At 42.3% G+C, this 60,948-nt stretch overlaps 1 protein-coding gene and 1 non-coding gene across 2 annotated transcripts; both read left to right on the plus strand.

The window, feature by feature from the left end:
• Positions 1-35,321: 35,321 nt before the first annotated feature.
• On the plus strand, positions 35,322-48,456 carry LOC127682306 (Fc receptor-like protein 2). Its single transcript, XM_052178683.1, has 8 exons — positions 35,322-35,466; positions 36,774-36,794; positions 39,428-39,694; positions 39,895-40,176; positions 41,373-41,681; positions 42,076-42,354; positions 46,879-47,199; positions 48,134-48,456. Exons 1-8 carry the CDS (start codon positions 35,436-35,438, stop codon positions 48,151-48,153), a joined length of 1,530 nt encoding a protein of 509 aa, XP_052034643.1. The 5' UTR covers positions 35,322-35,435; the 3' UTR covers positions 48,154-48,456.
• Positions 48,457-58,609: 10,153 nt separating this feature from the next.
• On the plus strand, positions 58,610-58,740 carry LOC127683932 (small nucleolar RNA SNORA17). Its single transcript, XR_007977706.1, has one exon. It is a non-coding gene; the product is annotated as a small nucleolar RNA SNORA17 (small nucleolar RNA).
• Positions 58,741-60,948: the final 2,208 nt, after the last annotated feature.

Below are 60,948 nucleotides of genomic sequence, written 5' to 3' on the forward strand. Positions count from 1 at the left end.
GGGACTGAGCATCAAGGGCTATTCTTCTCTGAGGTTTTATGGTTCCTAATTTATAGTCCCTCCTTGTCTGGCTCCTCCATGTTCCTTTGTTATGTAGGCTATACCAGACCAAGTCACATAGTATAAAACTTCCCACCAGCTCTGGAAAAAACAATGCCATAGATTTTCTTTGTGCCTGGGATTTTTCTGAAGGCTCCTTTGAGGATGACTACCCCACCCCACCCCTCTTGTATTAGCTGCTTTTATGGCACTGTGATAAAACGATTATATATATATATATATATATATATATATATATATATATATATATATATATATATTCAGAGGCATAAGAGTGCATCATGGCCAGGAGATATGGCCACAAGTTGAAGACTTGGTGGCAAGATCAGGACCCTAAGAGATCCCATCTTTAGCTACAAACATAAGACAGAGAGAGACAACCTTAAGTAGGGCAAGGCTACATCATCTCAAACATCTAGTGATATTCTTCCCCCAGCAAGGCTGCACTTCATTTTTTAATATTTATTTATTTATTTATTTATTCATTCATTTATTTATTTATTTAATGTATGTGAGTACACTGTCATTGTCTTCAGACACTCCAGACGAGGACATTGGATCCCATTACAGAAGGTTATAAGCCACCATGTGGTTGCTGGGAATGAACTCAGGACCTCTGGAAGAACAGTCAGTGCTGAGCCATCTCTCCAGCACAAGGCTGCACTTCCTAAACCTCCCCAGTCAGTACCACCAGCTAGGAGTCAAGTGTTCAAATTCTGAAGCCCATGGGGAACATTTCCTATTCGGTTCACCATACCTCACAATGGCCTCCTCAATCTCTCCCTGGCTCACTTATTTTTATTTTTAGCAAAGATCCTCACAGAGTTTAAAGGAAAGCCTTTCCTTGGCTTTATGCTTTTCAATATGTTGTTGTTTTGTCTAATGTTCTCCGAACTTAAAGCGCTCTAAAGCATATGCCAGCTCCTTTCATGGACCAACTCTACTCTTTTATTAACAAAGGTTTCCTTAGCAACCGTTTGAGATGTTACCTGAGAGGCACCAGAAGGACACATGTGACTAATGCTGAGACGTTTGGTCACTATCAGATCAATGTCCACACATGAGTACACCTTACTTTACCCTGCTCCTTGGGAAGCATGGACCCCCACATAAGCAAATCATCCTTTCTTCCGAGAACACTTCTTCCTTTTGACTCTTGTTCCTAAGTCTATACTAAGACACCTTGTGAAATCACTGACTCTGCTTCAATAAACTGGCTAGTCCTGAAATTTGCTTCAGTGCCAAAGCTATAACCCTAGTGTGGCCTGAGACAAGCTCCCTAAAGGTCTAAGGGAACGTCTCAGCTTAGTGAGGGTGACAGTCTGGATCTGTGTCTCTGATCTCTCCCTGCTGACAATGGGATGGCGCAGAAGACAAGAAAAGAGAAAACTTACATACTTCCTATCAGTGAACTCACCCAGTACTGGTACTGGATCTCTATAAAAATGCCAGGTCTAAACAACAAAACTGCATTGTTTCTCCAGAGTACTGTTAATATCTTGGTGTTTTCTCTACAGTGTCTCTACAACTTTGAAAGGGTCTTTGGAAACCTATAAGCAGGTGATAGAGCTATGGTCCTACTATTTACACATAGTCCTACTGTTTACACACAATTCCTACTATTTACACACAGGCCTACTTCTTATATATAGTCGTATTTACCCATAGTTCTGATTTACACATAAGCCAAACGCTGCAGCCATCATAATAAAAATTATCCTTTTCCTAACTGTACCTATAAACAGAAATTTGCATATTGTGAAGCCAAATGTCCCCTGTACCATCCTCCTATGCCAGAGAGTGGTACACACCACTAGAGCTGTTGCTTCCAACACTTTCTAGAACTCTCTGCTTTTCTGGAGCTGCCATTGCAGAATCTATTCTATTTCTAACTGCTGCAAGCTGGAAGGAGGGTCATTGCGGGCACATAGGCAGGGAGGGGTTTCAGCCTAGAGTCTGGTAGGAGCCTCTCACCAGCCGGGGACCCAGGAATCTCAGCACAATAAGCATTTTCTCTAAGGGTTGCTGATGCAGAGAACATATTCCTTTCATTTTTTTCTAAATGTTATATTTTATTTTTTATCCTATATATTTTTATAGTAGTCATTTTTATTCTAAAATAGCAGTAAACTCAATCTAAGGACTAAATGTATGTGACCTTGGGTGGGACCTCATTCCTTTCCCCAGTTTTTGTGTACACCCTGGCTGTGATCTGCACTTCACCTTATTGATTGCAATCCTGTCAGGTGACCCTCAGGTATCATCCAACGATCTCACTTAGGTATCTTAGCAACCATTTTAAAATAGTAACCTCAACACTATGCACATCTTATATGTAACTACTGTAATATGAAGCAAAGTGCTTGAAAGGAAGCATACCTTCCACTGAGTCTTCTGCAAGGTTTAATGGCATCTAGAGGTTAGACCAGTGCAAGCACAGAGCCAAAATATCTTAGAGCATCTTCACCCACCTTTATAGCCATTGCCTTCCTGTACACCTTTGGGAGGTAGGAACAGACCCCTGGTTTCCAACGTCCAGTGTGCTGAGACTGCTGTCTGAGAGCATCCAAGACTCAGCTTTACTGGAACCACCTACCATACGTTTCTACGGATGTAGTTGAAGTGTCTTGATTTGTAGCTTCTTTGTTCTGTTACGCCTCCGTGAAACTATTACAGGCTTGGGACATGGAATCGGAGGTAACCTAGATCTGTGTTCCTGGGCCCTGATCCCTCATGCATTCCAGAATAGACTGTCTCTTACCTCTAGTGAAGTGAGGGTTGTCTTTTTGCATTGTAGGAACTAAAAATTGAGGCTTTGTTTTCCAAAGTGTTTTGAGCCAACTTAGGTACAAATACAGTAAATGCTGGACCCTTTCTAGTGTCAGATAGTCTACATATTCCCCACCACATCACACACACACACACACACGCACACACACACACACACACAGAGAGAGAGAGAGAGAGAGAGAGAGAGAGAGAGAGAGAGAGAGAGAGAGAGCTTAGAGTAGACAATTACTAGCAACCACTCTTGCCCATAAGGTCATGCACTTACTAAGGCTTAAACCAAACAGGAAGTAAAGTGTAGAGATGTAACATCTTGGATTTGTTGTTGCTGCTGCTGAAAAGAGACACACGTAAGGAACAGAGGCAAAGATCAAACCTAGATGACGGGAAGATCGCACCTTGCTGTTTCCTCAAAAGACGAGTTGGACAATCTTGCTTGCCTTGGGGATTAAAAGCTGTTCTTTTCAGTCACTCAGAGCCGACACCCAACTCTGTGAAATGAGCTGACAGGCTTTTCCCACTCTGAGCCTTCTTATTATGAAGTGAGGAACTTAGCATGGACAGCGAAACCAATGAGCTGGGACTCCATGGGGGTTTTTTTGTTCGGTTTGGTTTGGTTTGGGGTTTTTTGTTTTGTTTTGTTTTGTTGGTTTGTTTTTTGACAGGGTCTCATATTATAACTCTGGCTGGCCTGGAACTCACCATGTAGAGCAAGCTGACCTTGAACTCACAAGAGATCCATCTGCCTCCTCTCATGAGTACTGAGATTAGATGTGTGGGCCCCCATGCCTGCTCTGTCTTTTTTTTTTTTAATGTGTATTGTTGCTTTCTCTTTACTTAAGTCTGTGTGCCATGTGCATGCTTGGTGACCATGAAGTACAGAAAAGGTGTCAGATTTCTTGAAACTGGAGTAAGAGACAGTTATGAGTCCCCTGATGTGGGTGCTAGAAACCAAACTCAGGTCCTCTGCAAGAACTTTGAGTGCTTTTAACCTTGAAGGCATCACTTCAGCCCCAATAATACAATTTCAGAAAGATACCCTAGATAGGAAAATAAATATCATACTATGCAGAGCTGTTTCAAGCAATGCATGATGAGCTGAGGCAGAAGAAGCAGGCACAGCCGAAGCCAGAAAGCAGCGCAGAGGAGACACAAAGAAAACATCTGGCCGGGGTCCACACACCAGAGCCAATCACAGATCTGCTCTGATAAATCCTCAAAACTGGCAAGGAGCTGAGAATTTAGCAATGGGACTATCAGTGGCAATATTGCAGGTTTAAGTTTAAAAACTTGGACTGTCAATGATTCTCAGCTTTGACCTTTGATGGGAAACTTTTGCCCCAAACACCTACAGAAAGAAGCTTGCTGGACGCAGAGAAGTTTGTGTCAATTAGATGAATGTGTCGTGAGTAAGCAGGATATATGGCTCAGCAATTAAGAGCACTGATTGCTCTTCCAGAGGTCCTGAGTTCATTCCCAGCAACTACTTGGTGTCTCAGAACCATCTGTAGTGGGATCTGATACCCTCTTCTGGTGTGTCTGAAGACAGGTATAGTGTACTCAGATACATAAAATAAATAAATAAAAATCCTTAAGAAACAAAAACAAAAGACAAATCTTTAAAAAAACAAAACAAAACAAACAAAAGCCAGGGGAGAGCAAATTAATTTCCCATTGTCTCCGGGAACTGCATCCTGCAGACTTCCCTGTCTCCATTCACTGTGGTGAGCAGTTATGGCCACACACCTTTAGATGACTTCACTGCCAGCCTTCTTCACACTCAGGGGATCGCTTCCCTGTTCCAGAATAAAAAGCAAGGCAGACATACATGTATGTCCAGCACTCACTGCAGTCAGAAGCCACTCTCCATTCCCATACAAAGGCACCAGGGAGTGTCCGTATTCTTCTGCATATTTTGAGAGCAAACTAGTGCATAGTGAAGCCATCTGAGGATACAGGGGAGGCTACAATAGTGGAAAATAAATGATAAGTATTTCAGCAGCCTCAGCATCATCACTGTCATCCCAATCACTGTGTCACAGTGTGGCAGGAGTTGAAATGCTCCAGCATCTGTCTGTCTGTCTTTCTGCCTGTCTATCATCTGTCTATAATCTATCATCTATTCATTATCTTTCATCTATCTATCTATCTATTATTTATCATCTATTATTTATCATCTATCCATCTATCATCTATCTATCTATCTATCTATCTATCTATCTATCTATCTATCTATCTATCTATCTTTCTCTATTTTTTACTTTTCAAGACAGGGTTTCTCTGTGTGGTCCTGGCTGGCCTGGGACCAGGCTGGGCTTGACCTCAGAGATCTGAAAGCCTCTGCCCTCTCAAGTGTTGGGATTAAAGGTGTGAGTGATGCTACTCAACTTGTGGGTTGTGACCTTGAAGGACCCATTCACAGGGGTCACCTAAGACCATCAGAAATAATTTTGTGGTTAGGGGATAACCATCAATACCCAGCTGAGAAACTCTCTATAAGGAGAATCTAGTTCTACCAGAGTTCGCATAACAAGTTCTTCTTCCACTTACAGGCACTTTGAAATTTCTAGGGCAGTTGTTCTCAACCAACCTAGTGCTGTGACCCTTTAATACAGTTCCTCGTGTTGTGGTGATCCCCAACCACAAAATTATTTTCATTGCTACTTCTTAACTAGCAACTGCAATTTTGCTACTGTTATGAGTCATGTTATCTGTGTTTTCTGATGGCCTTAGGTGACCCCTGTGAATGGGTCCTTCAAGGTCACAACCTATTGAGAACCACTGAGTAGCATCACTCACTACTCAGGACATGGAGAATCACAGACTCTCCATTCCTTCTGAGGAATAGCACCATTGCAACCTCTCAAGAGATGCCATCTTAACTCATCTATTGTATGACCTTCTCTCCCCCCACCCCCCAGGCTTGGTATGCTCAAGGTCAGCATGACAAAGCTCCACCTCACAGTCCCTCCTATCTTTGCATCCCTAACTTCCTTCTCCCTCACCTTTATTGGGCTTATGCTTTTCCCCCCAAATTATCAACAATTTACTTCCTATTCCAGGCTGAGTTTTAGAAAACCAACAGTATTATACCTATCATATTCCCTCTTGCATTCTCTTTTTTAAACCTAAATTTGGATTTCTGTCACAAGAATCATAACTTATTAAAACTAAATATAGATGTCTCTATTTCTGTCTTTTAATCACATTTTATAATTTTTCTTTGAGGCACATATCACAATTCTTAATAAATGTGGTCGTTTGAATAGGTATGAACCCCTAGAGTCTTGCAGAATATTTGATCACACTGTGAATCCCAAGATTTTGTTGTTTACTGAAAAAACCTGTTTCTAGTTGTAGTGTGGCTCAATCTTAGCACATACTTTTAATCCCTCTAGCTGGAATACACATGCCCTTGGTACACACCTTTAATCTTAAATGATGAAGGTAAAATTAGTTTGTAGGAGGAAGCAGCCATGTTTGAAAATGTCTAATTGAGTGGCAGACAAAGTGTTGAATCAGAGAAAGATTTGACAGAATGGAATATGCCCTACTCTCATGAGATCAGAGAGGAAAGAGGGGTGACTTGAGAGAGAGCAGTGCAAAGGAGAGGGGCAGTTTTACTGGGACAGTTATACAGAGACAGGTTGTAGAGAGAGCATGAGCTAAAAACAGGCAGACACAGAACAAGCCAGAGAATGAGAAGGTGTTGTATTCTGTAGCTGCCTGCAGCTACTACGAACTGAGTTCCTGGAACAGAAGCTGAGGGATAGATGGGAAAGGGGAGAAAAGAAGGAGGCCAGGACAATAATTTACCAATCAAGGCCCCAACTTTAATGGCAGTCAGACCATTTAACAGTTTGGGCAAGCCCCTCCCCCCTGACTCTGGGCTCAGTTCCAGGGAAGTCGGCTGGCAGTCCTTGGCTCCAGTTCTCAGGCAGCTGCGTGGGTCACCTGCTTAATTCAGGAATCCATAGACGGGAGGATAACAATGAACTTAACCTTCATTCTGAGCACTCCACCCTAGGTGGAGCAGGATCCTGACTAGCACAGGAATCCCTGCTCAACAAAGGCTAGGAGAAGTTCACCTTGGCTAAAGTCAAGTAAACTATGAGTACTCCACCCTAGGATAAAAATTCCTGCTATAACCTACTTCCCTATTATGCCCTAACATCACATTCCTGCCCAAAGCCCTTGTCCTTGGCCAAGGTCAAGTTCCTACCATGTGGCATAACACCCCAATATGGCTCTGTACAAAAAGGTGCCAGAAGATTAGAACAGATTGCCAAAGTGAGTATGAGGCCAGGCAGAGCAATTCAGGAGAAGAAGCCAGGGGAAGCCAGATTGAATCTTTCAGCTTGGAGAAAACGTTGAGTCAGAACAGCTGAGTTGAATCAGCCAACCAGAGATCAGACAGAACTAGGAAGGGATGAGATATCCAGTAGCAAGTCTCAGAGGCTGAGAATAATCTATACCTAGATAAGACGGTACAGAGGCTGAGAATATTCTAGGCATAAATAAGATGGTACAGAGCCTAGAAGCTTCCAGTGCTAGGCCTAGATTAACAGTCATACAGTCTCCTTCCTGCCTACAGGTCAAGAAGTAGAACTCTCAGCTCCTTCTCTAGCACCATGTCTGCTTGCATGCTGCCATGCTTCCCACCATGATGTTAATGGACTACACCTTTGAAACTATAAACCAGGCCCAATTAAATGTTTTTCTTTATAAGAGTTACTTTTATCATGAGGGACCTTTACAGCAATAAAAACCCTAACTAAGACAATATTTATCTTCTTTTTGATTATTTGTTTTTTGTTCTCTGGGATGGGGTTCCCCTGTGTAGCTGTGGCTGTTCTGGAACACACTCATCATAAGTGAATAAGTGAAAGATAAGATAATAGACCTGCATTAGCATATCCCAGACCTCAGAGCAAACAATTACTAAAGACTATTAATCTGTATTTCAGACTTAGCAACTTAGTTTTCACAGCATCAAGGCTGAATGCACACTACTGAACTAGTTAATTATTTACATGCACTAAAGTCTCATTTATAAACTCAGAGATCAAGGTTTTTTTTTTTAATTTTACAATTTTATTCACTATATATATGTTTCTTAGGGCCCAAAACCACTTGGTAACTATAGACAATACTCTTTTATTGTTACTATGACAATTGAAAATAAAAGTCATTTATTCATTCATTTGGTCATTCAAACATTTATTTATTGCTTACCCATGTTTTGCTGAATCCAATGATAGAGGCTGATTCTTGAATGACATACAAAATACAAGTAATCCTTATTCCTAGAGTTAAGTGTAATAGTGTAAGGCAAGAAGACAGCTCTTGGGTGGTGGTGGGTCATGCCTTTAATCCCAGCATTGGGATTAAACTGGGAGGCAGAGGGCGTGTGAATCTCAAAGGTTGAGGACAGAAATATATATAGTAAATGAAACTGTAAAATTAAAAAGAAACCTTGATCTCTGAGTTTATAGATGAGACTTTAGTGCATCTAAATAATTAATTCGTTCAGTAGTGTGAATTCAGCCCTGATGCTATGAAAACTAAGTTGTTGCATCTAAAATATAGATTAAGGGCCTTTAGTAATTGTTTGCTCTGAGGTTTGGGATATGCTAGTGCAGGTCTATTATCTGATCTTTCCCTTACCCACTGACGATGAGTGTCTCCCTATGTCTTATTTACTTATTTAGGTGCCAGGACCCAGAGTCAGTGCTGAGCACCTTCCTTTAACTCCTTCTATTTAGCTTTCAGGTGGTTTTGATGAATCAGTCACTACTCTGCAAATGATGTGATACAACTTACCCTTGTGAGGGGCAGGTGAGGTGTGCTGTGGTTGGAGGAATCTGGTGGACAGCCATAGACAAAGCAGCTATAGCTGAGAGAAATTGTCTAGCAATGAGAAAAAAAGCCTGTGTTGTAGTTTTGAAAACATTTCCCAGACTCTTTAGGCTCTTCACTAGAAGAACCTTCATTCTTCATCTTACCTTTGTCACCTAGGCACGGTGATGGAGAGAAAGGAAGTAGAGCATTTCTTAATCTGACCAGATAATACATCATGTTCTTTCCTTTAAGAAAAACTTGGAGTAGGGCGGCTGCTGCGGCGGCGGCGGCGGCGGCGGCGGCGGCGGCGGCAGTGCAGCAGTGGCTGGTCCAGCTGAAGGGCCATCAGCAGTGGAACCAAGGTGACACAGGGTCCAGTTAGGCCCTGCGCCCACGACCACTGACCTTCGCTGACCAGCCGGGCTGCAAACAGCTGCGGTTTTGCGGCGCCTTTCGCTGCACGGAAGCCACTTCAGAACTCGGCCTCTCCATCTTGATTTCCAACTCCAGTGACATCGGACAGTCTGAGGTACACAAGCATAATCCGAGGCCAATACCTGAACATCTATGCTCCAAATGCAAGGGCACCCTCTTTCGTAAAAGAAACTTTATTAAAACTCAAAGCACACATTGCACCTAACACAATAATTGTGGGTGACTTCAACACTGCACTTTCCTCAATGGACCGATCAGGAAAACAGAAACTAAACAGGGACACAATGAAACTAATTGAAGCTTTGGACCAATTAGATTTAACAGATATATATAGAACATTCTATCCTAAAACAAAAGAATATACCTTTTTCTCAGCACCTCATGGTACCTTCTCCAAAATTGACCATATAATTGGTCACAAGACAGACCTCGACAAATTTAAGAAGATCGAACTAATCCCATGCCTCCTATCTGATCACTATGGAGTAAAAGTGGTCTTCAATAGCAACAGAAACAACAGAAAACTCACATACACGTGGAAACTGAACAATACTCTACTCAATGATACCTTGGTCAAGGAAGAAATAAAGAAATTAAAGACTTTTTAGAACACAATGAAAATGAAAACACAACATACCCAAATCTATGGGACACAATGAAAGCAGTGCTAAGAGGAAAACTCATAGCCCTGAGTGCCTCCAAAAAGAAAATGGAGAGAGTATACATTACCAGCTTAATGACACACCTGAAAGCCCTGGAACAAAAAGAAGCTATTTCACCCAGGAGGAGTAGAAGGCAGGAAATCATCAAACTCAGGGCCGAAATCAATCAAGTAGAAACGAAGAGAACCATACAAAAAATCAACAAAACCAGGAGCTGGTTCTTTGAGAAAATCAACAAGATAGATAAACCCTTAGCCAGACTGACCAAAGGGCACAGAGAAAGTATCCAAATTAACAAACTTAGAAATGAAAAGGGAGATATAACAACAGAAACTGAGGAAATCCAAAAAATCATCAGATCCTACTACAAGAGTCTGTACTCAACACAACTGGAGAATCTGGAGGAAATGGACAATTTCCTTGACAGATACCAAATACCAAAATTAAATCAGGACCAACTAGACCATCTAAACAGTCCCATAATGCCTAAAGAAATAGAAGGAGTCATAGAAAGTCTTCCAACCAAAAAAAGCGCAGGACCAGATGGTTTCAGTGCAGAATTCTATCAGACCTTCAAAGAAGAGTTAACACCAATACTCTTCAAACTATTCCACAAAACAGAAACAGAAGGAACACTACCCAATTCCTTCTATGAAGCCACAATTACACTGATACCAAAGCCACACAAAGATCCAACAAAGAAAGAGAACTTCAGACCAATTTCCCTTATGAACATCGATGCAAAAATACTCAATAAAATTCTTGCCAACCGAATCCAAGAACACATCAAAACGATCATCCACCATGATCAAGTAGGCTTTATCCCGGGAATGCAGGGTTGGTTCAATATACGGAAATCCATCAATACAATCCACTACATAAACAAACTCAAAGAACAAAACCACATGGTCATTTCATTGGATGCTGAAAAAGCATTTGACAAAATTCAGCATCCTTTCATGCTTAAAGTCTTGGAGAGAACAGGAATTCAAGGCCCATACCTAAACATAGTAAAAGCAATATACAGCAAACCGGTAGCCAGCATCAAACTAAATGGAGAGAAACTTGAAGCAATCCCACTGAAATCAGGGACCAGACAAGGCTGCCCCCTTTCTCCTTATCTTTTCAATATTGTACTTGAGGTACTAGCTCGGGCAATTCGACAACATAAGGAGGTCAAAGGGATACAAATTGGAAAGGAAGAAGTCAAACTATCATTATTTGCAGACGACATGATAGTCTACCTAAGTGACCCAAAAAACTCCACTAGAGAGCTCCTATAGCTGACAAACAACTTCAGCAAAGTGGCAGGTTATAAAATCAACTCAAGCAAATCAGTGGCCTTCCTATACTCAAAGGATAAGCAGGGTGAGAAAGAAATTAGGGAAATGACCCCCTTCACAATAGCCACAAACAGTATAAAGTATCTTGGGGTGACTCTTACCAAACATGTGAAAGATCTTTATGACAAGAACTTCAAGACTCTGAAGAAGAAAATGGAAGAAGACCTCAAAAAATGGGAAACCTCCCATGCTCATTGATCGGTAGAATCAATATAGTTAAAATGGCCATTTTGCCAAAAGCAATATACAGATTTAATGCAATACCCATCAAAATCCCAACTCAATTCTTCACAGAGTTAGAAAAAGCAATTATCAAATTCATCTGGAATAACAAAAAACCCAGGATAGCTAAAACTATTCTCAGCAACAAAAGAAAATCTGGGGGAATCAGTATCCCTGACCTCAAGCAATACTACAGAGCAATAGTGTTAAAAACTGCATGGTATTGGTACAGTGACAGGCAGGAGGATCAATGGAACAGGATTGAAGATCCAGAAATGAACCCACACACCTATGGCCACTTGATCCTCGACAAAAAGGCTAAAAACATCCAACGGAAAAAAGATAGCCTTTTCAACAAATGGTGCTGGTTCAACTGGAGGTCAGCATGCAGAAGAATGCAAATTGATCCATCCTTGTCTCCTTGTACTAAGCTCAAATCCAAATGGATCAAGGACCTCCACATAAAGCCAGACACTCTGAAGCTAATAGAAAAGAAACTGGGGAAGACCCTTGAGGATATCGGTACAGGGAGAAAGTTTCTGAACAGAACACCAATAGCGTATGCTCTAAGAGCAAGAATGGACAAATGGGACCTCATAAAATTACAAAGTTTCTGTAAGGCAAAGGACACCATCAAGAGGACAAATCGGCAACCAACAAATTGGGAAAAGATTTTCACCAATCCTACATCAGATAGAGGGATAATATCCAATATATATAAAGAACTCAAGAAGTTAGACTCCAGAAAACCGAACAACCCTATTAAAAATGGGGTGCAGAGTTAAACAAGGAATTCTCACCTGAAGAAATTCGGATGGCGGAGAAGCATCTTAAAAAATGCTCAACTCCATTAATCATTAGGGAAATGCAAATCAAAACAACCCTAAGATTTCATCTTACACCAGTCAGAATGGCTAAGATTAAAAATTCAGGAGACAGCAGGTGTTGGAGAGGGTGTGGAGAAAGAGGAACACTCCTCCACTGCTGGTGGGGTTGCAAATTGGTACAACCACTCTGGAAATCAGTCTGGTGGTTCCTCCGAAAACTGGGCACCTCACTTCCAGAAGATCCTGTTATACCACTCCTGGCCATATACCCAGAGGATTCCCCACCATGTAATAAGGATACATGCTCTACTATGTTCATAGCAGCCCTATTTATAATTGCCAGATGCTGGAAAGAACCCAGGTATCCCTCAACAGAAGAGTGGATGCAAAAAATGTGGTATATCTACACAATGGAGTACTATTCAGCCATTAGAAACAATGAATTCATGAAATTCTTAGGCAAATGGATGGAGCTAGAGAACATCATACTAAGTGAGGTCACCCAGACTCAAAAGGTGAATCATGGTATGCACTCACTAATAAGTGGTTATTAACCTAGAAAACTGGAATACCCAAAACATAATCCACACATCAAATGAGGTACAAGAAGAAAGGAGGAGTGGCCCCTGGTTCTGGAAAGACTCAGTGAAACAGTATTCGGCAAAACCAGAACGGGGAAGTGGGAAGGGGTGGGTGGGAGGACAGGGGAAGAGAAGGGGGCTTACGGGACTTTCGGGGAGTGGGGGGCTAGAAAAGGGGAAATCATTTGAAATGTAAATAAATTATATCGAATAAAAAAAGATTTAAAAAAAAGAAATATTGGCTTTTTCAGCCTGTGAAACTGTGGCAATTTTTTTATGCAGCAATAGATAGCTAATGTGAGCATTAAAGATGCTGTTAAACATGTTATGTAATCTGCTAAATGATAAAAATGCTTCAAACACTAAAAAAAAAAAAAAGAAAGAAAAACTTGGTTTTCTTCCTGAAATAACTTTTGTTTGTTATCTCTGGATTAATTCTCACAAGTTGATATTGGTATTAAATAGAAAAATTTGAGACATTTTTGTAATAGATCTTATGACAATGCTACTTGGTACTTCGATATATGTATATCGATATATGTATATCAATATATATATATATATCAATATATATCAATATATATAACCTAGACTTGACTGCAGGTATAATATAGGTCACCTAGACTGCTTCCCTACCTTCCTGCCTATCCACCCCATCCACCACTACCTGACAAACACCTCTTGAAGCCCAACTAGAATTCTAGGCAGGTTGCCCATGCCCATCCCCCACCTGCCTGACTGTCAGACATCTCACCTACCACCTCTTCTGGGTCAGGCACCAGGTGAAGAAGACTAATTAAAACTCCACTTGGGTCACTCAGACCTGTTTTCGCTGCCCCTTGCCCATCAGTTATCCTATCCTCTCCTCTTGTAGCACCAGCACTCCTTGGAGTCCAAGCCAAAGCTGTCTCTGCTATCGAAGGGCCACTAGCAGAACACAGTGGGCCAACTACAAAATTCTGAAGGTTCACAGAGAGAATCCTTAAGCAACACAGAGTGGCCCTGCGACTGAATACCAAGTGTAAGTTCGCTGATCCTCAGCTTAACAAGTTGGGTCAGAGCAATCAAGGATCCAACAGTTGTCAAAGGTTAGAGCAAAAATCCACACCAAGAAACATTATCAATAAACTAATTCCAGATGCCCAGGTCCCATCACAAAATTAATTAATACAAATACTTTTTTAAAAATGAATTTATATGTAGCCATATAACATTCCATTTTTTGAATATATTGTAATGTAACCATTTCCTTAACATCAATAATTTCATTCTTTTAACACAACTAATACTTGAACAATGAGCATTCTTTTGCTAATAACTTTGCATAGTAAATTTTGAACAATCCAATTTGAGGTTAAATTTCAAACATACAGGTAATTTAAGACTTTTAAATTATGAATTTAAAAATACAGAGTTTGAATATGGGATCCAACATTCACTCAGCATTTTCTCAATGAGAAAGAAATGACAAATGCCTGAGTATCTTTATAGGAAGCTCATCCTTAGAAATCTTATTCATCCAGTCACTCAGGCCTGTCCTAGACAATATACATACATATATACACATATACACACATATACACACATATATACACATATATATACACACATATATTATATAATATATATCTGTATGTATATATGTATGTATATGTGTATGTATATATACACACACAATTATATGTATATATATACATATATATATATACATATATATGGAAGACAGTCTAAAAGGAAATGAATCACCACTTCTCTAAGTCCATCATGACCGTTTTCTTTTCCAGTAGGGAGGAAGTAAGTAGAATGGATGGAAATCTCTCACAATTAGAACCGGCTTTCTCCCTTCTGAGACGCCTCACCAGCTTTATTCAGAAACAATGTTTTAAACAGGTCCTGTTTCCAGACGTTTGCTTCCTGTGGGAGACAGAAAAGGAAATGATTTCAGCAGAATCTTCTGACATCTGTGAATATCGACTGGGCACTCTGTACATGTGACTCTGTCTTTGCTGGGTAATTCTTTCCTATGGTGTTCACATCTGTCTGGGCACAGAAGCACCTCTGCCTTCATCACTTTTCTACTGCTTGGACAAAGCACTATGACCAAGGCAACTTATAGGAGAAATCCTGGGGTTTCTGGGGGCTAGAGTTCATGACCATCGTGGCAGAGAGCATGGCAGCAGGCAGGTAGGCATGGCGCTGGAACAGTAGATGAGAGCTCACATCTGGATCAATAAGCATGAGGCAGACAGAGCTAATAGGGAATGGTATGACCTTTTCGAAATTTCATAGCCTCCTCCAACAAGGCCACACCCTCTAATTCTTCCTTAACAGTTCCACCAACTGGGGACGAAGTATTTGAGTATACAAGACAAGCCTAGGGTCCCACTCTCATTCAAACCACCACAGCTTTCCAGATGGATCTGAAACAACATAGGAACCTGACCAAAGCTGAACTGTAATTACTTTGCAAATCCATGAAGTTAGGTGCAATACAACACTGCCAAGACTTAGTGTTTCAAGTCTTGAACACCAAAATGCAGATGACAAAACAACAAACAAAGAGAAGGGTTTTGCCAGAACTATGTTGTAGTGAGGAGAGAAAAAGCAAATGCATCAAGTACATGTGTCATGCATTGTTCACTACAATGTCAAAGGTAAGGAAAGATGATGGTAATAGGACTGCAGGCCTCTACACTGAATTACTCCAGGAAGCCAGAATGCAAGCAGAACCTCATAGATTACTATGATGGTGCTTCATTTATTGTAAAATAAATGAGTTAGGAGTTAGGAGGGTTAACGTAATTTTTCTCTATTTGCAGGGACAGACATAGGAACAGACTCACAAGACAGTCACATAATCAGCCACAACAGGCAGACAAGAGGATGGAAGACAAAGAAAGAATAACTCAGCTGTTTGGATATCAACATATAGTTATATAACCATCTTGTTAAATAATTTGTAAATATGAATCTAGTCTTTAAATGTCTAATCCCAGCTGGTAATAAAAATATAATAGAGTAAAAATTGTATTTGCAGATAGAAAAATAATAATATAGTTTATAATAAGCCAAGCCAAAAAATATACAACTTATTTAAAAATTCAAATTTTAATGAAAAGATAGTATGAGACATATAACAGTGTGAATCCTATTCTCAGAGCAGCAATATTACAAAATATATATTTTCATGTAATCATATAGTTTTCAGTCATTGTACATATAGATATAGTGTAATCCCCGCAGACATTTTTAATGATCTTTTGTACTAAACAAGTTCTTTTAAGTTACATGAGAAAATAAACTGCCATCACTTTGAGCACATTAATAATAAATTTGAGTAACAATGTTCCATTAAGGAAAGAAATCAAAGTTCTTTTCTTAGGTGTCATTTAACAAGAATGAGCCCAGATTTGAACTCTCTGGTTTCTTCGTCATTTGTCTACTGTCCTCTTCTCTGTCTGGTGTGTGAGTCTGACTCCGTGGCTGTCTTGTGAATCGGTACCTATGTACATCCCTGGCAATGGGCGTTGCTCTGTCTTGCTTTGCTCTTGTCTGTGTCCGAATTGCACAGAAAGCATCCTATGGGGGAAGGAATGGGATACTATAAAGAACCCTTTGACAGATTATCACAAGGGAGAAAGTCTCAGACTCCAACTAGCACAGACTTCACTTTATTACCCAAATGCTATGTACAATGTTTATGGTGGATATTCATTTTATAAGATTGCTTCCAACCTCTCCTTCTGATGAGACACATACATTACTTTGAGTAAGAGGCATGGAAGAGAACATTAAGATTACAACTGTTCATTAGGTTGACTAGCTGGGGACCAAGGGTTTTAAACACAATCATTATAGAGGACATTTCATATTCAAATTACAACATTCTACCCCTTGGCCTCCACAGGTTCATGGCCATCCCACAACACAAATGTATTCATTCTAACTTTAAAAGTTCCTATGTCTCAGTCCCTGGGAGCCCTGGGGGGTCTGGTTGGCCAACATCATTGTTCTTCCCATGGGGCTGCAAACCCCTTCAGCTCCTCCAGACCACCCTCCAACTCCTCCATTGGGGACCCCGTGCCAGTCCAATGGTTGGCTGCTAGCATCTGCCTCTGTATCTGTAAGACTCTGGCAGTGCCCCTCAGGAACCAGCCATAACAGGCTCCTTTCGGCCCCAGCATGGAGAAATTGAGGGGAGGTAGGTGGGAGTGGGTTGGGCGAAAGGGCATCTTCTTGGAGGCAGAGGATGGGAGGATGGGTTGGGGGTTTTCTGGGAGGGGGGAACCAGGAATAGATATAACACTTGAAATGTAAATGAAGAATATATCCAATAAAAAATAAGAATAAATAAAACAAAACAAAATCAAAAAAAAATTCCTATGCCAATAACACTCAAAGTGAAAGTCCAAGTCTCCTGTGAATGTAAGTCAATCTCTTGGGCATGAGCCCTTGTGAAGTCTAAACATGAGTTACACACTTCCTGCATCCTACGACACAGAGCAACCAAGCTCGTTACAGAAAGTCATTGTATGGAATGATCAGACCAAACATTAAGTCCTGCAAAGTCATGTCCAACATCTGGGCTCCAAGGGGCTTGGATAAGCCCTAGGTAATATACAACCTCTCTCTTGAGCCAGCTCCACATCATGACTACAGCTTTCCTCGACTGACATCCTACGATTTGGGGATCTTTTGAAACTTCTGTTTCACCTTCACAGTTTCACTCCATGGCATCCCATGGCCCTCTTGTAGAAAATAACTCTGGCATATATTTCTTGGCCTCGATGGCTTCCTAAAGCCTTGGTATGTGCCTCCATGACCCATCACCCACCTTGCATATTTTATGCCTACAAAACAAGTACCTATAGACAAGACTGCTAAGTTCTGCTCCCAACATGACAGTTTATCTGCTCCCTTAAACCAGAGACATATTGGTCTCTATGTACACGGCAACTAGATCTGAGAAAACATTTTCTAGGGAAGATATTTTGAGTAAGGAATACGTTCTAGACCACTCTCCATTTAGGCACTCTTCTTTCAAGTAAATATGTAATTTTAAAAATTGGAGTACACCATGGGTGGGACCTTGCCCTTTGGTCTCATCAAAATTGCTATAGTCCTAATTCAGGGTACAGGGTTTCTCCTTATGGAGCTGATCTTATAAGCTAATGAAAAATGTATTCACTGTACTTTCCTCACCAAACTCCACTCTTTTCACATCCTTGGACTATACTTACTCTCTCCAACTCTGGCTTTGGATAAGAACAGAGTGCCGGGGGCTGGAGAGGTGGCTCAGCGGGTAAGAGTACCGACTGCTCTTCCAAAGGTCCTGAGTTCAAATCCCAGCAACCACATGGTGGCTCACAACCATCTGTAATGAGATCTGACGCCCTCTTCTGGTGTATCTGAGGACAGCTACAGTGTACTTACATATAATAAATAAATAAATCTTTAAAAAAAAGAAAAAGAAAAAAAAAGAACAGAGTGCCATTACCAAGACATCTGTGCTGTCTTGAAATTCCTTCTGCCAAACAAATGAGTCCATTGCTTTGTAATTCAGCATCACTCAGGTTCTCAGGACAAGCACAGAATGCAGCCAGGTTACCACAAATGGCCTCAAGCCCAGTTTGCAAAAGAGTTCTTACTCCCTACTTTTATTTTTAGGATTTGTTGTTACTTTATGTGACAAACATTTTGCCTACATATATATGTGTGTGCCACATGTATGCCTATGACCTCAGAGGCCACAAAAGGGAACTGGGTCTCGTGGAACTGGAGTTACAGACAGTTGTGAACTGCTGCATGTGTCGTCTTAAGAGCACCAAGTGCTCTTAACAGTAAAACCATTTCTCTAGCCGCCCCCTAGTTCCCTTCTCAACTCTCAGAACTGCAAGAACTCAACTGTATGAAGTTTTAAAATCATACTGGTTATGGTGGTCTTGAATGAAAACTGACCCCATAGACTCATAGGAAATGGGATTATTGGAAGTGTGGACTTGTTGTGTAGGCATGACCTTTTGGAGGAAGCATGTCTCAGAAGTTCAAGACAGGTTTAGCTGCTCATTCTCTCTTCCTGCAGTCTGTAGATCCAGATAGATTTCTCAGCTACCTCTTCAGCATTATGTCTGCCTCTGTGCTGCCATGCTTCCCACCATAATAATGACTAAACCTTGGAACTATATGTAAGCCAACCCCAATTAAATACTTTTCTTTATAAGAGTTACCATGGTTAGGGCTGGGTAGATGGCTTAGCAGTTAAGAGGACTAGCTGTTCTTCCAGAGGACCTAAGTTCAATTCCCAGCACCCACACTAAGCAGCCCATAACTGACTTTAACTCCAGTTCTAGGAGATTCAACACCTGCACACAGACACACATGCAGGGAAAACACTAAATGCACATAAAAGTAAAAATAAATAATAAATCATTTAAAAAAGAGAGCTGCCCAGTGATGATGTGTGTCTGTTCAAAGCAATAAAACCCTAAGACACTAGTCCCCAGAACTTCCACCAGAATGGCCCATTAAGTCCTGTTCATGCCCAGTGAGAAAGGCAGACAGAGAAGGGGGATGCACAATTCAACAGCATCACAGGCTGTATTCAGGAAAAGACTGGGGTTGTGGAGCCTAAGTGTAAAAATTAGAGAGGCTTCCGTTCAGTTCTGGGCTGGGGTCTTTCTTTCATGTACTCTATGGCAGAAATAGGAACGAGGGGAGGAGCTTGAAAGCTTTCCTTTTTCAGCTTGTGGTTGGTAGTTGCTAAGAAAGTACAGTGAGTGATGAGTTACAGAATGCCTGTGTTCACAGAGAATAAAATGGAAGGAATTACTGTTCTTGGTGTTAAGTGTTGTGATGTAGTTTCAGTAAAAGACAGTACCCAAAGAAAGATGGATGGAACACAAACTAGTGGAGCAGAACAAAGAACCCAGAAATGGAACAGCACAAAGATGTCTGATTAACATTTTCACTAATTTGTTTAATTGTTTGTTTGTTTGTTTTTGTTGTGTGGGTGTACCCTGTCACTTGATTGAATGTCAGAGGGCAGCCTACAGGTGATTGGTTTTTCTCCTACTTTACAGCTCCTAGTAATTGATCTCAAAAAGTCAGGTTTTGAGGCAAGTGCCTTAATGGCCCTCAATCAATATTCTATAAGCAAGTGTAAATGGTCCAATCATTGGGTGTCATCTTTTAAACAAATAGGTTAGAGCAGTCGAACATCTACAGACAGCAAAAACAGAACAAATCAAAATAAAGTCTATCTGGCAGGAGAGACACTATGATTAAGATGGTTTTCCTAGGGCACGGCTCACCCATTACATGCTGAGTATGCCTACTCCTGTGATTTCCCTACTGTGGGAAACTTGACTACATAATTTGTGTAGTATAGATTGCTTTTTCACTGAAAGAAAGAAAGAAAGAAAGAGAGAGAGAGAGAGAGAGAGAGAGAGAGAGAGAAAGAAAGAAAGAAAGAAAGAAAGAAAGAAAGAAAGAAAGAAAGGAAGAAAGAAAGAAAGAAAGAAAGCTATGCATCCTATTATCCTATTCAAAGCTAAATTCAATGGCATGTGGCCTTAAATATAAAAGATAAAGTTGTTAAAACAACAAAAAACCCAGGATAGCTAAAACTATTCTCAGCAACAAAAGAAAATCTGGGGGAATCAGTATCCCTGACCTCAAGCAATACTACAGAGCAATAGTGTTAAAAACTGCATGGTATTGGTACAGTGACAGGCAGGAGGATCAATGGAACAGGACTGAAGATCCAGAAATGAACCCACACACCTATGGCTACTTGATCCTCGACAAAGAGGCTGAAAACATCCAATGGAAAAAAGATAGCCTTTTCAACAAATGGTGCTGGTTCAACTGGAGGGCAGCATGCAGAAGAATGCGAATTGATCCATCCTTGTCTCCTTGTACTAAGCTCAAATCCAAATGGATCAAGGACCTACACATAAAGCCAGACACTCTGAAGCTAATAGAAAAGAAACTGGGGAAGACCCTTGAGGACATCGGTACAGGGAGAAAGTTTCTGAACAGAACACCAATAGCATATGCTCTAAGAGCAAGAATTGACAAATGGGACCTCATAAAATTACAAAGTTTCTGTAAGGCAAAGGACACCATCAAGAGGACAAATCGGCAACCAACAAATTGGGAAAAGATCTTCACCAATCCTACATCAGATAGAGGGCTAATATCCAATATATATAAAGAACTCAAGAAGTTAGACTCCAGAAAACCAAACAACCCTATTAAAAAATGGGGTACAGAGTTAAACAAGGAATTCTCACCTGAAGAACTTCAGATGGCGGAGAAGCATCTTAAAAAATGCTCAACTTCATTAGTCATTAGGGAAATGCAAATCAAAACAACCCTGAGATTTCATCTTACACCAGTCAGAATGGCTAAGATTAAAAATTCAGGAGACAGCAGGTGTTGGAGAGGGTGTGGAGAAAGAGGAACACTCCTCCACTGCTGGTGGGGTTGCAAATTGGTACAATCACTCTGGAAATCAGTCTGGCGGTTCCTCCAAAAACTGGGCACCTCACTTCCAGAAGATCCTGCTATACCACTCCTGGGCATATACCCAGAGGATTCCGCACCATGTAATAAGGATACATGCTCTACTATGTTCATAGCAGCCCTATTTATAATTGCCAGATGCTGGAAAGAACCCAGGTATCCCTCAACAGAAGAATGGATGCAAAAAATGTGGTATATATAAACAATGGAGTACTATTCAGCCATTAGAAACAATGAATTCATGAAATTCTTAGGCAAATGGATGGAGCTAGAGAACATCATACTAATTGAGGCAACCCAGACTCAAAAGGTGAATCATGGTATGCACTCACTAATAAGTGGTTATTAACCTAGAAAACTGGAATACCCAAAACATAATCCACACATCAAATGAGGTACAAGAAGAAAGGAGGAGTGGCCCCTGGTTCTGGAAAGACTCAGTGAAACAGTATTCGGCAAAACCAGAACGGGGAAGTGGGAAGGGGTGGGTGGGAGGACAGGGGAAGAGAAGGGGACTTATGGGACTTTCGGGGAGTGGGGGGCTAGAAAAGGGGAAATCATTTGAAATGTAAATTAATTATATCGAATAAAAAAATTTTTTAGAGGTAATCAAAAGAGTAGAGTCTTCAGGATCTACAACCATGCAAATAATTTTTAGATTTGGACATAAAAACATAATCCACAAGGGATAAAATTGAAGATGTTGACTTTCTAATAATGTAAAACATTTTATCTTCAAGTGTTCTGACTAAAAGGATGACGTTATAAGCTACAAACTGGGGGAGTGTCTTTGTCATGGACCCGGTAAGATTGGGTAATATAGTTGTCAAACTTTAAAAGTAAATATTAGAAAAATGAAAAATCTAATCTTAAATGGGCAAAAGAGATTACCCATGGTTTTACAAATGGTAAATACATGCATGGGGAAATGTGCAAGGTTATTCACTTCAAGAGAAATGCCAATTAAAACCCCAGGAAAATACTACCTATCCATCCAGTAAAAGAGTTAAGCTTTAAACATAGATATACATTAAGCACCACTGAAAAGGAGGAGAATCATGACAAGGTGCATAGGTGGTGGTAACATAAACCAGGATGTCCAGGAGAACACTGTGGTCATCTTGAAAAGGATAAAGCCAGCTGTGTAGTGTGACAGACAGAAGCAGCCAAGTGGAGAGTCTGAGGTCAGTCTGAGCTTCACCGGGGTATTTACTGCAAAAAAGCCAAAGAAAAGCCAAACAAAGGCAAAGAGACTTACCCTACCCTCAACACCCAAACCCAAAACAGAGAAATGGAATGTTATCTTTAGACAGCTGTTTTTATGCAAATGTTTACAGCAGCTTTATTCAGAACAAACAAAACCCGAAAACTACTTAGATTCTCTTCAATGGGTTAAGCAACTAGTGTGTTTCATGATGAAACGGACAAACCATAGATATGGACAAAACATGGACAAACCTTAAAAAAAAGTATACTAGCCAGTGGGGGTGGGGAGGACAGCATATGCTTTAAGCCCAGCATTTTGGAGGCAGAGGCAGGCAGATCTCTAGGTTCAGGACCAGCCCAGTCTACAGAGTGAGTTCTAGGAGAGTTGGGACTACTCAAGGAAACAAAACCAAAAACAATGAAAGAAAAAAAGGAAATTACACTAAATGGGGAGAGACGCCCGCCACTTGACTCTGTTTATACAGTATTTGTGAAAAGGCAAACAGTCACACATGAAAAACAACTAAGTAGGAGCTAGGGGCTAAGAAATGCTGTGGACAGTATGTATGGTTAGGGCAGAGTAAACACATTAGTAAACACATTGTTACACAATTAAATAGTCTATTGTGCTAACTGTGCAAACCTATAAAACTGCACTTGAAACTTTCATACAGGTGAATGCACAAATAATAAAAATAAATGCAGGTATAAACCGGCGAAGTGTTAACTAAGTGCAGTGGATGACTGTTAGATTTTCAGGGAGGCATGGAAAAGGGGAATTTAGGAAAGATCTGAGAGGAATATTCTTTATGCATGAAGAATGCGGTGCAGGGCTGAAGGAAGAGGTTTCAGTCTCAACAGACAAGTGTACCCACTCTTACAAACTTCCAGAGTATGGGGGAGGTTCTACATTACAGAGCAGCAGGCTTGGTTAGTATGTGATCTGTGCTAAGTGCCTGCAGTCATTGCCTGAATCAGATTCCCAGATGGTGGGAGTAGGGGGAACATTCAGCTCTTTCCTAGAGCAGTGAGTTACCGTCAGTCATCTCTAACATTGCCTGGAGGGAAAGGAGGCTGCACAGTGTTCCCAGATCCCTGGGGCTCTCGGGAAGGAACGTGAAAGGCCATGGATCTAAGTTACATCCATAGCAGTATTCTGGATTTGATGTGTACTATAGTTATATAAAATACTATTGGCATGCAGTGGTCAGGACAGAATGCAAGTGGAACTTCTTTGTGCTTTTTTTTAATTCCCCCAAATTTATAATTATGAATTAAAAACAAAACTAAATGTACAACAATCAAAGGGGTACTACACAGAGAAGCACTGTCTCGAAAAACAGAGGAGACTGGTAACAATAAGCCCACCTAGAACATTAAATAGGAACTGTAGAGTGCCTTAATGTCAGAGATGAAAAACATCTTGGTTTCATAGAGACAATGGGATACATTCATAACCAAATTCACTCACCTATCATGTTGCCCTAATGGAAGTATGCAAATCTTTTAAATTAAAATAAAAGTCAAAATGCCTAATAGTTAATTATATTTACAAGTTGTTCAGTAATACACATATTTTTTAAAATATTTATCATTATATGTAAGTACACTGTAGCTGTCTTCAGACCCACCAGAAGAGGGCGTCAGACCTTATTACTGATGATTGTGGTTGCTGGGATTTAAACTCAGGACCTCTGGAAGAGCAGTCAGTGCTTTTAACCACTGAGCCATCTCTCTAGCCCCAGCAATACACATATTAAAAATGCAAATATCATATAAAATAATTTGTATGTGGAACATTCTAGAGTATTTGCATGAAGTCAAGTGTAAGCTGTGACCAGATTAAACCTATACTACAACTACTAGATCTTCAAATGCGAGTTACACAGTAACAACAAAGTTACTGCAGATAAACAAATGAAAGGGGAAACAGCTTAGCATTTCCCCAGGCCACAAAACCACAGGCCCAAGTGGCAAAAGAGGAAGACAGGAAGAAAAGCTGCACAAAGCTATTAGAAGACTGCACAAAAATGTCAGGAGTAAGTCCCAAGAGTCCTATAACCTCTACCTAAAGGAAACAAAATCAGGTAATGGACTAACCACAAGACCAACTCTATATTGTCTGAAAACATGAGCTGTGCCTGAAAAGACACATAAGCTAAAGGGAAAGGCATAGAAAAACATGCAAATGAGAAACACAACTGAGTCTGAAGACTTATATCAGATGGACCAGAGTTTACATTTTATGTATGCTTTATTAAAAGAGTGGAAAACAGTAAGCTGTGACCAGACACCTGTAAAGGTCTCAATTCACTAGGAGTAGGGAATGTAAAAATGATAAATAAATGTAACAACAATAAATGTATATTCACTCAATGTCAGAGAATCCAAGTATACACGAGAAACGATAGATCTAAAGGAAGACTTGGGTTGTAATATAAATAGTGCACTTACTGTTTTGTTTTGTTGTTGTTACTGTTTTCCAAGCTAGACACAATCTCAGGTCATCTGAGAAGAGGAAACCTCAAGAGGGAAAATGTCCCATCAGATTGGCCTGTAGACATGACTGTGGAGATGTTTCCTTGGTTAATGGCTGACGTAGAAGAGCCCAGTTCACAATGGGAAGAGCTGTTGCTGGGCAGGTGCTCCTGGAGTGTCCAAGAAAGCAAACTGAGCAAGCCATGGGGAGCAAGCTAGTAAGTAGCATTCTTCCATGACCTCTGCTCAGGATCCTGGTTCCTGGTTTTTGTCCTGAGCTCATGCCCTGACTTTTCTTCATGAATGCTGTAAGTTATAATGTAAAATAAATCCCTTCTTCCCCAAGTTGCTTTTGGTAATGAATGGTGTTTTATCACAGCAACAGAAATCTAACTAAGAAAGCAGGAGATTTCAACATCCTACTATCAGCAATTAAAACAGTATCCAGACATTAAAACTAACAAAGAAATAACATATACAAACTCTACTATAACACTATGTAACAGGCATTTGCAGAGTATGCCACTAAAAACAGCAGAACAGATGTTGTTCCCAAGTACACATGAGACATTCTCAAGATTGGGCCAATGTAAAGCCACAAACCAGTGGACAAATTTAAGGAGCTATAAGTCATTTCAAGTATTTCTTTTGAGCACAACTGAATAAAACTTGAGGAGAATTGTTATAAGAACAAAGAGAACTTTCAAACCTCCCATGCTCATGGATCGGCAGGATTAATATAGTTAAAATGGCCATTTTGCCAAAAGCAATATACAGATTCAACGCAATACCCATCAAAACCCCAACTCAATTCTTCATAGAGGTAGAAAGAGCAATTCTCAAATTCATCTGGAATAACAAAAAAACCAGGATAGCTAAAACTATTCTCAACAACAAAAGAAATTCTTGGGGAATCAGTATCCCTGACTTCAAGCAATACTATAGAGCAATAATGTTAAAAACTGCATGGTATTGATACAGTGACAGGCAGGTGAATCAATGGAACAGGATTGAAGATCCACACACCTATGGCCACTTGATCCTCGATAAAGGGGCTGAAAACATCCAATGGAAAAAAAAGATAGCCTTTTCAACAAATGGTGCTGGTTCAACTGGAGGTCAGCATACAGAAGAATCCGAATTGATCCATCCTTGTCTCCTTGTACTAAGCTCAACTCCAAATGGATCAAGGACCTACACATAAAGCCAGACACTCTGAAGCTAATAAAAAAGAAACTGGGGAAGACCCTTGAGGACATTGGTACAGGGGGAAAGTTTCTGAACAGATCACCAATAGTGTATGCTCTAAGATCAAGAATTGACAAATGGGACCTCATAAAATTACAAAGTTTCTGTAAGGCAAAGGACACCATCAAAAGAACAAATCGGCAACCAACAAATTGGGAAAAGATCTTCACCAACCCTACATCCGACAGAGGGCTATATCTAATATATACAAAGAACGCAAGATGCTAGACCCCAGAGAACCAAATAACCCTATTAAAAATGGGGTACAGAGCTAAACAAAGAATTTTCACCTTAAGAACTTCGGATGGCTGAGAAGCATCTTAAAAAATGCTCAACATCATTAGTCATTAGGGAAATGCAAATCAAAACAACCCTGAGATTTCACCTTATACCAGTCTGAATGGCTAAGATTAAAAATTCAGGAGACAGCAGGTGTTGGTGAGGATGTGGAGAAAGAGGAACACCCTTTCACTGCTGGTGGGGTTGCAAATTGGTACAACCACTCTGGAAATCAGTCTGGCGGTTCCTCAGAAAACTGGGCACGTCACTTCCGGAAGATCCTGCTATACCACTCCTTGGCATGCCCAGAGGATTCCCCAGCATGTAATAAGGATACGTGCTCCACTATGTTCATAGCAGCCCTATTTATAATAGCCAGAAGCTGGAAAGAACCCAGGTATCCCTCAACAGAAGAATGGATGCAAAAAATGTGGTATATATACACAATGGAGTACTATTCAGCCATTAGAAACAATGAATTCATGAAATTCTTAGGCAAATGGATGGAGCTGGAGAACATCATACTAAGTGAGGTAACCCAGTCTCAAAAGATCAATCATGGTATACACTCACTAATAAGTGGATATTAGCCTGGAAAACTGGAATACCCAAAACATAATCCACACATCAAATGAGGTACAAGAAGAACAGAGGAGTGGCCCCTTGTTCTGGAAGACTCAGTGTAGCAGTATAGGGCAAAACCAGAACAGGGAAGTGGGAAGGGGTGGGTGGGAGAACAGGGGGAGGGAAGGGGGCTTATGGGACTTTCGGGAGTGGGGGGCCAGAAAAGGGGAAATCATTTGAAATGTAAATAAAAAACACATCAAATAAAAAATAAAAACAACAACAACAAAAAGAACAAAGAGAACTTTCAAAATGTGCAGAAATCAAGCAATGTGCTCCTGAGTGGCCAATACCATTTAAAACTTAAAAGAGAAGTTGATTAGAAACAAACACATCAAACTCTGTAGGAAACGACACCAAAAATGTTCTAAACTGGATGAGGTACCTACCACATGTCTCTCACCTCAGCCCTTGGCAGCCTAAGGCAAAATGATGACAATTTTGAATCAAGCCCAAAGCACATGCAGAGGCACTGTCTCAAAACAACAGTAAAGAAGTTCTAAGAGGGAAGCTTGTGCCAGTACACCCTTGCACCAGAAAAGGAAGGAAGATGAAGCTGAGGCAGGAGACTGTGGGTTTGAAGACAGCCTAGAGTGCATAGTAAGGTCTTGTCTGGGAGTGGGGAGGAACAGGAAGAAGAGGAAGAAGGGAGTGGGAGGAAAAGGGAGAGAAGAGGAGAGAAAAAGGAGAAGAGGCAAAAGATCACAAACAAGTAACCAAAACTTGGACTTCAAGGAAGTTGAATGTTAGGAGGAAAAAGTACAAAATTTAAAATTCACAGAGAAAAGTGAAAAATTACTACCAGAGCCGCAGTGAGCAGGAGACTGAGCATTCTGTGATCAAGGAAAGAAAGAGCTGACTCTGAAAAGATAAATTGCCCCTTTAGCTAGATGCAAAGGAAAAGATCCAACCAAAATCATGTATGAAAAAAGGCATTTCAACCAAAGACACGATTTCACGTTTTAATACAGATCTTGCTGAATAGCACATGCAAGGGGAAAATTTTCATGGAGTCCTACCCCTAAACAAAGAACTGCAGGCCACTGCTGACTTAGGGGAAAGAATTAGCTTCTCCCAGGGATGATATCCTGTACTGGTCTTCCAAAGCAGAGTGGTGATTCTTGAAATTGTAGACACACAAACTCCAAAAAGAGCTTCAACAGTTGTATATATGCATATATTTGTGTGTGTGCATATATATATATATATATCACATATAATCAAAGAAAAGAGGCTGTCAACTTGAGGAGGCATAGGACAGTTTTGAGAGAGGGTAGCTGGGAGGGACTGAAGGAAGAAAAGGGGGAGGAGCAATATAATTTTATTCCAATTAAAAAACATTTTAAAATGGTGCTGAAAAGACTGGATATACACATGAACAAGGAAAAGAAAGTCTTTTATCTTATACAAATATTAACTCAAAATAGTTTAAAGACTTCAATAAAGTTTCTAGAACTATTAAATGTTTAGAAAACATAAGAAAAGTGCTGATGACATTATGTTTTACATCAAGTTCTTGCCTTTGACACCAAAGGCATAGGCAATAAAAGGAAATAAATTTAACTATATAAAAATCTGAAAATTCTGTGTGTCAACTGTGTAATTCATGAAGTGAAAGAAGATTTAAAGGACAGGAAAAATATCACCATCAATTACATCGCCAAGTACATTGTTGTAGAACGCTAATATTCAAAATATTCAGAGAGCTCAACTGTGTAATGACAAAAGAGAATGTAACTGTAAAAATAATGTTATTCTTTAAGAATTTTCTACACTCTGCTTTGACCATACCCACTCCTTCTCTCAGACCCTCTCTCATCTCTCTACCCATGCAGCTTCATGTCTTCCTCCTCCTCCTCCTCCTCCTCCTCCTCCTCCTCCTCCTGCTGCTGCTGCTGCTCCTCCTCCTTTTGAAGTCTATCAAGTCCAGATGCTCTTGGGTATGTGGTCATCTCCTGGAGTGTGGATAATCTACCAGCAATCATGCCTTTAAATGGAATTAACTCTTCTCCCACAGAGGCTACCAATTGCTGACACCCCTCAGCTAGGGACAAGACTCTTTACCCACATGACCTATCCATGCTCACATTTTGTCTGATTGGCTTACATAAGTCTGGCGTATTTTGTTACATCCACTATGAGCTCACATGTGTAACTGTCCTGCTGTGTCCAGGAGGCACTGTCTCACTGTAGTCATCTACCACCTCTGGCTTTTATGTTCTTTTTGTCCCTTCTTCCGCAATGACCCCAGCCCTCAGAAGGAGGGGTGTGATATAGATAGATGATACAGAGATGGGGAGATATACATTAGAGCTAAACACTTCTCAGTCTCTTACTCCCTGTACATTGACCAGTTGTGAGTTTCTGTGTTGATCATCTTTCTGCTAAAAGAAACTTCTCAGATGCGAGTTAAGAGAGGGACTGGCCTATGGACATAATGATAAGTCATTAGAAATCAGTTTAATATTATGTCTACTTAGCAATATAATAGTAAATTCTTCCTTAGGGTCTCTGAGATAAGTTCTCAGTAGCTTTCTAAAATACATACATACAAAAGTAATTTAAATTATAACTCCATGGTAGGAGATTATGTAGGGATGCACTATTCCTACAAAGAGCCTCGCACCAGGAGTGAGTTGTCTCTTTTGCAGCTCTTGGCCACTGGGACACCATAGACATCCAAGTATTGTAGGTCATTGCTATTGTTCTTGATTACTCAATTGTTCTTGGTATTTGTTGTTCTCAGGATCCAATACGACTACTCATTGGGGCGGCAGGGAAGCAACCGAAGTGTCTAACAACTCATGAATGGATAAATCATGGCACATACACAACAGAACATTATTCAGCCTTAAGAAGAATTGTGACACTTCTTCCAATTCAGATAAATTCTCAAAGTATTATGATAAGTGAAATAAAGCAAACCACACGCAAATCAAACACTGTGTGATTCCACTCGTGTGACCGTCTCTCTTAGTGATGGCTTAAATAGGGCTAGGAGGAGGAGGCAGGGAAAGCTAGCATTTAATGGGTAGTGTTTGATTTAGGGAAGAGGAAAAGCTCTGGATGGATAATGGTAAGGACTTCATCAGTGTGCTCAATACTACAGACCCATCCATTAAAACTGGTTAGAATTGTAATTTTGTACTACAAATTTTTATTATGATATAAATGGCCACTGAATTATGTCGCTGTGCAGTAGAAGAAACAGAAGGGGCAGAGAGGCCACTTCGTCACTATTGGGCAGGGGCAGAACCCCAGACACCTGACACAGCCTTCACTTAATGAGCCACAAGCTTCTCTGACTCCACTCTAAGACAGAGTAAGCAACCATGGACAGACCATTGGGAGATCTAGGCTCCCCTCTCTACTTCTCCTGTGGGCATCAGTCACCATTTTTCTTGTGGTGATAGCTAAAGAAGCATGGCTATTGTTTCAGAACATGTGAGGGTCTTGCTGTGCTGTACATACCCATGTTCTCTGGCTAAGAGAATGCCGGCCTTTCTCTGAACAGAGAAAGGTTCTTTGATGTTTTTTAGCCTTTAAGGTTCTTTCCTTTAGGTCCAAGTCTAGGATACATGAGTCCAAAAGAAAGTTCACAAAACTCCATATTAGTTCCAGAAAACTGAGGTGACTAGTTTGTCCACCTTTTCTTTCTGTTTCTGATATTGAGACAAATCCCTTAGAACCATGAAATACTGTGCTTGGTACACAGTCGGTTGAACATTTGTAAATTTCAAAGCAAAAATTTTATCTATGTATGTGGTTAGGTAAGTCATGGACACTAAAGGAGAATCTATAATTATTATCTCATTAATGAAACAGTATTAAATCAACTCTCAGTGACTTATTGTACCTGTAGATTGACACATCTCTCAAGCCTCAGCAGAGAAGTTTCTTTTAGTAGTAGATGACAATCAACCCAGTGTTAGCCTGGAACTTGTCAGCATGCATAAAACAAGAGACTATGGGGTGTTTGGCCCTAAGTCTGTAACTACATAGATCTATAACATATACCTCATATCTATACCTCATATCTTCCTCCCGAGGCTCAGGAATCATCTGAGAAGAGGTGGAACAGACTGTAAGAGCAATGGTTTCTGGACACTATAGGGTAGTTGCACATATGAACTCACAGTAGTTGTGACAACATACACAAATCATGCCAGATAACATGCACACATGGAGCAGGGAGGTGGTCAACAGGTCCCAATGGCACTGAGGAGCCATTGACCATTAGTGGCCACTGGGAGAGGGAGAGTCTGTGTTCTTCAAGGACGTGGCCCTGAGGTCCTACACCTATACACATACACAGCTCTGAGTGGGCTCAGTTTTGAGGAAAAAAAATGGCAGGGTGTAGAGAATAGGGGAGGGAGTGCAGAAAAGGGGGAGCTAGGATTTGATCAAAACACATTGTATCTATGTGTAAAATTATCAATTTTTAAAAATTATTTCTACCCAGACACCTTGAGCCTTGCATTTGACTCTCATTTGGGGTTCAGAGTCTGCTCTTTATGAGTTGACCACTTTCTTTACTTTGAAAATCTCTTTGCTGGGCTTCAGACTCAGAAATGAAACTTGAGACTAATAGATTTTTATTACTTATTTCTTAAAGCCCCAAACTTAGGTCTCATTATAGAGCCCCATCAGATTCTAGTGGCAAAGGACAGGTCAAGTTATTGTAACCTTTTGCAATACATATTACTGTGCTTCCTGGAGCGCACGCTTGCACGTGTATGCAAGTGTATGTGTGTGTGTGTGTGTGTGTGTGTGTGTGTGTGTGTGTGTAAGTAAGTTGTAGCTTGGCATCAGATGTCTTTCTTATTCTTCACATCATCATCATCATCATCATCATTACTATTACTATTATCATCATCATCATCATCATCATCATTACCATCATTAGACCTCTCTCTGAAACTGGAGCTCATTGATTGATTAGGTGAGCTGGCCAGCAAACTCTGGAGATCTGCTCCACCCAACACTGGGATTAGAGACACACACTGACACACCTAGCATTGAAAGTGGGTGCTAGAGTTCTGAACTCATGCTTGTGCAACTAACACTTTACACACCTATTTCCTGAGTGCATTTCCTGGAATCTTAATGTTGGGTCTGCCTGTAGTCTGGACAAACATGGTAGAGAGAAGTTTCTGTCCTGCTCAAGCTGACTGTGTTTTATTTTTGTTTTGGCAGGCCGGAGAAATACATAGGACTGTGGGTAGAAGTTGTATTTTCAAGGTCCTGGGTTATATCTGAGAGGTGGGGCTCAGGGAAGAGGGAGGAAGGGGAGAGAAACGGTGACAGAGACAGACAGAGAGATAGAAACAGACAGGATTGTTCTTTTTCTGTTCAGACCTTAGGGGTTTTGTTCTGGGCAGGAACAACCTGCTGACATTTTCATTTTCCCTCCCTGACAGCAGACACACAAATGTCAACCAAATGTCAGTTTAGAGCCTTGAGTATCTCTTTTCTTGGGAATGGTGCCTGGACACCCACTATTTCAAAATGGCTTCAAATCTCTTGATAATCTCTCCATGCCTTCTATCTCTAGAGTTGGAAGCAGGGCCTCTGTGCTTGTTCTTGTGTGTTGTCCTGGCCACTGTCAGTCCTAGAGAAAGGCAGGAGCTCCTGCCTGTGCAAGGGGCCTTGGAAAAGTGAGAGTTTGTATCATCATCACAAGTGGGATCCCTTTGTGTCCGTCACTACGTGTACTTAAGCCAGTGGCCAGACCTAATCTAGGACCAAAAGTTGCTCACTGTAGCTATCACCTCCTGTCCAGGCATGTCACATGTTCCAGGCTTGCCTTCAGAGCTTGTGCTAGACTAAGAGAAACCATTTTATTTTTTCAAATCTTTTTATGACAGTATCAGCAGATCAGGTTTGGTAGGGTATAGGATTCCAGCATAAAAAAATTCACCATTGGAAGATGAACACAGGAAGAAATCTGTCCTCTATCATGTTACCAGAGAAACAACTTTTCCAATCATAGGTTCTGGTGTCCTGAGAAGGGCCATTTTCACATTCATTGAATCTGCTCCCTGAAGCTCTAAGTATCATTCAACATAGAGAAAATTACCATTACTTTAATGACTGTAGTTTTTAAACATTTTAACCTCTCTTTCAGTTTACCACCCACCACAGGTAGTGGAAAAGAAAGAATATAGGAGAAGTGGAACTGTTTAGGAATTGTTTTGGGGTTTTTTTGCTTTTTTGTTTTTTTGGGGTTTTTTTGTTTTGTTTTGTTGAGTAAATGTCATCTGTGCTGTTATGAAATCAGCCGTTTAGTTTATAGGTCAGCAGCAGCAGGTTGATCTACTCACAAATATTTTACAAATATATCAGCAGTCTAGTTTTATAAAGTTGACCTAGCAAACACAAATCAGCAGCAATGGCAGGGCCGAACAGAGAGCCAAGCCTCAGCCAGATAGGCACAGTCAGCAGGGTCGGGACCAACAGGGACACCAGAGGAAGTGTTTTGCTATGCCTATCTCAGCAAAGTGAAGAGCAGCGGAGTTGTGAGACCAAAAGGTGTTGTACAGTTAGTTCTGTAAGTAAGTCGCTCTCTGAGTCTGTTGAGTTCTATTTAAAATTCCTCTAAACATCATGGGCCCTCCATGGGTCTTGTCTCACTACGTGTCTTGTCTCAATATGCAAGTCTATCTTAACAAAACTTTACGAGAGAGTCTGTATCAGTTAACATCATTTTGTTATTCAGTCTGAGCCAGAAAACGTGGCAAGAAGCTGCAACCTATCATCAAAAGGTGTTTTTGGTGTGTTTTTTTCCTATGGAGTCCTAAAAAATGGAGCTCAACTGTACAATATAAGGTGAACCAATATATGTGTGTTGTTAGGAAGAAATCCTTTAGCATATGTCTTTTTATGTGTTTACTTTAACAGAACATCCTTAGACCTGTGTCTGCTTTAGTAAAACATTCCATTATGTGTTCGTCCCAACAATCACCTTTCAACACAACTGGCTTTTCAAAAAGCCCTCAGGCTTTTATGTCATATGATGCTTCCCATGCTCCTCACAGTCTTCTCCACACCAAGACGGTAAAGCAATACATGTGAGTTTTACTCAAATTGTGGAGAGAATTGTAGGGTGCCATTGAGGAACTCCAGTCTAGGCTAATCTCAAAACCATAACCACTCTTCCAGTTGTGTGTATAGCTAGTTTATATTGCTATCAAAAAACTCCATGACCAAAAGCAGTCTGGGAAGCAAAGAATTTATTTCACCTTAAAGTTCCTGGTAAGTCTGTCATGAAGGGGAGTCAGGGCAGGAACCTGAAGTCAAGAACTGAAGCCAAAACCATGGTAGAATATCGCTTAGTGATTTGTTCACTGTGGCCTACTCAACCTGTTTTCTTATACACTCTAGTACTCCCTGCCCAAGAGTGTGGTACAACGTCCCATGGTCTCAGCCCACCCATACTAATCATTAATCAAGACAATGTACCACAGCCTTGCCTATGGGCACGTCTTGTAGAAGCATTTTCTCAGTCAAGAGTCCCCCTTCCCAGACATCTGCTGTTTGTTTCAATTGATGCAAACCAACCAGCACAGCTAGTCATACAACACCTGCTCCCTGTACCTATGTCCTTCCACGTTATTTGGAGTGGAAGAAGAATCTTTCCTATGTATGCCAAGGCCCTTCAGACCACTCTACTACAATTCAGGGAGAAGCCTTCCAGGAGCCATACTGTGCCCTTCATTCCTACTTGTGTGTGACTAACCGGCTCCTGAACAGGAAGTTTTGAGCAGGAAATGTACCGTCTGGGTGCCCAGAGTATGCATACTACCCAACAATAACATGTTAAACCTGTCATCATTTCTTACAAGTTCTCATTTTTCTACCACCTAGACTGAACTGTTCTCTGGAGAGGAGTCAATCCAGCCCTGGCAATGGTGCTGCTTAGTAGGGACTGTCTCTTGAGTACTAAGAGGAGATTTAAATTTTGAAACCCACCAAGATCCTGATGTGAATTTCAGTGGGCACCAAACTCAGCATTCTCTGGAAAGTCAAGTGCAACGGAAAGCACATCAATAAAAGGAAGGCATCCTACGCAGGAAGAATCCTATCACATCAGTGCACACATATCTAAGCAAGTCTGTAAAGAGGAAGAACATTTGCTTTTGCAGCACCCATTAGGTTGGGGTATGGACTGATTAACAGACAACTTTGCCACTTCCTTTTTTCTATTTCAGTTAAGATCCCTGCTGAACCACAGTGTACTATCCCAGATCCATGGTCCATCTGCTCTAAGGACTTGAGCTACATCTGTCTCAAAGGGAGCTGCTGGCCTCTAGTCTCATGTTGCTGTGTTCACTGCTCCTGGTCTTTGGTAGGTAGGATGCTGAAAAGGCCTGGGCTGGTGCCAGGGTAGGGCTACCTCTGCTAGGGCATATGTCTCTCTGCTGGGGTGGGAGCACTGGGTTTCTTCTTCTGATCCAGTACTAGCAGGTATAATGCAAATGGGACTGAGCAAAGCAGGGTTTCCAGGAAAAGGAAAAGACTCTGTGTGTGTGTGTGTGTGTGTGTGTGTGTGTGTGTGTGTGTGTGCACTTACTAAAGTCTGGTGATTTGTCACTATTATTTCTGTTTGATCTCTAGGAAAACAGTAAATTTTCATCAAAGAGCTTCAAAGGTGATTCCTGTTTGAGTGAACACAGCACAACCCACATAAATCTTATACCTCAAGGCCTAGACTCTACTTCAGGCTTCACCACTTTTGACTGAACTCAGATCTCCATACATTTAGACACTACATAGACTTCAATCCTGGCTGACAATAGTTGATATCACAGGCTGTGCCTATAAATATGACTCTCTTACACTGCCCCATACACAGTTATAGGTCTAATCTCAATGAAATATGAGCAGACACTCTGTTTCTTTTGTGGATATTTCTAGAATCTAGGTTGCCCCTGTGTAGGTAATTTCTCTTAAGCAAAATAGTCTGGACAGTTTTAAGTTGGAGCCCCCAAATAGGCTATCCAATATCAAGTGGTCAGCCTTGATATATACATATGATATATAATGTCACTTGTATATATATCATATATACATGTATATATACAAATGACATTATATGGATTGAACAGAATGTATTATATATAGATGTGTGTATACATATATGTGTATACATATACATGTGTGTGTGTGTGTGTGTGTGTGTGTGAGAGAGAGAGAGAGAGAGAGAGAGAGAGAGAGAGAGAGAGAGAGAGAATTAGAAGCCATAAATTTGAGAAAGTTGGGGAGAGGAAAGGGAAGGGAAAAATGATGTAATTAAAGTTAATTTCAAAGAACATTTAAATTAAAAAGGTAGAAGAGGAGGCTTGAAGCTCTTGAAATTTTGCTTGCTAAAGACAAACTTCTGGGAATGGACAAGAACGGTTATAATGTGCTTGGAATTATAAAAATGAATCCTGAGTTCCACAAGAATGTTGTTTGTGAGTGAGAGAAGGAAGGATGAGGAAAAGATGGAGGGAAAACATAGAGGAACCGAAGGAAGGAAGATGAAGGGAAGGGGAGGGGAAAAGCAAATGGGGAAAGAGAGGGGAGTGCCTGGGAGTCCTCCGAGGGGAGAACCTTTGAAAAAGCATAAAGACCTTGGTCCTGTGTAATCTCTCTGACTCTGTTCCCTTGCAGCTCCTGTCGGAGTCCAGTCCGGTGAGCAAGTCTTCTCTTTTTCCTTTAGATCTCCGGAACCTCACTCTCTTGGGCATGGGAGTTCTGCCTAGAAAAGCATCTTAGCAGAAGGCAACAGAAGGGATCTGAGCCAGAGTTAGGGTGAAGAGAGAGGCAGAATTGGGGCACCTCACTCCTCACCCTTGGTCAGTGGGGGCAGGGTATACCACAAACTCTGTTTTGCCAGCCATTGCTGGAGAAGAAGAAGACCACGTCCTGACCCTCTCAAGGCAATGAATTACTTCCCCTTTCCTGCTGCCCTGGCAGACATCTGTGTAGTCACTGGGAGAAAAAGAGTCTCATGCCCATCGCAAGAGGCGATTGAGAGTACATTTGTAGCAGAGAGGCAGCAAGAGGCAGAGGAGATGCTCTCCAGAAAGCAAGGACACCCTTAGGTCCCTATTGGGACAGAAACAATCCAGTGCCTAATGTGCTTTCCCTTTCTTATTGGAATTTTAATATAATGAAATTAAGAAAACAGTTTCATGGCAGCCTGGGAAATTATATTTTCTTCCTTGCTTAAGCCTTTGAGAACACATTCATTCTACAATGTGGAGAGAAGATGATACTTGTGTGTTTAGCTTTGTAATTTTAAATAAGAATGTTTTTAAATTACTTAGTAGGGGAGGTCTCCAGAGCAACCTCAGGAGATCCAATGAGCACTCAGAAATTAAGGTAAACTGTGTTCAGATTCATAACTGTGGCTATAATGGGGGCACACAGATCTAAGTAAAATCTCAGGAGTGAAAACTACTAACCCAAGTATTTTGCAGTTAAATCCTGACTTCAATCTCAGGGAAAACTGACACAACATTTCTCTGTCTCTTAGACCTTCCACCATTCTCAGTTTGGCCTCATAAACTTCTCAAATATTTCTTTAGTCAAACTGAATTTATTTCTAACATATTCACAGGAAAATATTAGCCAGCCTCAGCATGTAGGGGAAAGACAACTGGCCTTCCCCACTTCTTATATCACCCTCTGTGCCCTGTTGTCTGCCTCTATTTCCATTATCTTTTGAAGCCAGTAAAAGCTGCTTGAGCTTGGCTGGTCACTTTGTCCTATTGAAACCATTTAATGAGATGTAGAGGTGTGCACTGATGTATGTGAACCATGAAAAATACTTACATAAACCAAACATCAGGAGGATGAGAAGGTGAACCGAGGATTTAGTTCAGTGCTAGAGCTGCCCTGGGTACAGTGTGCAGGGTCCCAAGTTTCAAAAAAATAAAGGAAGGGAGGAAGAATGGATATTAATTGGAGATGAGCATCTTTATGAGGTGTGCTTTAGTGTGACATGCTTTAGGAAGGTCTCACTGTTTCTCATCTACACTTCATAGGTGTCGCTCTAAGGTCTGAGAGCCTTAGATTTTTCCTCCTGAGACAGGCAGGCCCTTGGGAGTCAGAAGGACAAGCTGGGCAGGTACTAACCATGGAGTTTGTACTGTGTCTTCCCTGCTGTACTCCGTTCCCTCACACTGGGAAGAGTCTTGTTTTACTCTGAACGGGAGTGATGCTCTGTGAGGAAGGGCCCTGTTCACAGCCTTTTCATCAGAGCAACAGACATTTGCCATGCTAACTCCCAGTGCTCTGCAACTCTAACCTGGCATTTGAAGTTGAATTTCTAGTTCTTTGCAAACTAAAATCTTTCTGTAGGAAGATGGAGGCCATGGGGTGGACTGCCAGAGCAGTGTACTGGCACGCTCTTCTTCAGCGGTCTACAGGATCCTTTCTGTTCATTTGTGTTTTCTCCTTCTGTGGCAGATCCCAAGCACCGATGACCACTGTCCTCTAGGGGAAGAGGCAATGGTAGAGAATAAGTAGAGACCCTACTTCTTCCTTGTGGGAGCCCTACAGGGTCAAGCATGACAATGATTTGCAGACACTTCTGAAAGAGTCTTTAGTAGACTCCAGATACTGGAAATGTAGATTCCGGGGCCTGTGTCTCTGTGGCCACACTGGTTTTATCAAGAAAGAATGGCACACAGGGGAAAGACTTTGAGTTTATCGTGTTACTCAAAGCGTGAGACAAGCAGAGAGGGTTAATCATGGCTGCCGTGAGGGATCTGAGGCCACATCAATAGGTATAAGGCGATACGAGTGGAATCTTCTAGTAGACGGAAGAGGAGCAATGGGGCTCAAGCCCAGGGTCTTGTGTTCAGTAAGTACCCTCCCTACCACTGAGCTGCCTGAGCCCAGCCCTGTTTACTGCTTATTGTGAGTCATAGTCTTGCTAAGTCACCCAAGCTGGCCCTAAACTTAACCTGTAGCTTTGAGTCTGTGACCTACCCGCCTTAACTTTATGAATAGCTGTAATTCCACACCTGTGCTATCTCAGTTAGTTAGAGGACTCATTTTAAATCCATGGTTAGTACAGCTGTTGAAAGAACGGAAAATAGCATAAAATCTATTAACATGCATACAAAATGCATGTTTGAAAAATAATCATCCAATGAAGTAGAGCTCACTCCTCGGAGCCAGAAAGTTAGCAAAGCTAATGGTACCCCAGGCAGCTGCGGGTCATCAGCTTCTAGACTCATGTAGAGGCTCTGCCTTCTCAGGAGCATCAAGGCGGGGTCATGTTGTCACAGTCTGTGCCTTTGCTTTCTTTTCAGACTGGTTGAGCATCAGCATACCACAGCGTGCTTATGAAGGAGACCGGGTAGTTATAAGCTGCACAGGGAAAAACAATGGTGACATAAAGAGACTGAAGTACTACAAGAATGGATATCACATAGAAACTTACAGCAGTGCTTCGAGCTACGTCATTGGGAATGCGAGACTCGGTGACAGTGGCTCCTATTCCTGTAAGGCAGATAGGAAATTTTTCCTATTTATAGACACAACAGAAGAATCAGGATCTAAGTGGCTTAACGTCCAAGGTAGGGGATCAGTCTTCAAGTGACTGTGTCTAGGAAAGAGGGTGCCCGGGTAGGAGAGCCAGGCTACAGGGGATGGATAAATGGTAGTAGGCTGTCTGTCCGGGAGTATGGGCACGTGCGTCTTGCTCTTTAGGTATTTCTGGAGAACTGTGTAGCCTACTACTAACAGGTGGTCTCTCCTAATTCTATCTTCCCTCCAGAACTGTTTCCAGCACCTGGGCTGACAGCCAGCCCCCTGCAACCCACAGAGGGGAGTTCAGCGACCCTGTCCTGCAACACCTGGCTCCCTTCAGAGAGGGCAACGACCCAGTTACGCTATTCCTTCTTCAAAGATGGCCACACTGTGCAATCAGGCTGGACCTCATCAAAATTTACAATCTCAGCAATATCGAAGGAAGACTCGGGAAATTACTGGTGTGAAGCAATGACGGCCTCTCGCAGTGTCTCAAAGCAGAGTCGCCGCTCCTATATAGATGTGGAGAGTGAGCATCTATGGGTTGGGCTGATGGGACTGAGTCAGACAGAGAGAGCAGGGTGTCAGCCGCACCGCAGGCTCTCCTTATCCCTGAGAATGGAAGACATCATGGCTCACCTGGACTCTTGAATGCTAATTTCTGTAGGGGCATAATTTCTGATGACTTTGTCCTACCTTTCAGACAAAAAAGACAATAGTAACTTAACTCAGAAAACCAAAAGGTCAGCGAAGCCCAGCCTCTGTCTATGAGGAGAGACTTCCCTACCCCCAGTTAGGAGGTGATGCGATGAAGGCACAAATAATATCTGAAATGACAGTCACAATTTTTAACTCATAAAAGAATTACTATACTGCGGAGCTCAGCTGAAGTTGTTGTGATGCTCTGCACCCTTTTGACTTTTACAAATATCTGTAGAAGACAGAAAGATTTGCCACGTGCAAGATGCTCCCTAGAGCAGTTGAACACGTTGTCCTCAGAGTGGCCTGTGAGATAGTTTTATGACTAGTGCCTGGACAGTGGGTACTGTTCATCTCCCCATTTTCCAGAAGGGGAGACCTGAAGTGAAGAGCCGTTAGAGACTTGCCCTAAGGAAACCCAGGAGAGTCCTGGAGTTTAAACGTGGTTGCTGGGTTACTTCAAACACTTTATAGCACTTCCTAGCCAGCCCTGTCAGAAGACACCAGCGTCACCAGCTGTCCTTGCTGAACAGTGCTGGTGCGAGACTGGTTTGTGTGTGCATCTCAGCCAGTCTTCAGGAGAACTCTGTGAGGTTACTATGATTGCAAATGCTATTGAGAAAAACGGATTAGAGATACTGACTTACTCAGATTCTGCAGTTGTTACAATGGCAGAACTTAATTGTTACTCTGGTCAGAAAACTTTTTTTTATGAGATTCCATCCTCTCTCCTGTTGTCTCAAGTTCACAAGGAAGTGAAGAGAGGGCAGAACCCTGAGTGGTATGATTGTGGGTAGGGAAAAGTGCAGGAAGTGTAGATTAGTATTGTTACTGAGCATTGGATTGCAGAGTGGTCCTGTGCAATGCCCCTACGCATGCCCCATTCCCATGAAAAGCACACAGGCAAGCAGGATGAGCTCTCAACTCCAAACATCTACCTGCTATAACTCCAAGAAAGTGATCCTGGACCCTACCCGTTTTGAATTCCCCTACCTGGTCTTTAACAATTCTCTTCTATTCACACAGGGATCCCTGTATCTCAAGTCACCATGGAGATCCAGCCTTCAAGAGGCTGGGGAGTTGAAGGGGAGCCACTGGTCGTTGAAGGGGAGCCACTGGTCCTTGCTTGCTCCGCGGCTAAAGGCACGGGGCTAATCACGTTCTCCTGGCACAGGCAGGACACAAAGGAAAGTGTGGGGAAGAAAAGTCAGCATTCCCAGAGAGTGGAGCTGGAGATCCCTGTTATCAGGGAGAGCCACGCTGGGGGCTACTACTGCACAGCAGACAACAACTACGGCCTTATCCAGAGTGCGGTCGTGAACTTCACCGTGAAAGGTGAGTAGCAGCCCCAACTGGAGCCACCGACTCCCAGCTGGGGAAATTGTTTGAAGAGATGACAAGGTACACAGAAGGCAGGAAGAGGCTGGGAGGCTGTCTGAACACAGCAGGGTTTTTGTTTGGTTGGTGGGTGTGAAAGTGGCAATAGCCACACCAGAGCTGAAAGAGGGCGCAAAGATAAAGCAAAAGGTGGGTGGGGTAACCAGACGCATGCTCTCCAGAAATCTTCCTCAGTGTGTAACCAACCGCTCTGCCGGAGCCTCCCTGGATGGTTAGATCAAGCAGGGAGACCTTAAGGGAAGAATGCACCGGGGCTGGAATAAGAGAGTTTGGGAGAACAGGAGGAAGGCTATGAGTCCCGGCGCCCTCTGACACTCCGCTGTGCTCTCAGTTCCAGTGCTGCACCCTCTCCTCTCCATCAGTGTTCCTGGGGTCCTGCCCTTCATCGGGGATGTGGCAGAGCTTCACTGTGAAGATAAGAGAGCGTCTCCTCCCGTTCTGTACTGGTTTTATCATGAAAATATCACTCTGGCGAACACCTCGGCACCTTTTGGAGGAAAGGCATCCTTTAAGCTCTCCCTGACTACAGGGCATTCTGGGAACTACTCCTGTGAGGCTGACAACGGCTGGGGGACCAAGCGCAGTGAGGTGGTAACGCTCAGTGTCACAGGTAGGACAATTTAATGTCCCGTTCCAGGGTGCATCTTGCATTACGCCGAGCCGTGCTTTCTTCCTCTCCGTGTACTCTCCCACCCTCCAGGAAATCCGAGCTCCACCTGAGGACCATCCTTGCTCCCAGGAGTGCTTGAACAGTAGCATCACTGTCCACTGCGTGTTCTTCCCCGCTCCTTTTCATTTAATCAGGGATCTGACCAGTGTAATGGGTGGGCTAGGTAAAGCGTGGAGAGAGAAGGCAGGTGACCCCAGAGTTGACTGAGGCTCACTCAGGGTGACCGGGGAGCTCCCACCAGTCCTCGTAGTTAAGAACAAAAGAAAAACAAGAATCACAAACAAAACGGATGCATGGGTTTAAATTTTTATTTAGATGGTATCACTTAATTTCTACAGCAACATAATTATTACACAAACAAAGAAGATTTAAATTAAGCAGCTGGTCCAAGGTTACTTAATAGGCATACCACAAACAGGTACAAAGATTGAGCTGAAAGTTAGTGCAGCCAGAGCGGAGAAGCTGTGCCCTTTGCCACTGTGTGAATAGGTCCGGGTGGTAGTGTGCTCTTTTATTTTTTTTTTCTTTAATCCATTATTGGAGAGAATCTTTTCATGGGTTATAATATGGAACAGTTACTGAGGCTCCCTTCTAAGCTCAACTTAGTCATCACGGGTAGTAGCTTTGTATGACTTGCTAATGTTTTATTTCAGATGTCCGCATCTGTTTATTTAGTGCCATGTATCAAAACCAGAGTTTCAAGTGTGCTAAGCACATGCTTTCTGAGGCCTGTGCCCTAGTAACTCGTGAGTGTTTGTTTCCTTTGCCAGGGATAGCTTAGCCTCGTAACAATGGTTCCCAGGAGCATTCACAAATGTCGTGTTCTGAAATTTCAAACATTTAGATTATCTACTACTAGAAAGTCTTTGCAAGTAGCCAAAGATCCTTTGAGCCCAGTAGGCTGTTACCTCTACTGTCAAATCTTTTGATTTGTAGTTACAGTTTGATTTTACAGTTCGATGTACAGTTACACTGAGCGGGTTACCTGGAAGGGAAGCTGGGGATGTATGGCAAGGTGGCAAAAAGAGACAAAGACCAAGATAACACTGCTGTTCAAGGTCTCAAAGTTTAATGAAGAACTCCAAATATATAGGCAGGGGAAAACCCTTCCTCAAAGGCTGGAAGCTTCTCCACAGAACCAGTTCAGTTGTTCCGCAGGTGGATAGTGTTTCTCAGAAAACTGCAGGTCCTTGAAGAGCAATGGACTTCACCTTGGTTTGAGCACTCCACCCTAGGTGGAGGGGATTATGGCTAACACAGGAGTTCCCACTCAAAGGCTGGGAGAGGAACTTCACATTGGTCGATGTCAAGTTCCTGCCAGGTGGCATGGCACCCCAATAAGGCTCTCTATAAATTGACCTTTTCAATTTTAAAAATTATTTTTGGAATAATCTTTTATTATATGGCTACTATTATCCGGCTGGGAGGTGGCTGGCTGGGTAAGAGCACTTCCTTCACATGTGTGAGGACCTGGGTTGGGATCCTCAGAGCCCATCTGAGCATGGCTGTTTGGGGAAGTGGAGACAGGAGGACTGCAGGGTTTTGCTGACTAGCAGTTGAGAAATGCTGAGGTCCAGGTTCTGTGCAAGGGCCTGTCTCCAGAGAATGAGGCAGAGTGCATTGGAGAAGGTTCCTCAGCATCCTCCTCTGCCTCCCTCAGCACGCTTACATTGTACACACACACACACACACACACACACACACACACAGCCGTTTCTGTGCTTACCCCACTCCAAAATGAACAAACTATAAAAATCTAGATTTTCAAATTTATCATAGACTCTTGAGCACTATAGCCCATTGTGCGAATATGCTCTCTCCCCATTTCTAAAGGACCTGGATGGCCCTTTTGCCTCACCCACCAGATTTACAGTCTTTCTGTTGTATTTTCTTTTCTTTTTTTTTAAAGATATTTATTTATTTATCATATGTAAGTACACTGTAGCTGTCTTCAGACACCAGAAGAGGATGTCAGATTTCTTTACAGATGGTTGTGAGCCACCATGTGGGTGCTGGGATTTGAACTCATGACCTTTGGAAGAGCAGTCGGTGCTCTTACCCGCTGAGCCATCTCTCCAGCCCTTGTATTTTCTTTTTAAATATTCTGGGGGTTATGTTGTTGTTGTTGGGTTATTTTTTTGTTTGTTTGTTTTTTACTTTTCAAGTCCATATTAACTTAGTCTCATTTGTTTGTATTTTTTGTTTTTTGACTCTTCAAGTCCATGTTATTTTACTATTTCAAAGTATTTTTCTAATTTATTTACTCATCTGCTATATTTTTTCCTTCTTATAGTTCACTTATTCTTTAATTTCTTAAATCCTTCTTTTTCATCTTTTTGGTTTTCTAACAAATATATTTAAAACTATGTTTTCCTTCATGTACAACTTTTCTATTTTATTTAAGTTTTGATATATAATGTCTTCACTTGCTCAGTGTCTACAATATGTATAATGGGTTCTCACTTCTTTTATAATAAGAACTTAGAATTTCTTATAATTAATTTTATATCTATCATTTATTACTAATTTCTTAGATATCCCTTTGCTCTTGTATTTAGCATTTATTAAAATTTGGCCTGTAGAATTTTTGGCCTGAAACTTTGTTGATGGTTTTGCATGCTGCCAATTTTTCTGTGGAAAAAAATAATGTCATTTTTGTTTGTGATTGGAGCATATATGGAGGCTAGATTGGTTTTCTTTAAACTACTTTCTTATTTAGTCTTATACTTCAGTCTCTGTAGTGTTATATGTGTTTGGTCTCGTTAATCTATCAAGTTTTGGAAAATATAATCTATCAAGTTTTTATTTCTTTGCCTTGCTTTGCTTTTTTCGAGGCAGGCTCTCACTATTCAGCCTGGAACTCACTAAAGACTGCGCCTAAGCTCACAGAGAGTCTCCTGCCTCCATCTCCCCAGTGCCGGGTTGATGGAAGGTGGGTACCACCATGCTTACCTTAGAAAAGCATTGTTATTACCTGTGCTTTTTCTGGTCTGTCTGCATTGTTATTCCCTATGTTGGGGTCTGTCTTCTTCAGGGACCTTGCCAAGATCTGAGTAGTTGTAAGATGGTATGCTCACTGCAAATGATAGAAAGTTTGTCTGAGTTGACCTGCCTCCTCCCATAAGCGGTGCTAACAGGAAATCAGTAGTAGATGCAATTTCCTGTGGGTTGGGATCCACAAGCTCTCTCATCTTCATTCTTCTACCATCTTCTTTCTCAGACAAGCAAAGCTGGCCACCAACAATGTAGTCTTGTAGCTATATTTTATCTGAGTGATCTCTGAGAAGGAGCAATGATCTTGAGTTTAAAGCCTCTCTAGACTATGTAAAGACCCTATATCAAAAGAATATTATGATACATGGCCGTAATCCCAACATGTGTGGGAAGCTGAGGCAGGAGGATCACTTCGAGTTAAAGGCAAAAATGGGCTTCAAAGGAAAGCCAGAGAGAGAGAGAAATAGAGAGACAGAGACAAAGAGACAGAGACAGAGAGACATTACCAGAGACAGAGCGGTTGGGAGAATCTCTTTCTAATTTCTAATAACTCTAATTTTAATTTTTGAAGAAGCCTGAGCATGGTGGTTAACAAAGGCAAGAGGATTGCTTGAAGTTCAAGATTAGTCTGGGAAACACAGTGACATCCCCATGTGAACAAAATAAGTAAAAGCAAAATGACAAAGTAAGCAGAAACTGGAGATTAAACAAATAGGCATTAAAGAAAAAGACACAGAACAAACGACACAAGCGTTTCGCCATTCTATTTCTCAGTCTCTATCTTTAGGAAAGATTTAATTCTATCCTCTGTGTTTTTAAGATTTTTTTTTGAGCTTATGGAAAACAAGCTGCATGTCTGTGTTTCCCAGTGTAAGCAGAAGCTTTTGTGGGGCTCACTTAATGGGGTCGTTGGCGATGTGACCTGAGATGATGGGAAAAATGGGAGTGCAGCTAAACTAGGCTCTAAGACCCCTTTTTGGCAGCTCCTTGTCTGTCTTAGGTTTCTTTCCTGTTGCCACAGCAAAAGCCCAGCAAAAGCAACTTAAGAGAAAGGTATTTCTTTTGGCTAACAGCCCAAGGATCATGGTAGAAAGGTCATGGCAGCAAGTGTTTGAAGCATCTGTCACATCACATCTACAATCATCAGAGCTATAAACGTTTGTGTACAGTCAACTCTCTCCTTTTAATGTAGTCAGGAACCCCAGCCTAGGGAATACTAGCACCCACAGTGGACAAGTCTTCCTAGGTTGATTAACTTAATCAATAGTTTCCCATTGGCATGGCCACCAGCCACCTAACCTAGATAATCCTTAATAGGTGGTACCTAAAGACTTTTAGGTGATTCCAGATACTTGTCAATCAACTGTTAACATTAACTGTAACGGTATCCCTGCTCTAAAGACCTGTGTACATGGAGCTGCTTACGAGTATGCACACTTTTTAAAATACTTTCACCTACTCTCTCTACAGAGCCCCCACCCAAAGTGCGTTTGGTGAATGGTCCCCACCACTGTGAAGGACGAGTAGAGGTGGAGCAGGAAGGTCGCTGGGGCACTGTGTGTGATGACGGCTGGGACATGAAAGACGTGGCTGTGGTGTGCCGAGAGCTGGGCTGTGGAGCGGCCCGGCACACACCTGTCGCCATGCTGTATCCGCCAGCGGTTGATGACGCTCTGCCTGTGCTCATTCAGGTAGCCCTGTGCAACGGCACAGAAGAGACTCTGGCTGAATGTGACCAGGTTGAGGCCTTTGACTGTGGACATGAAGAGGATGCTGGAGCTGTGTGTGAAGGTGAGTGATGACAGAGCTGGCATGGGGCTGAGCCTCTCCTTAGGCCGCCACCTTCTGCTTTCCTTCCTGTACCTACTCTACAGTAGAGTGCACTTGGGGCAACACTGTTAGATCACATTAGATAGTCCCAGAGTTAGTATTTTTATGGTTGTGTTGTTGGGGCATGATATCAAGAAAATCATTACGGAGCCATCAATGTACACATTTTGGGTGTTTTCAGTCAGGATGATGATGCTCGCATTATTGTGAAGTCCTTTTTAACTTTCCTGAGCACTTTCCTTTGCAACTCCATCAATCACAATGAAGCCCTAGATTCTAATGGTAGTTCTGGAAAGACATTGGTGGTCCAAAAAGTCAGGCCCAGGAATCAGGCTATAAAAGGCAGATTCCAGAGTCAAAGAAAAAGGAAGAACTCTGAGGACTGCTGCAAGTTTCCACATCTCCACAGAGCCTGTGACTGGACAGGAAGCCAGAGACACTGTTCTCCCTATCCTGGGCCCATTGAATGCAAGAGTGGCCTTTTGCAAGGAGGATTAGAACTACTTGGCACATACCCACTACAAGACATTGGAAGGTGGTAGATAGCTTGTTCAAAGTAGTGGAACCAGGACTTTGAGGTTGGCTTCCCCCACGTACCAGCCACAGAAGTAACACTCGTCTCTGTGGCTGATTATCTTTGTCAGGGAAGTGTGGTATCTAGACCTCACTTAGCCAAGATAAAATTAGGACTCCACATATTCAGGACCTTTGGCAAACGTCCAGGTGTAGGAAGAAACTCCTGGGACTGAAGCTGGGATGTGAGCTTCTGTAGTTCAGGCTGTCTTCTGTCTTCATTCTGCTTCGCACGTCTCCTCAGAAGATCTGATGCATGTGTCTGCACAGCCCTTTGCAGGGTCTCTGCATCCTGACCTCTTCTTATTCCCTCTACACACAGTCTTACCCAGCACTTTCTGAAGATCTAGAAACCAGAGACCATCAGATCTCCTACTTTCTGCACTGGGCCTCACAGGCCTGATAGTCTGTAGCTCCCAACAGACTTCCAGTCTTCAGCTGTGGCTTATCCTTCAACAATACTTGAAACAATTCTGCGATAATGTTCCAACAGCTCCAAAGAAAGCCGGAGTCCCTTGTCCCCAGAGGCCAAGCTGGGAAAAATCCTGCCTTTCTAGTTCCTTCTAGCTACCGCCTTGGGTGGACACAGAGGTGGCACAAGCAAGGATCCCGTGTGCCTGGTAGAATGTGGTCTAATAAAGCACATACAGCAAAAGAAACTCTGAGTGTGTTCATTTCTTGACATGGAAAGAAACTAGCTTTAAAAAAAATCTTGTAAAGCCACTTGCTTAAGTTATAGATGTAAAGCAAATTAGAAAAAAAAAGTGATATAGAAAAGAAAAGAAAAATCAGCCAAAAGTCACACAGTCAGAACTGATACTAACCAAAGGAATTATGAATAATGGCTCTGTACAGATGGGTGACTTAACAATTAAATCAATTGTTTTATAAATTGTATATTATTTTAGTACCCAAATTCAACAATTTATTTATTTGTTTGTGTGTTTTTTATTTATTTATTTAGGTTTTTTTGAGACAGGTTTTCTCTGTGTAAGGCCCTGGACATCCTGGAAATCATACTGTAGGTCAGGCTGGCCCTGAACTCAGAGATCTGTCTTCCTCTGCTTCCCAAGGGCTGGGAAAAGAGAACTGGAATTCCTACAGGTTATCACTCCAGACCAGCAAAACCAGTAGGTGAGTAAGCTATAGGAGCAAGCTACAACAGGGCCTTGACTACTCACAATCCTTCAAGCAAATCAAGAGTAGAGCAACTAGTTTACACATATAGCACAAGATATCCCCCGTGGATCGTGCTAACCAGGAACTATACCAGGCAGAGAATTCGGAAGAATTCTAATTTAAATAGTAGGAACAGTACGCTCACTCATGTTCCCATCCCACTCCCACCCACCTGACTGCCAAGCTCAGGAAAATGTGATATAATGGCAGTACCATAAATGTCTTAATCAATATAACATACTACCAAATATATGATTCTAGGGAAAAGGCAACTACTCTTGTAGAATTTCCTCTTCTGTAACAGCATTTTAATGACAGTACTTTAAAATGCTAATCTCTTTAGGTTAGCAGACACGATAACAGGTTTCCTTGTGGCACTTCCATATGTATAAGTCACTACACTTTATTATCAACCATTCCCCTCCCCGACTGGCTTTCTCTATGCTGTCTCCTAGATGCTCCTCTTCCAACCCCCATGTAGTTTCTCCATCTGCTTTTTTACCACATCACTACTTTACACTCTCTACTTTCACCCTCCCTCAGATCTTCCAATCTCATAGTCCCTTTGTATTTTCGTGGTATAAACATGTTATCTTAGTTAGGGTGTGAACAGACACCATGACGAACACAACTCTTATAAGGACAGCATTTAATGAGGGCTGGCTTACAGGTTCAGAGGGTCAGTCTATTATCACCAAGGCAAAAGCATGGCAGCATCCAGGCAGGCATAGTGCAGGAGGAGCTGGGAGTTAATCTTCATCTGAAGGCTATTAGCAGAATATTGGCTTCCAGGGAGCTAGGATGAAGGTCTTCAAGCCCACAGTGACACTCCTACTCTAACAAGGCCGTACCTCCTAATAGTGCCACTCCCTGGGACAAGCATATACAAACCATCACACATGTCAATCTTATTTTCTTGTTTGAGAGTCAAACTTGAATATAAAGAAACAAACTTCCCTTGATAAACATTACTTCAGTATCTTTTCCATGAATTATTAACCCTTCCAAGGTGCAGAAAAGATTATATAATATCTTTATAATCCAATCTACAACTTTATCCCAGTCAGTTCTCAAGCTTTGGCCATATTTATGTGGCAGACACACAAATAAAAATAATAAACCTTTAAAAGATGTTTTTACCACTAGAAATTGGGCACAAATTTCTGCACAATCAACCCATACCGACTTTTGCCATCAAATGTGGGAGTCACGGCCCACATTCCACATCAGGTCTAATCACCTATTTCTATAGTCCATTAAAAGATCCAACTTTTTTTTTAAAAGGAGATTTATTCAACCAGGCTACAGTGAGAAGCAAAAGGAGATCTTGTGAATCCTCCAAATCAGTCCTCAGGGTCCTGAAGTGAGTTTAAAGTATAAATAAGAGTCAAATCTAGCAGGGCTAAGCAGTCCTGGTCAAGGTGTGGTCCCACAATGCTGACCCAGCCTGGCCTTGGCTTCCGGCTCACCCTCTTAGGTGGTCTAAAAGTTGTTCGAGCAGTGTGAAATCTCTCTCCAGGAGGCATGTTCCCCCTCTGGCTAGCCCATGTGGCTTCTCCTAGCATTAGATTCCTGGGGAAATTCCTATTTGTCTGGGATTTGTTGTTTCTATAGTCTGATAGTCAGATTGAGAGACACACACTGTCTCTTTAGAACACGTCATGTCTACTAGGCCAATTATACCTCAACTAAACCTATCTTAAACAAAAACCTCTTCTCCCAATAACAAGTTCTCTTTATTCATATTTTGTCTCAGACTGCTGTGTTCTGTCATTTCTCCTTTTTGGCATCAATCAATAAAGACAGCATGTAATCATTACTTCCTTATTCTGAACTAATTTTTTTTAAATCATGCTTCCCCCAGATTTCTTACATTGTTGCCACTTCAGAACAGTGTCTCCATCAGTGGGGGCCCTGACGTTCTGTGTTAGAGGATCAGAGCTCACCTATAGCCTCTGGCTCCTAAGGTTTCAATGCTGACTCAAAGCTAGACATAGCAAGCATCTCCACTCCGCATCAAGTGTGTGACTCAAAGCTAGACACAGCAAGCAACTCCACTCCGCATCAAGTGTGTGTGTGTGTCATCCACACCTCTCAGCCTTCTGCAGATCTCAGACTGAGAATTGACACTCTCACAGAGTGGGATTCAGTGGGAGAGGCCTCTCCTCCTGCTCCCTTTTTAAAACACAAAGTTCTAAAAATAAGCAGCAAAGCATTGACAGATTTTGTATTGCAGAGGCATCTGTCTTCTCCGTTTATAATGGCTGCCCCTTTGTCTCAGGCTGGCTGTCATCACCTGTGGCTGTTGTACTCAGATGTTTGGGCTCCCCTGAATAGACCGGGGTTGTGGGGAGAATGGCATTTCTTGCCAGACTCTTATTTTTTTATAATTCTGCAAACAAACTACAACTGACTAGACATCCAAAGGCCAAGGAATAGTTCCCATGCAATGAGACTGTGCTAAATTGACTTTGCTTTAAACACATTGTGAGAGAGAGAAAAAGAGAGAGAGAGAGAGAGAGAGAGAGAGAGAGAGAGAGAGAGAGAGAGAGAGAGAGATGAATGATGGAGAGGATCAGGGAGGAGACAAGGGGAGGGAAAGTGTAATTAGAATTAGTTATAAAAATTATTTTCAATTAAAAACATGCTCAGAGTCATTATGAAAACCCTATTGAGTAGTATGCATGACATATGGCATGCTGAGAGAGAAATGAGTTTGACATGGTCCCCCATTAGAAGAGAGTTACTTGAACTTGCTTTTTTACTGAGTTGATTATTTCCTACTACAATGAGACTGCACAGTTTCATCTGATCACACTGAATGCTCAGAACCCCAAAGAGAGGTAACAGTCTCTCCATTTTATAAGAGAAATGTGCAGCCCACTCAGGCTTCTCCTTGCTGGGTGGCGGGGCTGGAGTTCACAGAGCTTTTATCTATATTGGTAACCTGCTGCTGTCTCTGCTCTTTCCCAAGAGTGAATTCAAATTGAGTAGAACAGGTAAAAATCAGCAGATAGCAGAGAGGAACAAGACATAACTGCTTTGGATTGCAGGAGACATGTGGAAGACACTGTTTAGACACAGTGGTGCGCTAGTTCAGAGGCACTGGAAAGCAGGAGTGAACCTGCTTCTGTAAGGAGTTATTGATGACATGCATTGAAGGTTGGTGGGAGGATTAAAAAATACAGTCCATTGTTTTTCTGGAGACAGAAAATCTGGCCAGGCTGTGGTGGCGCACACCTTTAGTCCCAGCACTTGGGAGGCAGAAGCAGGCGGATTTCTGAGTTCGAGGCCAGCCTGGTCTACAGAGTGAGTTCCAGGACAGCCAAGGCTATACAGAGAAGCCCTGTCTTGAAAAAACAAAAACAAAAAAACAAAAAAAAAAAAAAAGAAAGGGAGGAAGGAAGGAAGGAAGGAAGGAAGGAAGGAAGGAAGGAAGGAAGGAAGGAAGGAAATCTGAAGAATAATGGCCTCATGAAGAAGTCAGGGCAGGAAGACATTATCTCCCAAACTCTGTGCTTTCCCAAGAACTGTAGAATTCATACACTTTGACCAAACCCTTTCATGTACTGGACAAGGCTTCACCAGAAAAGCACATGAAGAGCTGATTGACAGCAGTCATTACCTGTGTATCAGTATCAGTGTAACTTCTGGACATGTCAGCAATTAGTAAGCACCATGGTTTACTTTGAGTAGCTAGAAAGAGCTTTATATAGCTGTTTCTCATATAGTGCGTTCTAAATGAAGCTAACTGAACTGTCAGGCAGGAGGAATCTTGGAAAAAACTAACCCTTCCAACAAGTTCCAACACATCTTTCATGATGGAGAAATATGTGCTGCCTTCCCTTTAACATTGATACACAATATGGTATCCCTGAGTTTTCTTTGTTTTCTGATGTTGATCTGAGAAGGGTGGTTTTCAAATCATGCAAGGGTCATGTCAACCAGGAATTCCAAAAATGGCATTCAGAGCTGTCATCACCAATTCGAAGTGTTTTGCAAATGACTGTTAGTTCACATGTTATTTACAAATGAATTGCCAGTGCCACCCTTTGGAGCCCAGGAGTCCTCCTACCATGGCACTTCTCAGCCATCGGCAGTGACTGCCAGGAGTTGGCTACAGGACTTGACAATTCACATCTGATAAATTAAAAGTGACCTCAAACAAGATAAGCTGTTGAAATAAGAACTGCATCTTCACAGACATATGAAGTAACAAAGGGATTCAGACTTCCAGCAGGAAACCTGAATAGTAAACTTGGAAGGATTTTAAGAATTTACCTTGACCTCCAGGTTCCTTCTTTATGGATAAAAGACAAAGATGTCTCCAAAAGGCATCATGAGAAACCACAATTTGCTGGTGGAGTTGGAAGTCTATGGAACTCCCTGTGATGGGCTTCTGATTTGCCAGGCAGATGTGAGGATGTTATCATCATCATGGTTACTAGCCTACAATACCACCATCAACAGCATCAGAGAGAGGCTGATCCTCTGAAGATGCAGAAACCAAGGACCAGAGAGATGAGGTAACCATCCCAGGCTCACATTACTTATGAGAATAAAGCCAGCATTGCTCCACAAAGTCATGCTTCTCTTCATTATTGAGAAGAGTGAAATACACACACACACACACACACACACACACACACACACACACGCATGCTTCTTACTGTATACCTTGCAAGTTCTCTGTACAGGCGCTGTCTAATCTGTCTTTCCAACACACTCCCCAGCATCTGGAAGAGACCCTGGGATATAGACACACGCCTACATAATGCCTGGCAAACATGTGTTGACCTTCTGAAATAGAAGCTTCATGAGAACAAGAATGATAGCCATCTTTTAACGTGAACATCCAGGTTCCAGATAGTACTCAGAATGCCTTAACTGCATTGAATTATTTCTTTAGCTTTTAGAATAATCCCAAGTCAGTGCCAATTTTTGTGTCTTCTTTCAGATAGAAACAATGCAGCCTAGAGAGATTAAGTAAATTATGTAGGAATACACCGTAATTGGTAGACCCACAACTCTGATTCAAGGTACTTCACACCACATCTTTTCTTTTTCAAGTTGAGAAAGAATTTCATACAATATATTTCGAGCATGTTTTCCTCTCTCCCAATTCCTCCCAGATCTTATACCCACCTACTCCCCAACTTTACGATCTCTCTCTATCTCTCTCAAACAATAAAAAATAAAAAAACACGTGAGCGTGTGTGTGTGTGTGTGTGTGTGTGTATGTGTGTGTGTGTGGCACACACACACACACACACACACACAAAATGGAAATCAAACTAAACAATAAAAAAACTGATGTGACAAAAAATATCCAAACAGGAGTTGGAGAGATGGCTCAGCAGTCAAGAGCACTGTCTCCTCTTCCAGAGGTCCTGAGTTCAATTCCCAACAACCACATGGTGGCTCATAACCATCTACAATGTGATCTGATGCCCTCTTCTGGCAAGCAGGCATACATTTAGATACAGCATTCATATACATGAAATAAATAAATAAATATTTGTTAATCCAACAAATCAAATGAGGCCAAAAACAAAAGTCATTCTGTGGCTATGTTCCTTTTGCAGAATAATAGTATTAGGATTTCTCCCTAGTCCTATGACCTATCTAGCCTCAGTTCTTGGCCCTTTAGCAGTGTCGGGTATTTCTTCAATGTCTTAAGGCTTTTATTACCATGGTTAGAGTCATCTTGTGATATATGTGTTTAGCTGCTGTTCACCATACCTTATCAATCACCGCAGATCGCTGCCTCATCTGCCTCTCCTGGGAGAGTCCTGACATGTGTGCCATTCTCATTATCTATTTGTAGATTCCATGGTGTGTGGCCACACAAGATCCCAAGTCTGTCACTTTGGTCTAATATCAGGGAGTTCTGTTGGCTCTGTTGCACAAGCAGCAGTGCCCCAACTCTGAATAAAGTACCTCTCTGTCTCCTCTAGCTGAGAGGAAGTCAGTGTGGCTTGCTTTTAAAAGGTAATAGGTATTCCAATTATCTAGGCTAATATCCACTTATTAGTGAGTGCATACCATGATTAATCTTTTGAGACTGATATTAGCATAGAAAACTGGAATACCCAAAACATAATCCACACATCAAATGATGTACAAGAAGAATGGAGGAGTGGCCTGGCTCTGGAAAGCCTCAGTGTAGCAGTATAGGGCCAAACCAGAACAACAAAGTGGGAAGGGGTGGATGGGAGAACAGGGGGAGGGAAGAGGGCCTATGTGACTTTCGGGGAGTGGGGAACCAGAAAAGGGGAAATCATTTGAAATGTAAATAAAAAATATATCGAATAAAAAAAGAAAAAAAAAAGAAATAAAAAGGTAATAGGAACAGTCTGTTAGGAGAGAGTGCCCTCTTCTGACACGGTTGAGCTTCTGCAGTCTCAAGCCCTCTTAGTATCTTAGAAACCACAGAACTGCAGGCTGCAAAGAGGCTGGCCAGCTCTGGCACCAGCCCTTAGATCAAAGGTTCTGGGAGTCATGACCCTTTTTAGAGGTCAAACACCTTTTTCACAGGGGTCACATACTATACCAGATATTTATTTTATGATTTATAACAGTAGCAAACTTACAGTTATGAAGTAGCAACCAAAACAATTTAATGGTTGGGATCACCACATGAGGAACTGTATTGTAAAGGGTCACAGCATCAGGAGGGGAAGGTTGAGAGCCTCTGTCTGAGATTCTTCTCTACTTTTGTTGCATCTAGCTTAAGTTTGAGGCCAAATCAGATGTTGGGTTGTGGTTGAGGATAGCATCTTTACCTTTGACCATTCCTCATTCCTCATCTCCTGTCCTCTCAATCATCCTCCCAGGAATCCTTTGGCCTAGGACCCATGTGGAGAGGCCCACATAAATCATTACCCATCATCCTGAAGGACCTTTGTTTCCTGACAGTTGGCTTCTCTGACCCTCTTTCTCTTACCCTGCTTTCCATTGTTGTTTACTGCTGCCATAAATGCTATGGTTTGCGTTCTGTCTGTCACAGGGATCTACTCCACCTGAATTGCTTCCCAGGACTCCCTCATGTTGATCTCCCAGACCATAGGTGCTGCTGCTACCAAGTGGGAAGCAGTAACCAGGAAAATGTTGACAAAGATGGGCAAGCGCCTCTCTAACAGCCATGGTCTAGATATAGCCTGCCTGCCCCCTTACCTGTGGGTATGAGCAGGTGAGGAGCACACTAGACTGCAAACCCCTGAAAAGAATGGATATTGCCGTCTCCGATACCTAATCCTGACCACCTACAATGACTCCATGGTGGTCACCATGAACTATGGTGTGGGGGGGAGAGTCTGAAACTAGAAACCACAATCTCTGCTTGTTTTTGAGTGGCTCAAAAAGTCTAAGCCACCTTCCCTATAAAAGCAAATGATAACTTTATGACAGATTAAGCCTCCTGAATGTCATAGTCAAACTTTATAGAATGAGTCAATAAATATCTGGCAAGCTGCTTCTAACCTGGTATCCTGTAGTTTTGTAACAAACACCTATAAAATCCCAGAAAAAAAAAGATAAATCTAATAATGATACTAAACACTAAAATTGAAGACTCAGAAGCCTACTGCCAGAAGATGTGATTTGAATCTGAGGTGTCCTGCATAGCTCTTTGGCTTTATGGCTCGTGGTGCTGTCTGGACAGACTGTGGCACCTTTAGGTGTGAGGTGTCTGGTGGAAGCCTTTCACTAGGCATGGGCCTTATAACATTGCAGCCTAGCCCCGGGTTCTTATCCCCATTCTGTGCTCCGCACTGGTGTAAGAGCATGCTTGTCACCATGCTGTGCTCCCACCAACACACTGAGCAGCTCTGCCAAGCCCTCCTAACGATGGTGAACTGTAACCTTCTGAGACCATGAGCCTAGACAAGTTCTTTCTTCACTGATTCTGGCAAGTGATTTTGGTCACCATGATGCAAAGGTAACTAATATAGAGGGTAAGATGAATCTCCACAAACTTTAAGGTCTTTAGAGTTGAAGAAGAGAACAACATGGTGGTCAGAAAAATCAGAGCAGACATATGTGTGAGTAAGCAGAAAAAGTCACTTTCTTATAGGACAATATCCTCCCAACTCTCCAGTCTAGTGCAGAAGAGCAGAAGGTAAACTCAGCCCTGGGATCTCACCTCCACAGGGTGGAGAAATCTTGAAGAAATGAGAATGGTGTCCCTCCCACAGTTCAAAGCGTCAGCCTGAAGGCTGACCTCCGATCTCTCTGCCTTTAGTTCTCAGTGATAAATCAAGAGTAGCATTAAGAGTTAACAGTCACCTGAGGGTTGTTCTTGACTGTCATTTGGCAAGATCTAGAAACAAGAGTCCAGGCATGACCGTAGAGGATTACCTAGACTTAGTTAACTGTGATGTGAAGACCCACCCTAAATGTGGGTGGCACCATTTTGAAGCCTGGGAAGCCAGGATCCGTAAAAGAGAGAAGGCTAAACAAACCCGAGTACCCACGGTCCTGGGCTTGGATGTAATGAGCTCAGCCCGCCTCTCATCTCTGATGGAATGTGTCCCCTCAAGCTGAAGTCAAAATAAACCCTTCCTTAAGCCAGGCATTTTATCTCAGTAGTAAGAAAAGTAACAGGTACAGGCACTTGTCCCCAGACTGCGAGCCCAGTTTGACTGTTCCCCTTAAGTATAGTAAATCAAAGAGATCAAGCACATGCTCTCCACGTACAGCCTCATCTTGGAACAAATTACTCCAAGCTATTTTCCAGCCAATAAAGAGAAAACGCAAAGTCAAAAATCTTCCTTTCCTTAAACTGTACTCAAATCCAGAAGAAGCAATTGAGCACTGTGGTATTACACAGCCTTGCCAGCCTGAGGTCAAAAGTCTACCCGGTATTTCTCAAGACTGTCTTACTTCCTATTTCTTTTGTTTTCTGCCCCCCTTCCACCACCCTTCAAGAACCAGGAAACATGGTTTACAAATAATGTTTTTCCAAGTTGATGAAAGCCTAGATAAAACACGACCTGCTTCACTTTCTGATTCAAATAGCAAGTACAGTTGGGGCAATGAACTGCATTGTTTATCTAAAGAGCCATACTCTCGCCTGTTTTTCTTTGTCAATCAAAGGCGCATAGTGAATGCTGAAGAGGATTGTTAAAGCTGATTCGTACAGCCTAAGGCTTTCTTGTTTGTTGTTGTTGCTTTTATTTGTTGAACCCGATACTGGCCAGGAACTCACTGGGTAAACCAGGCTGAACTCAAACTCACTCGCCTCCTTTCTGAGCATCCCAGATGCTCACGTGTGGGGATTACACATGTGAGCGACCACTCCAGCTTTTGGGATTATAGGTGTGAGTTGCCGCTTCTGCTTTTGACTCATTTTTTTGTTATAAATCAAATGAAACACATAAACCATGAGGAGGAAAATTCATACCATCAAAACTTTTACTTAAAACCTACAACCAAAGCCAGGCTGTTCATGACCACTTATAACTCCAGCAGGCCTTTAGGGGCAGAATGCATTTTATTTTTAAGTGAAAGTGTGTGTGTGTGTGTGTGTGTGTGTGTGTGTGTGTGTGTGTGTACAACTGTGCACTAACACCCCTTGGAAATGAAAAGGTGTTGTATTACCCTGGAGCTGGAGTTACAGGTGGTCATGAGCAGCCTGGCTTTGGTTGTTGTGTCACATGTGCGTCAGTAGGTGGCAGAGAGGAGAGAGGCCATGTCTATGCTCAGTGTTCTGACTGTGAACATCTGAATGATTAGTAGTAGCCTAACATTCCCTGAAAGAAGTGAGCCCGACTACCACCAGTCCAGCGCCAGGGGCCCCAGACAGGGATCTAACCTAGGTCTGTCACCAGTTTGGTACATTCAGGTCCAGATTAGCTCCCAGAGTGGGAGACTAGCTGGAGACTAGAAGAACCCCGCCTGGGACCTTAAACTCCAGGCAGAAATAAGTCAGAGACAGATGGTTCTCATATGGGACCATTCGGACAGCCTGGCAAGGAGCAGCTATACATAACCACCAGACTGGTGCCATGGGCCCAGACAGGGAGCTAGCCTGAGAGGACCACCATTCAGGTACTTCACAGGCCTGGGAGTGGGGGTGGGGCAGATGTCCATCATGCTCAAGCTGATCTCGGCCCGGTGCCATAGTGCACTAACAGGGTGTAACACTCCAGAGACCACTCATGAGACAACCCCAGACACCTAGAGACCCTGGGTACCACTAAGAGGAACAAGTTAGTGGTGAAGAAATGGAAGAGAAAGAGAAACAGAAGGATGTGGGCACAATGAAGAGAGGCAGAACTGTAGACTTGAGGGTAGTAAAGAACAAACTAATGTGAGTAGACAGTGATGCCACCTGGAACCGTGGTGGGGTCCTGGCCTGCGTTCCTGCCGAGGCTATGTCTAGGGCTATGGCCCTGCAGCAGCAGAGCTCTGTTACCACCAAAGGCAAGACAGACGTCCCTGGTCTGGGCTGCCACCCAGGGACTTGTTAATGTCTAAGGGTTGTACAGAACTGGCCCCACCCCTCACCTAAGTGTCCTGGGAGCCATGGCCCTGGGATCATGAGAACAGGAAAGCTACCTTGCCCCTCACCAGCTGCAGCACTTGGGAGAGCGGGCCCTGCACCTCACCTGGGCAGCACAGTAGAGCTAACCCTCGTGGCAGAGGCAGAGGCAGAGGCAGAGGCAGAGGCAGGCCAGCCCCAAAGGTGTGATTGTGGAAGAGCTGCCACGCAAAAGAGAGATGCCCTCGCCCCTTGCCACCTAAGGCAGACAGGAGAGCTGGCTCTGCCCCTCCCCTACTGCAGCACTCAGGAGAGTGGTCTCTGCACCTGGCCTGGGCAGCATAATTAATACATGTGGGGTTGCAGGTAAGCTGGCCCTGAGGTCTGAGAAACAGCCCTGCCTCTCCTCTGTTGTGTGGTGGCATTGGCAAGAGAGAGTTCCCTTCCCCTCCCTTTGCCCTTAACACTTTTGACAGGCAAGAGAGCTGGTTCCAGCTGTGTCATGGGAGCAGGAGAGCTGGTCCCGCCCCTCAGCTGCTGCAGCTCTCTTGTGAGCAAGCCCTGCACCTCATCTGTGCAGCACAGCAGGGCTGATCCTGAGAGTGGGGGGTGCAGGGGAGCCATCCCCAAGGCGTGAGTGTAGGTCTCATCTGCTCTACAATGGTGAGGACATTCTCCTCTTCCTTGTCACCTCCTCTGCCTTGACTCCTATAGCAGGTAGGAGAGCTGGCCCTGGGGTCATGAGAGTGGGAGAACTGGTCATGTCCTTCACCAGCTGCAGCATTTGGGAGAGCAGACCCTGCACCTCACCCGGGCAGCAGGGTAGAGCTGGGCCTGGTTTTGGGAGTTGCCAGTGAGCCAGTCTGAGGGTGTGACCTGTTCAGATACCTCTCAAGCCCAGACCTAGGGCTCTGGATTGTCCTGCCCCAACATCTTCCCCCATGGATGAACTGCTGGAGCGCATGAAGGGGCCGGTCCTACAGATCCAAAACCACAGGATCTCCATGACACAGGGCAACAACAGGATATCCCAGAGGAGTCGCAGTGAGGTTCCAGTATTGATAGAGTAGCAGAAGCCAAAGGCCTCATACCAGACCAACAAGTCATTGCAACGAACATTTGCAAGCAAAGAAATGTAGATAAAAGGGTACACTGTGGAGCACACTGTGATACACCCCAACTTCTGCTATGAGATTTTTTTTTCTCCTGGGAGGATATTGCAAGGGTAGAGGGCGGGCACATGGGAAGGGAAAGATGAGTGGGATTGGGGTGTTAAATAAGAGAGTTAAAAAATAAAATATATTCTTATCAACTAAATTATAATGACTTTCTTATTATGATTAAATTTAAAACAAATGGTATAAATGGTTCCATTGTGTAACTCTGGTCTCTGAAGACACAGGAGGTGTGTGTGTGTGTGTGGGGGGGGGGGGGTTATGAAAATATGCTTTTGTGAACATACACTAAAATATAAA

The sequence above is a fragment of the Apodemus sylvaticus genome, chromosome 4 (assembly GCF_947179515.1).
Source record: "Apodemus sylvaticus chromosome 4, mApoSyl1.1, whole genome shotgun sequence".
Classification (NCBI taxonomy): domain Eukaryota; kingdom Metazoa; phylum Chordata; class Mammalia; order Rodentia; family Muridae; genus Apodemus; species Apodemus sylvaticus.

Coding starts and splice junctions, on each gene's coding strand:
- LOC127682306 (XM_052178683.1), top strand. CDS start 35,436: ATGTTGCTGTGTTCACTGCTCCTGGTCTTTG. Junction 36,795..39,427: donor TCCTGTCGGAGTCCAGTCCG/GTGAGCAAGTCT, acceptor CTTTCTTTTCAG/ACTGGTTGAGCATCAGCATA. Junction 41,682..42,075: donor CGTGAACTTCACCGTGAAAG/GTGAGTAGCAGC, acceptor CTGTGCTCTCAG/TTCCAGTGCTGCACCCTCTC.